The sequence below is a fragment of the Dysidea avara genome, chromosome 8, assembly GCF_963678975.1.
Source record: "Dysidea avara chromosome 8, odDysAvar1.4, whole genome shotgun sequence".
In the NCBI taxonomy this organism is placed as follows: Eukaryota; Metazoa; Porifera; class Demospongiae; order Dictyoceratida; family Dysideidae; genus Dysidea; species Dysidea avara.
This window is the reverse complement of record NC_089279.1, coordinates 34,960,889-35,027,834: the sequence shown is the minus strand read 5'-3', so window position 1 is coordinate 35,027,834 and position 66,946 is coordinate 34,960,889. Positions and strand designations below refer to the sequence as shown.

The 66,946-nt window shown below is 37.5% G+C and overlaps 5 protein-coding genes and 1 pseudogene across 11 annotated transcripts; all 6 read left to right on the top strand.

Annotated features, from left to right (window-relative positions):
• Positions 1–9,968: 9,968 nt before the first annotated feature.
• LOC136264125 (uncharacterized) lies at positions 9,969–14,636 on the top strand. 3 transcript variants are annotated; one of them, XM_066058821.1, is made up of 5 exons: positions 9,969–11,243; positions 11,504–12,834; positions 13,523–13,777; positions 13,851–14,144; positions 14,314–14,636. In XM_066058821.1, exons 2-5 carry the CDS (start codon positions 12,753–12,755, stop codon positions 14,496–14,498), a joined length of 816 nt encoding a protein of 271 aa, XP_065914893.1. In that variant the 5' UTR covers positions 9,969–11,243; positions 11,504–12,752; the 3' UTR covers positions 14,499–14,636. The 3 variants fall into 3 exon arrangements, with proteins under 3 accessions (XP_065914893.1, XP_065914892.1, XP_065914894.1); XM_066058820.1 differs by having other exon boundaries at positions 9,969–12,834; XM_066058822.1 differs by having other exon boundaries at positions 9,971–12,810.
• Positions 14,637–18,135: 3,499 nt separating this feature from the next.
• Positions 18,136–20,137, top strand: LOC136264030 (triple QxxK/R motif-containing protein-like). 2 transcript variants are annotated; one of them, XM_066058707.1, is made up of 4 exons: positions 18,136–18,273; positions 18,337–18,463; positions 18,516–18,598; positions 19,964–20,137. In XM_066058707.1, the coding sequence occupies exons 2-4, from the start codon at positions 18,403–18,405 to the stop codon at positions 20,045–20,047; spliced, it is 228 nt and encodes a 75-aa protein (XP_065914779.1). In that variant the 5' UTR covers positions 18,136–18,273; positions 18,337–18,402; the 3' UTR covers positions 20,048–20,137. The 2 variants fall into 2 exon arrangements, with proteins under 2 accessions (XP_065914779.1, XP_065914780.1); XM_066058708.1 differs by having other exon boundaries at positions 18,137–18,273; positions 18,334–18,463.
• A 132-nt stretch (positions 20,138–20,269) lies between these two features.
• LOC136264029 (transmembrane protein 218-like) lies at positions 20,270–24,648 on the top strand. Its single transcript, XM_066058706.1, has 4 exons — positions 20,270–20,385; positions 20,621–20,748; positions 20,803–20,893; positions 24,389–24,648. Exons 2-4 carry the CDS (start codon positions 20,654–20,656, stop codon positions 24,527–24,529), a joined length of 327 nt encoding a protein of 108 aa, XP_065914778.1. The 5' UTR covers positions 20,270–20,385; positions 20,621–20,653; the 3' UTR covers positions 24,530–24,648.
• A 6,909-nt stretch (positions 24,649–31,557) lies between these two features.
• LOC136264268 (uncharacterized) lies at positions 31,558–35,307 on the top strand. Of its 4 annotated transcripts, none has more exons than XM_066058973.1 (4): positions 31,558–32,237; positions 33,730–33,783; positions 34,639–34,771; positions 34,942–35,307. In XM_066058973.1, the coding sequence occupies exons 1-4, from the start codon at positions 32,061–32,063 to the stop codon at positions 35,073–35,075; spliced, it is 498 nt and encodes a 165-aa protein (XP_065915045.1). In that variant the 5' UTR covers positions 31,558–32,060; the 3' UTR covers positions 35,076–35,307. The 4 variants fall into 4 exon arrangements, 2 of the variants coding, with proteins under 2 accessions (XP_065915045.1, XP_065915046.1); XM_066058974.1 differs by having other exon boundaries at positions 31,562–32,237; positions 34,894–35,307; XR_010705037.1 differs by lacking the exon at positions 31,558–32,237 and adding an exon at positions 32,655–32,906 and having other exon boundaries at positions 34,894–35,302.
• Positions 35,308–38,506: 3,199 nt separating this feature from the next.
• On the top strand, positions 38,507–43,174 carry LOC136264217 (uncharacterized). The gene is made up of 14 exons (XM_066058928.1): positions 38,507–38,597; positions 38,651–38,996; positions 39,429–39,482; positions 39,696–39,866; positions 40,012–40,083; positions 40,646–40,716; positions 40,974–41,096; positions 41,166–41,300; positions 41,349–41,423; positions 41,725–41,810; positions 41,884–42,010; positions 42,450–42,558; positions 42,891–42,946; positions 43,002–43,174. Exons 1-14 carry the CDS (start codon positions 38,520–38,522, stop codon positions 43,095–43,097), a joined length of 1,599 nt encoding a protein of 532 aa, XP_065915000.1. The 5' UTR covers positions 38,507–38,519; the 3' UTR covers positions 43,098–43,174.
• A 7,261-nt stretch (positions 43,175–50,435) lies between these two features.
• On the top strand, positions 50,436–51,440 carry LOC136263711 (uncharacterized; annotated as a pseudogene).
• The last annotated feature ends 15,506 nt before the right edge of the window (positions 51,441–66,946 follow it).

Sequence of the window (66,946 nt, the reverse complement as noted above, 5' to 3'; positions counted from 1 at the left end):
ATTTCTAGGTGGTATTCGTGATTGAGACACCAAGACTAACAAATGTGGTTGGTCAGAAAGTTGTGCCTCGTAATTTCATTTTTCCACCTAGCGTGCATCTCCTTCATTTAGAAGCCAAAAATACTGCGTTCCAATAGAAATATCCTGAATATCGACTTTAAAACACACCTCTACTCTCGAAAGATATTTATTTACCTTCTTCTGTGGTTTAGCACTGGTACATTTGTTGCAAAAAGCATGAACTCTGTTGGTGGGCATGGCTAAATTAAAGCGGAGGGCGTCCGACAATACCACTAAAAATTGGGAAGCTCGTACTCCCTCTATGCTAAAGATAACGAAACCATTTTTTGGCCATTAATAGCTAATGAGTACAGGTATATTGCATACAAATTTGAAATAAATTGGACATTGTTTACTGGTAGTAAAAATCAAAGTCCGACAACTGATAGTTTTATCCGAGCATAGATTTTATCGGACTAAGCATACTATTGGCTGTAACTCTTAAGCTTTTAATCATGCAAAGCTGATTATTGGAGGATAATTATTGCTTGGTGTAGCCTACCTTTTGGTACAATAACCAAAGCTGCAGGATTCCCAGGAAGTGAATGGCAGCTGTCCGAACATCATATTGTCCGATAATTGATACTTTACTCTATTACTTGTAGGGTATGCATCCGCTGACGATCGTCGTAGCTGAGCATCACGTGACATCAAACTGCTGAACCTACAACGTAAATAGTTCATCACATATTTACTACAATCAACTGGCAGTATAGCTTACAGACCAACCACCACAGCGATATGCAATGCTTTTCAAGTAAACGCCACCTAGCCCCAAATGAAGGCCGGGGGGCGCTAATTTATGAACTATAATGAGCCCATAGATAATCACAAATATCAGCATGCCAAGAAAGCTTCGTACCAGACTTATAGCAGCCAATGTACATTTTGCATGTATCTGGTGTAAACCACAACTCGGTTAATTAGTACAAATTGTGCACGTTTATAAGGACTTGACCTTTTCTCCATTTCCAGCTCCATCTGCCATTATTGTTATCTAGAAGAGTACGCTTTCTCATTTTTTTTTCATCAGCAGTAAGTTAGGCTATATGGTATTTTCCTTATCAAAAAATACGCTTGACAAGTCCACTGAAACGAAATCTTTTGTTGCCAGCACCATCCGCACTGAATCCTACTGACGATTATCACTAACTGTGACTTAGAGGTAGCTACAGTACCACGCTTCGACTCCATTTTAAATTTCGAATTTAAACCGGGCCAAGGAGCGTGGCACGTGCGTCTACATGAAGTGTAATTATAGGGACTTTCCAAGGGATTTTCCACACAATGGATCACGTAATACACCATCTATCTCGATCCCTTCTTCGAAGTCAATGGTTCAACATGAGGTACACGTTTACGCTTTACAGTATTAAAGTAGGGTTGTTTTGTGTGCTGCTGTGAATCCTCGCGTGAATCTTAAGCTACTTGTGATGGTTGGGCAAAAGTTTGTGATGGTTGGGCAAGAAACTGTGATGGTTGGGCAAATGCCCGCCCATGCCCACCCTTGGCTACGCCACTGTAGCTGCAAACAAATCACCCAGTAGAAAGTTCCACTATGAACAGATCACACTGTAGAGAGTTCGGTTAGAAACAAGTCATCCTGTAGATAGATTAGCTAGAAGAAGTCACTTTGTAGAGAGTTCAGCTCACTTTGTAGAGAGTTCAGCTACAAAGAAACCACCGTGTAGAGAGTTCAGCTACAAATAAATCGCCCTGTAGAGAGATCAACAGAAGAAGTTACCTTGTAGAGAGTTCAGCTACAAAGAAACCATCATGTAGAGAGTTCAGCTACAAACAAATCTCCCTGTAGAGAGATCAACTAGAAGAAGTTACCTTGTAGAGAGTTCAGCTACAAAGAAACCATCATGTAGAGAGTTCAGCTGCAAACAAATCACCTGTAGAGAGTTCAGCTACAAACAAATCTCCCTGTAGAGAGATCAGCTAGAAGAAGTTTCCTTGTAGAGAGTTCAGCTTCAAACAAATCACCCTGTAGAAAGATCAGCTAGAAGAAGCCACCTTGTAGAGAGTTCAGTTACAAAGAAACCACCATGTAGAGAATTCAGCTACAAACTAGTGACCCTGTAGAGACATCAACTAGAAGAAGTTACCTTGTAGAGAGCTCAGCTACAAAGAAACCATTCTGTAAAGAGTTTAGCTGCAAACAAATCACCTGTACAGAATTCAGCTACAAACAAATCTCCCTGTGGAGAGATCAGCTAGAAGAAGTTATCTTGTAGAGAGTTCAGCTACAAAGAAACCATCATTTAGAGAGTTCAGCTTCAAGCAAATCACCTTTAGATAGTTCAGCTACAAACAAATCACCCTGTAGAGAGATCAGCTAGAAAACGTTAACTTGTAGAGAGTTCAGCTACAAAGAAACCATCATTTAGAGAGTTCAGCTTCAAGTAAATCACCTGTAGAGAGTTCAGCTACAAACAAATCTCCATGTAGAGAGATCAGCTTACCTTGTAGAGAGTTCAGCTACAAACAAATCACCCTGTAGAAATATCAACTAGAAGAAGATACCTTGTAGAGAGTTCAGCTACAAACAAATCTCCCTGTAGAGAGATCAGCTAGAAGAAGTTAACTTGTAGAGAGTTCAGCTACAAAGAAACCATCATGTGGAGAGTTCAGCTGCAAACAAATCACCTGTAGAGAGTTCAGCTACAAAGAAATCTCCCTGTTGAGAGATCAGCTAGAAGAAGTTACCTTGTAGAGAGTTCAGCTATAAAGAAACCATCATGTAGAGAGTTCAGCTACACCAAACCTTATTATGTAGTAAAGTTGTTGCTCTTTTATAGGAAATTTATAGCTTTAAGGTGTGAGAGTAAATCAAAATTTGTCCATCTGATTGTGAATTGTAAGTGAAACCAATAACCAATGCAGTTATACTGCCCATCTACATACATTGATTCACTCACATTCTATACATATCGATACACCTTCTTTTGTGCATTGGATTCTTATAGCTATTTCAAGAGAAAAAATCTGGTTAGCATTTGCTTTTTTTAGCAGGACACCTCCATTCCTCTACACCCCAGGACACCTCCACTTCACAGAACATATACGTAGGAGCTATATAGGTATTGCCATCTGGACCTTTCCTTATGTTGCATGCTTGAATCGAAGGTGCAAGGGTTTTCATTCTGACACCCAGTGTAACATGTACTGGTGGTACAGGGTTACCACTAGTACTACATGAACCAGTGTAGTGTTGAGAGGAGCTGGTGGGAAGTGCATCGTCAATGTCACATTGGTTGGGATCACTAAAAATATTAATGATGATAAAATCTACGTATATTGTCAATCCATTACCTATAACAATATGGTGACCAATCATCATCATCATCATCATCATCATCATCATCATCATCGCAATTCTTCCAACACCTGTATATACCTGGTGTGGTGACTGTAGTGTGATGTGTTCCTTCTTGTATCACCTCATATTGTTGGGTTGTTCAAACATGTACTTTCCTGGACAGCTGTATCCTTGACACAATAAGGACACTGACTTATGATCATATACAGAAGTAATAACATGTTAAATGAATACCTGTCAGTATTTTTCTACTGTTCATGTGCTACATATATGCAGTTGTGTGGTTTTTAATTGGACTTCTAATTCGCTCACTGATTTGCTCTTATACCATATATCTATACAGGGGCGGATCTAGGATTTATAAAAGGGGGGGGCTAACTCAAGGTACTAATCTCTTAGGTAGAGATGTGCGAAGCACACTTCCCAGCATGCAAAGCATGCTGGAACTAGGGGGGGTCTGGGGGCATGCCCCCCCAGGAAAATTTTGAAAAATATATGCTAAAATACTGCAATTTGGAGACATTTCCACATAAAATTCATACCTGTAGATATTTTATAGGTATGGCTCTCTGAAGCATTTTGCTAATGGAAAAGGTACAGACAACCAAGTACATGATGCACCCCTTTCACAATAGCAAAACACTGAATAGGTTCATGTTAGAATAAGAATGTTGAAAGTGGAAAATTTTGAAATTTGAACAATACAAGGTTGAATCTGAGAGCATTTTCAATGGAAATTGTGTACCTGAATTAAGTATTGCCATACATATTAACTACACAAGTAGATGCATGAATGAAGTCCTTTAAACAGACCAATGCACTTCATTGTATGTATAAGTGCAGGCAGATTTGGAAAAATTCCATAACAGAACCAACTACATGTTTCCAGTGAATGTTCTATTAGAATAGTTAGCTGACTGCTCTATTAGAGTATCTCGATCTTGTACACCTCCACTGTTGATCCGGGTCCTTGATGCATAGACTTTAGCATAAATCTACTGATGATACCTTGAAAAGATGTTTATAAGGTAGTTTTATGAGTATTTGTATTATTAGTTATCATATAATTATGCTAAAACAAAATTTCATTATAATACTCAGCATATTGATCAAGTAAAGCCTAAATATGAAGGGGGGGGGGGGCTTCAGCCCCCAAAGCCCCCCCCCCCCCCCCCCCCCTAGATCCGCCCCTGCTATATACCTCTTACCTGTATTGACAATTGTGACTTGTAGGTCAGTAGGTGTACAACAATCAAACTAATAAAAATAACTCTGCTGGTAACCTTCACTTATTGCTGTATTGTGTGAGTGAGCTACTGAATTATATGTACTGTATATAATTATCAAGACACACGGTAGTGTGTCGTGCGGCCCAAGAAGCCGGCGCGTAACACCCGTGAGTATATTGACAGGAAGAAAGAAAACGCAATTTTCGCACCTGCGTAGCTCTGTGCTGCCGTGATGAAACAAGACGATTTTTGCTGTGGACACTCCCTCCACCTTCAGCACTCCACATTCCAAATTTGAGCGAAATCGCTTCAAGCGTTCCCGAGATATGCGACTTCAAAAATTGGCTTAGTTTCTTCGTTTTTTTTTTACTCCACCACATTTCTGTAGACGGTATCACAGATTCCTACTATGTAAGTTATATTAGAGAGACTAAGAAGGTGCATAGTATAGGGATATGTTTGAGTATTCATATTTCAGCCAGGGAAGGAACTCTAAACACATGGCATACTGACATCGACAACTCAACTGGTCTCATTCTTCTAATGATGACAAACATAATATTATACAAAAGAAAATGTAATGTCATTCATTTCAGGGAATTTTTATTTACCAAGAAAGCAAGTAAATGTCTACATCATGTTCTGTAGACTGTATCGTAGCTAATTGAAATACCCATGGTCTTACTTTTTTAAAAAAGGTATTGTATTCTGCTTCAAGCATCATCAACCGTATACTTAAAGAAGTGAAAGCTGCTTGAAATGTGTGTACATGATACTGATGAAGAAGACATGTACAAAATTTAATTTGTGACATAATGCAGAGCGTGTTGCTGTCAATAATACAATAACATTAATAGGTCTCTTGTAAGGTCTCTTCATACTTCCAGGGTATTCATCATTATGTCATGAGTAAGACTCAAAATTATATAAATGAAACATTCAGCTAAGTAAGTAGAAGGTATTGCTTATTGTAGAAACATCGAAGTTGAATTAATGAGTAGCAGAATGAAAGTCTGTTCTTCAAGTATGCTACATGCCAATGTTACAAGTAAGCAATTTGAAGTTATTACTATAATATGCAGCATACGTAAACTATCCAAACTTAATGCAAAGTTACTGTTAGTACTGGTATGGTCAAGTTCCCATGTTTACTGCACAATGTTGTGTAGTTTGCACAATAAGCAGAGCACATGAAAATTAAGACACCTAGGCACTCAGCTAACTGTACATGAAGGTAGAGTGTACATTTGGCTATACATATCTAACCCCTAGCAGTTGAGCACATGTATAATCATATTATACAGTGTAAACATAATATAGCCAATCGCATGACCAGTAGTACTGTTGTCCCAGAATACTATCTAATCACTATTTTGTGTAGCTACAAACAGTTCACAATGTGTGAAGCTACTCTTCACACCAACAACAAAATGTCAGTTCACTCTACCTACACCGAGATGAGTTACTATACCAATTCAAGAATATTACTGCCATCAACTGTGATGTTAAACACCTCAACCCAACAGTTCAACAATATGAGCTGATACAAGAAGGAACACATCACACTACAGTCACTACACCAGGTATATACAGGTGTTGGAAGAATTGTGATGATGATGATGATCAGTCACCATATTGTTATCTGATTAATCTGAGGTTTGAAGGTAAAGTAGATAATAATAAACATTATATGTACATACATGGTGATTTCATTATTACTATTTTTAGTGATATCCACTGACTCGGAAGGTTTTCTCAATGACAACTGCGTCTAATACTATGTCTTTTCACAACCGGATAATATCCACTGCATAGCTGCCCATCCCAGTAATGAATCAATTAAGCAAACAAATACAGTGTAACTACACTACTGCAATGTTTGATGATTGCTGTTGCAGTACATTTTGGTCAATAATAACACTAGGAATAATACTACTAGGATTAACACTGATTAAAATAATCACAATAGATCGTAGAAGTGCCACTGCATACTGCAAAGCAAATTAAGGTATTCAATATTGTCAGAATATGATGACTATGAAAATTCTGAGAGAAACAATCACACCAAACACCACTGTGACAAAGGTAAGCTAACACTGTTGTGTAGGTTTCTAATATGCTCTCCAGGCTGGACTAGTAGGAACTGAAACTATTGAGACATGCACAACAATCAACTAGGGACGTGTTGTTAAGAGAGATTAATATTTCCTCACAACCATAATGCAGATTGCCCATATCCTGCAATGTTAAGCTATAGCTGTATGCTTGCTATATATGCACACCCACGCGCACACACACACACACACACACACACACACACACACACACACACACACACACACACACACACACACACACACACACACACACACACACACACACACACACACACACACACACACACACACACCAAAACAGGTACTTATAAGGAGTTCTGCTGCTTCATATTGTTTTTTGGAAAGTAGTGAATTTGTTAGTTGTAGTGCAAGGTAGGTAAATAATTATTGTCCACAAAGAATTTTCTTCATTAACAGTACAGGCTGTGTGGAAAATTTAAAGTACATACCAGTAATACTAAGAATGCTCTAGGTGCAAAGTTCAGTTTTATACAAGGTGTGGCATTACTTGACTTCTTAATTTAGTACACATGAGATTTTCCTGGGATCCTTTAGAATAGAAATTTCTAGCTGGCTTTGTTTCAGTTTTCAACTGCTACTAAATTATGGACTTTTTGGTATGTAATTTGCTTCTCACCACAGAAGTCATGTAGCTATTATGCATTCCATTCAACAGATCATGTGCTATTGCAGTAGATTTTAAATTTCATAGTACACAAGGCTGGGTCACTGCTATAGCATACAGCCTATTACTAACTAATAGTAGTACAATGAGGGAACCCTTGTTGCTACTTGTTCTATATTGTTAGTGTTGACTACACCATTCCTTCCATTGTGAGTATTGGGTGCATGAAGTCTCTGGTGATGTGTTCTGCCTTGCGTCTGTAGTAGAACCTAGTAGTATTAAACTCTGGGACAATCTCAACGTGCAACTTATAAATGTATATCTCTGATCACACCATATGTGAAATGGTGACCTCCAAAGCTCTTTCAATGGTAAACTCAACTCACCTATAACATTGCTTCTTGACATGTCAGTTCTCAGTTGACATACACAACAGTAGAATATTGCTCCACTACACTCATCTGTGACTGAGAGTATTCTCAATGCTGCTTGTGCAGTAAGCATTGTTGTGTTAGTGATGAAGATTAAGTGTGGATAATGTTCTGTGTTCAATGAAGCATTTACTATCGGCCTGAGATCACCAGCTGCATCACATGTCCCTGTGTAAGGTTTGATAAGAACTGCTGGAGGGAAATTGATGTTCTCACACATGCTCTAGTGTTTCCTCCACCATAATTACCTGCACATGTGCTGGATACTAGTTGCAAAGAGCTTCCAGTATATCAAGAATGTTCAACATGTTTGGCCTTAACCTGTTGCTGGTGGAATTTTATTTTCCCTGGGTTTCCATATAGGGCCTCATAAACAGGCTCCTGTCTATATATATGTCTATCATGGTGAATTTCACACAATGCAAACTTCACTTCACATTTCTAGTTACATTAAGTTTGTATTGAATTGCATTTAATACAGGCCAATGATTTTGTTTAACCAATGTACCCATGTAAGTGTTACCTTCTACACTCCAAGAGTAGTGTCTGTTGAATGGACCATTGAAGTGTCTGCATACAGTGGAACGTGTTATTAATTGTTCAAATTAGGATACCAGCCAATGTAAATGTGATAGTGAGAGTGTTTATGTTTACTTTTAGGGTAATATCCATGGAAAACCCCTGGTGTAATCTGTTTATAAAGTTTCATCATCCCTTTTTCCTGTTGATGCAACCTGCTCTGCTTTTGTGTGTGTCTGTCGGTTGTTTACTCCCTGCATGCTGAGTAAGGTGTTTTTGAATTGTTGAGTACATGTAATAATGTACAAAATTCTCTGGAAATTTACAACAGATCAAACATGTACAAAACATTTATTACTCAACAAACTGTTCAACAACATGCGCCAACAATGTAAAATAGTACAACCAGATGCAAATATCTTTGTCTAGCATGAAGTGATGAAGTTACATACTTTTCTTAATGGTAGTGTTACTCTTGCAGCTAAGACATCCTCTCCCCAAAAATCAACAATTGCTGAAGTATATCAGTAATATTGCAATGAAGGCCAACTTCACAAGAATGGTGCTTCTAGTACTGCCTGCTGCACTCTCTTTATCACCTCCATTAGAACCGTTGGTTAGTGTGTAATCAGACTAAATCAGTAATAAATGCTGTTGGCTTCGGTGGAACATTAGTGTATGTCCTGTAGTAGAAGTGGTAGTTCCTGTATAATTAGTAGTAGTAATAGTAGTAGTAGTAGTAGTAGTAGTAGTAGCAGTAGCAGTAGCAGTAGCAGTAGCAGTAGCAGTAGTAGTAGTAGCAGTAGCAGTAGCAGTAGCAGTAGCAGTAGCAGTAGCAGTAGCAGTAGCAGTAGCAGTAGCAGTAGCAGTAGCAGTAGCAGTAGCAGTAGCAGTAGCAGTAGCAGTAGCAGTAGCAGTAGCAGTAGCAGCAGTAGTAGTAGTAGTAGTAGTAGTAGTAGTAGTAGTAGTAGTAGTAGTAGTAGCAGCAGTAGCAGTAGCAGTAGCAGTAGCAGTAGCAGTAGCAGTAGCAGTAGCAGCAGTAGTAGTAGTAGTAGTAGTAGTAGTAGTAGTAGTAGTAGTAGTAGCAGCAGTAGCAGTAGCAGTAGCAGTAGCAGTAGCAGTAGCAGTAGCAGTAGCAGTAGCAGTAGCAGTAGCAGTAGCAGTAGCAGTAGCAGTAGCAGTAGCAGTAGCAGTAGCAGTAGCAGTAGCAGTAGCAGTAGCAGTAGCAGTAGCAGTAGCAGTAGCAGTAGCAGTAGTAGTAGTAGCAGCAGTAGCAGTAGCAGTAGCAGTAGCAGTAGCAGTAGCAGTAGCAGTAGCAGTAGCAGTAGCAGCAGTAGTAGTAGCAGTAGTAGTAGTAGTAGCAGCAGTAGTAGCAGTAGCAGTAGCAGTAGCAGTAGCAGTAGCAGCAGTAGTAGCAGTAGCAGTAGCAGTAGCAGTAGCAGTAGCAGTAGCAGTAGCAGTAGCAGTAGCAGTAGCAGTAGCAGTAGCAGTAGCAGTAGCAGCAGTAGTAGTAGTAGTAGTAGTAGTAGTAGTAGTAGTAGTAGTAGTAGCAGCAGTAGTAGTAGTAGTAGTAGTAGTAGCAGTAGCAGTAGCAGCAGTAGTAGTAGTAGTAGTAGTAGTAGCAGTAGTAGTTAGTGATGGTTCAGTTGTTATAGTCTGTGTTGGAATTACTGATGTCTGTAAAGGAATGGCATTAAGATAAGTTACAGAACTACAGGCTTACTTTCTCTAACATTTAGTGTTATTATCTCAGTTACATGACAGGCGTGATAGCTTATAATGGCATCCTTACATTGTGTTGTGACATGTGGGATAGTGACCATCATTTCTGCAGTACGTATATTTACTGATATTAGCAGAGCTTACAGCTTAGGTACAGTTTTGTGCATTTATCTGAGCAAGCAGTTCTGGTTGTGGATTTGCGGTGATATGACAAATTCCAGAATAACTTGTGCTGAGAGAAGCTGGAGGGAAATACATTTCAACCGTGCCAGAAAATATTAAAATAGTAGCCAAGGGTGACAAAGGTAGCAAGTTACAATTTTTCACTCCGAAGCAACAGTGCGGAGACTGCTCAGTATTGTTGCACCTTCACCAGCAATGATAACTCCCAGCATCATGAAGTTCAAGTGCTGAAATTTGAAAATGATACAATCCTTCTTGTTATTATTATTATTATCTACTTTACCAATTAAGCACTGGAGGGTGTACACAGAAGGCAGAGCCTGTTTGAGGTATTCTTGTACGACCTCATACTGATGAGCGGACTCATTGAAATGCTCATACACGTAACATATTGTTACAGCAAATACAAGCTGTGTTGGTGTACGTAGGTACTATAAGTACTGTACATAGATTTTAACGTTATTATATTATAATAATATATACAACAAGTTTGTACATATTACTACCGTGCATCAAATTATCGTTTTTAAGTAGCATACCTACACTGACAACAGAAAAATGATAAACTAAATGCTCATCTCTTCAAACAGAGGTGCACAGGACTATATATCTACTAACAAATTTTTGAATGAGATTTTATGTGGCTTCTGGAGTTTTTAATGTCTTGCATGTAGGAGTTCACCTTTCAGTTGCCAGCTCTGTTAGCCATGACCTACATTTAAATGCAAGGGAAAAGAACACACTGGAGCTACCCTGTAACTACCAAAAGTAGTGAAGGAGTATGTACGTAATTTGATTATATCGATTACGTGTGTACACAACAAGTTGCATGCTTTGTAAGTGATTGTTGTCATCATTTCTCTTTGCTAAGTCACTGCAATAGTAAGTATGTTTTGTTACCAGATATATTAATGCTAGTAATTACAATGGTTTTGTCCCAGTAGACCACCAGTACTTCATACAGTTGATTTCCACTTGGCTGTGCAGTTGTTTTCCATTGTCAACAAACCAGATATTGACACTGCCCAAGCAGTAAGATTTGTTTAACATGCATCACCCAACTATGTAGATATTTAGAACCCAAACATTCCTGTAGCAGCCTTGCATTGATAGCACTTTATGTACATTTTTCAAACACTTATATAGGTACATGTAACAGAATTTTATGCACGTAACATGATAATATGGTAACCATGTCAAAATTAAATAGTTTTCTCCACATCTTCAGCATCAGCATTATGTTCTACTCACTGCAGATAAAATGTTAGCACCTCTTTTCCTTGCATAATCAGATCATCGATGTGCAACAGATGGTAGAGATCCATCCTCTGCAGGGGCGGATCCAGAGTTTGGAAAGACGGGGGGCACCTTGCTGAAAAACAGTTGAAGACCAAAAAGAAAAAAAAAAAAGGTCACAACAATAATAGCTAGTGATCCTTTACCAAATATATCATGTCTGTTATGTAAAATAAAATCCTATTTATAGCTTCATAGGTAAGCTACACTGCCTCATGAACATTGTGACTGCTTTATTAGAGTAATTGACTGCTCTATTAGAGTATCTCGATCTTGTATGCAATTTCTTGAAGGGGGCATTTGCCCCAAATGCCCCATCCTGGATCTGCCATTGTTCTGTAATGTTACAACTTACTTTGAACAACTCTGACAATCTTTTGTCATTCTGACTGCAGATAGCTGTCCATTCAACTTATCAGCATCATTTGTTGTTATAGTATAGTTGCTTGAACTAAGCCAAGTCTCATCCTCCTTTCCTTCCAAGAATGCCATCAGATGTTCATTGGGATTGTCTCCTTCCCAATGTAACATTGGGACAGGGTGGACGAAGTGTGATAATCCCAACTTTCTCAAACTAGGTGAAGCCATCTAAGCCAATCCTAACTGTGTCCATCCCATACCATTGTACCACTGGGACCTGGTGGAGGAACTATCCTAACAAGTCTCACCAAGGAAGAACCAATCCTCAGTATCACTATCCATCTCATCCCACTGTCCATCTTGCTCCAGTGGTACAATGGTATGGGGGTTAGGATTGGTTCTACCTTGGTTGGGACTGTTGGAATTATAACAACTCATCCACCCTGTCCCAATGGTACAGTGTGATTGAGTGAATCTCAATAAACATTTGATGGCATTCTTATGTAATCCTCTTTTTCATCATGAAGGTCAGTGTAACATATTAGTAGTAAAGTTGTGTATGGTGTGGTAGTGAAGAGAAGGGGAACAATCAACAACACTATACCATACTTGTATAAACATGTTAGCATCAGACGTTATTGGCAATTATTAAGTGGAATACAATGCGGAGAGACCCTACCACATATCCAATAACTTAATCACTATGTCAGAATATAAAGGCTGCACTGTGCCAGTAAGAGATTACACTGTTGTACAGTGCTGAACTGAGTTGTCTAGAACACAAAACACCTCTGAGATTAGAAGCGAATACACTAGCTGAAATATTGTTAGGAGAATTGAATTACGCAAGTTGTCTACTATGAAAATGCTCTAAGACTAGGAGAGATGATGCTTCTCATTGTCATTATTATATTATTAGCTTTACAAGCTACCATCACTGAAGGTGAGAAACTGACAGTGAAGCAGTGTAGGTTAAGTTCATTATGTATTATGTTATCTGTATATACTACAGTGCTACACCAATAGGGTATTACAATTTGTATTAAACTATGCACATACGTATATTTCACACCATTACATTCTTGGTAATAGCATTCCTATGTTAGTGTGATGTGTGGCTATAGACAGCTCACATATGAAATAATTTATGTGCATTACAAATTACAACTGTTGCTAGTCAGCCTTACATGACAGATTTCAATAGTACACAATAGGACAAATACTCCTGGTTTGCTATATACCTAAAGTTGTCACTATGATTAGGTTTAAAAGAAATAATTATTGGAAATGAGTAAGCAAGCACAGTATTAAGTTTTGGTGGATTAGTCATGAATTTTAAGTCTTTTGACATACAAGCAACTAACCTAGTAAAACATCTAACTACATGTCCTTCTAGTTCTATATATAATATATATTTATCCATTGAGAATGGCTATAGCCTTCGCCTTCTGCTCTCACATGCAACAGTTATTAAGCATTTTGTAACACACATTTGATAAGCCGTTCACCCACATAGAGTATACCATTACAGTATCAGTATACCATCTCAACTTTAACTTATATAACTGAACACTGTAAATGACTGCTCTATTAGAGTAGTCAACAATTTATATAATTATTATGTATTATATAGAAAACTGTAAATTAATTTGCAGCAACAAGTTGTGCTCCAGATATTCAAAGTGCTCGAGTATTCCAGAGAGTTGTTGGTAGACCACTGTCCCTCCCATGTCCTCTACATCATTGTAATGGGGAACAAGTGTTGGAACACTACAACATGACAACACAGAAATATGACATCATCAATGATGGACCTCACCACCTGATTGGTTACAATGATGAGGAAAGCCATAGATGCTGGCAGAGATGCAACACAACTGACCAAAAATATTGTTACTTCACTATACAAGGTAATGGATTCTCCAATACATTTCCTTATATGGTACAATGGTAGTGTGTGTATCTATGTACATATATTCCTAGTAATACCAGTGATAGCAGAAGTAAAGATCAAGTTCCCTCCAGCAGTTCTTAACAAACCTTACATAGGGACATGTGATGCAGCTGGTGATCCCAGGCCAATAGTGAATGCTTCACTGAACACAGAACATTGTCCACACTCAATCTTCATCACTAACACAACAGTGTATACTACACAGGCAGCATTGAGAATATCATCAGTCACAGATGAGTGTAGAGGAGCAATATTATACTGTTGTGTATGTCAACTGGAGACATGTCAAGAAGTGACGATGGAGCTCAATGTCATTACTGAAGGTAAATCAACTACTCATTGTGGTCACCACTATTATTCACATTAATGCAGACAGACAGACAGACAGGGGGAAATACAACATGTACACATGTACACACACATGCCATACTTACACGTACACGCATTTATAAATTGTAGAACTATTTATAATATCCGCACTTTATTCTACAGACACACATCCAGTGCAGGCCTCAGACAAAAATGAGGCTCCAACCATTACAATTACTTCAGCCAGCAGTGGAGCAGAGAGCAACTTCAAGAAATATGGGATGACAAAGATGTTCAAGTGGTCAGAGTGGATGATAACAATATGGTGGACCCTCAAGTCCATAGATACATTGTTACAGTTTTGTTAATTTATTTTTTGAGTTAAGTAGTATTCCCACATGAATAGTACAAGCATGTAGATGTGAAGTGTGTCTGTAGCATTGCAAAATTTGTACTGAAGTATGTAAATTTTTGTTTCACCCATGAAAGTGTATGTGGTGTGACAATTGCCAACTATAATGTCCTCTCCCTTTTGGATCAATTAAAACTCATACAAGATCAAGATAATGAATGTACTGTGAACACTGAACAGTCACCACATGAATTCAACAAAACCAAAATTCACGTATATACAGACATAGCAATGCAGTACTGAGTTCCGTGCAGACAGCCTGACAGCTCATTTGTGAATTCCCAACAAAATACTTTTAAAAAACTGACATAGAGTACATACAAAGGAGACTATAACTAGAAAAAGATTACAAAAATAATTTACTTGTGACTGAGTGATACTGACAAATATGCACAATAAGTGATAATTTTGATTTGTATACAAACTTGTCGTCAGATTGAGTTGTAATGATATTACAGTATTGCAAATTGATGGGATAGACAGCAATTACATACCATATGCATCTACATGACAGACACAATCAATCAGATTCCGTGGTGTTGTTTAAACATGTTGTACAACTGTTGTGTCCACATGGCTCCAATATCAGTTTAGATGTATAGTGGTTGCAAAATTGACAATAACTCAAGATCAACCGGTAGCCAACCTGTTAAGAGCTATATGGTACATTATGACAGTGTCAAGAATGATTCTGTGTGATACACCAGGGCCTGAACAAAGGTCACAGTTGCTACTTAAAGCTTCATCACCATGGATACTGGCATGTCCACAAAGCCATGTGCTTCCTTCAGGCAATTTCCATTGGCACAAATTTGGTATATAGTAACCAAGTAGGTATACTCAGACAATATGCACCAGGTGCTTATTGATATTCACTGGCTGTAATTGGTCTAGTGAAATTACAACACATAACCTGTTCAGTAGCACAGCATACAGTGTCCGTAGTATAAACATCATGGTTTTAACTCTGTTTGGTGACAATCAGCCATTGTTGCTAAGGACAATAGCACTGAGCAGTGAGTGTACCTGTGCCATAGCCAGTTGCACTTCATACGTACTGTAGTATAATCCCAACACTACCATAATAAAGTATGAGTATCTATGGAAACAGCTGCCACCATGGTCATACTGCACATGCTACTACTACATTCCAGTAGAAATGGTAATGGGTCATAATATCACTAGACTGATTATAGCCAGTGCTTTTAACCAAGCAGCTAACATGTATGATCTGGCAATGCAAAACATTATCTTTTAGGTAGAAGGTACGTAGGGGATAAGTAAGAGTATTCTCTGCACACTTGTAAAATGCTGAACCCTTACTGTACTATAACACAAACAAACCAATGACAAAATATAGAGCACTAGAATATACACAAAATATACACTGTCCGTTTCACCACCAACTTTGTAGTAGTGGGGGAGGGTATTTCACTACCAGATTCACCACCAGTTCATTTCACCACCACCACCACCACAAAATTTCACCACCAGCTTTGTACAATACCATATGGAGGGAAACTTTGGAAATCAAGCAGAATAATTTTATTTGGCAAAATGTTAGCAAAGCACGTGCCTGTATTTAATTCTATACTAAGGCATACACACCCACTACATGTATTATAACTACAGAGCATTATGTGGTAATTGACATTCTGGAATAGTGTACTAACCAATTTTTAGTACATCACAGGGGAGCTTATTAAATTTTAAGGGACTAGGCATGTAATTTAGTAATTCAATTTGATTGACACAATTAGATAAGGTGATTAAGGGAGTTTTTTTTCCATCAGTGCACACACCATGCTGGTTAGGGGAGTCTGGGGAATACCCTCCCCCATCACTACAATTGAAAAATTCTAAAATAGCTAAGTTTGGATCTGGAGGCAACTATTGGACTGTAAAAAACAGATTAGATCCAGAGACAATTTTACCAATTTTTATGAAAAATTCTATAAAAATTGATCTCAGTCAACTCTTAAGCCTTCATTTTAATCAAGGCTTAAGAGTTAACTGTAACCGTAAAATGTCAAATATCACAGGATTGAATTTGGAAGCAATATGTATCAAACATTAGAAAAGTTTTTGAAAGATTGGTAGACATGGATATCATTCTGGGGGTTTGGGGGCATATATGCACCCAGGAAAATTTCAGGTCTGTACACTCTAAGGTATGATTTTACTGTGTTGGTACATGTAGATCATGTGAACAGAAACTGACTACAAAATGTGACTGTTCTATTAGGGTAGTTGACTGCTCTTGTAAATCAATGCAAATTTCCCTGAACGTACTTGACCAATTTTTGTAAGCCTCAGAAACCCCCTGGATATCTTCCCCTTAGCTAGTTGGCAGGGTAAACTTCTGACCACGAAATTCCAAGACCAGTTTTGCAAAATCTTCTCCAATTCATGTCCATTCAGTTGATTCACATATTGAGTTGACAACTGAGTGTACTAAAATGCACTTTTTTTTCCACGGCTAACCCTTGCATACCACCACCCCCAGCACTGGTTGTCAAGTGCTGGAAAGCTGGATAATACCTGTGACTATATTATTATTAGGAGGGCAATAACATTAAGCCTGTCCTCAGAATAGGCCAGATCGATGCTAGCAAATGTAGGGCGATGTGCAGTAGAACGATGACCCCTCAAACACATAATGGCTGATCTTACTAGAGAGAAGCAAGAGTGATTTGCTGGGCAGTTGTATGGGGCAGTTAGTCCAGGGAGTGAAGAAACAGAGTTGCCAAATGATTGCTCCAAATGTAAAAAAAAATATGTTCATAAATTCAATGGTCACTCTCTGAAAACAGCATGTACCAAGCCCACACATTATAAATAGGTGGATCTGTGTGTTGGTAGGGAACTGAAGAGCAAAAAAAAGGTTGTAGTCTGCTCACAACGCTGGTAGACCTCAATAGCTATTCACTGATATTGTGGTAAAATCAAGGTAAAATCACTATAGCAACTGAGATTGCCAAACAAGACAAAATATTTAATGAATTTCATAATAAGGAATTTTAAACTGTTGCCCCTAGCAACCTGAATTTTACATTATTTTGTAGGTGTGAATGTCAAAAGTAACGCCTCCAATTTTTGAAAGGATAGCATATATAGGTGATGAGATATGACATTTTAAAGTTTGCAGTTTTCCCATACATTATCTATGGTAGGGGGTAACAGTTGCCCCTTCTGGGCAATCACATGGATAATGCATGGGAAAACCACAAATTTCAAAATGTCGTATCTCACGATCTATATACTCTATTATTTTAAAATTTGGAGAGGTTAATTGTGAGATTCATACCTACAAATAACGCTAAATTGAGAAATGACATTAATTGGATTTGCTGTTTTCCCACACATTTAATATTTGTGAGATTGCCCAGAAGGGGCAACTGTTACTCCCTCTCATAGACAATGTATGGAAAAACGACAAACTTTAAATTATATTTCATGATCTATATATGCTATTCTTTTAAAATTTGGAGATGTTATTATAGACATTTATCCCTACAAATAATGTAAAATCCAGGTTGCTAGGGGCAATTTTTGTTATTATGAAATTCATCCATTAGCGCGGGCCCGGCATGCGCTTATACTATCTAAGCGCCGTGGCGGAGAAAAAGTGGTCTGGCTACCCAAGACTATTGCGAGGACTATTGTGCTACTGTGATCTCCGTTGTGATCGTTACATTTGCTTGTTGCAATAATTGTGCCTACTTTGTGTGGTAAGTTGATTTTTAAATAAGCTGCACGTGCATAAAAGTACCTCGCATGTACCGGCATAGCAGCAGTACGAGCAGCAGCAGATATTGGCATGACAAAGAAGTTTTGTTAGACTACCTACAGTTTCCAAGATGCCAAGGAAGAATGATATACATGGTGCAAGTGAAATTGATCACTATAGGAAGAGATTAGGTGTGTGTCAGCTGTAGTTACTAGGTGATGTTGTTATGGCAATATGGTGTAGGGAAGAATGAAGCTAAACGGAACAAGTCACACATGAAGGCTGAGAAACGACGTAAAGAAATTGCAGAATCGTCCTCATATCGGGTCAGTACATACGACATGATATTTGATAATTACAGTGTGTTACATGACATTCTCCTCTTTCGGAAGTAGCGTTGTGTATAGAGTTCTTTCAAAATCATCCAAGACGCACATATTTATGGGTCATGTGGATTGCCACGAGAATTTATAAGGCATAACAGAAATTGTGTGAAAATACTAGTTTGCTGTACAGCCTAGAGGCTGTTTAAAGCTGAAGCAAAGATTAGAAGTTATTTAGTAGGGCTATCTAGTGGTATATTTTGAATAAAAAAGTCGAAAAATTAAGTTGTTTGTTTGTTGTTTTTTTGCTAAGATGTTTTAGGCTGAATGCATGATTCACTCTACAAGCCACAGTTTATAAGCTGGAGCCATCAGACTCCCTACATGATCCTGAACTGTATTGTCTGTTCATTAGCCATTTTGTACAGGTAGTTTTTGAAATGTTAATAGAACTCTCAACACGCTTAGTAGTCCATAAATTATTATGACTATCACATTACGTAACGATAATCTGAAAAGATACACGTTCTTGGATTTTTGAAAGACCTCTGTTCTCAAAATTTGTTAAGAATTGTTTTACTAGTATTGTATTGTTCATGTAGATCTTAACTGTTGTGTTCTCCTTTTGTGCATCACTTCTTCCTTTTGTGTAAAAACATGTGAAATGTGATCAATGCATAGACCATGCATGTCCAGATAACAATGCTTGAATGATTGTATCAAGAGATAGTCACTTTTGTATTGCTTGTATGTTGAGGCACTTGTGACTGGGTTCAAAATTAAAGGCTTTATATTAGACATTAATTGATCAAGACAGCTTTATAGGTGAAACTTTTGTAGGCCAAATTTATTGATCACAGTTGAAGCTTGAGGTTGAAGCTAGATAGATCGAGCCATAGGTTTATAAATCTGAGGTTTATAAATCTATGGTGTAACAGTACAGAAGTGACTGCATGCTTTGCTGATTTGATTTGATTTGATTTATATATTTAACCTCCAAACAATCGGCTACAGCCGTTCTTCCTTGCTCAATGTCAACCCCCTCCTCCCACTCTTGGGGGGGTCCCCATGCACCTACTGAGATTTGACATCTACACTTGTCCCACCCCTTGGGCTTTTGACGGCAGCAGTTTGCTGAACCAAAATTAATAGGTAAATCAAACCCCCTATAGAAATTATTGAGGTGGGGACCTATATAGTGGGGTCTTGACAAGCTTCTTAGCCCCAGTACTGGAGAATTTGACACTAGACTTTGTCAAATTCCCTGTATTCCCTCGCCCTACCCAAGGGTGGGGGGTGGGGCATGACATTGATAGGTACATAACATGTTCTAGGTGATAATGTTACATTGTTTCTCTTCCTATATAGGAAATGCTGCTCGTTGTGCTAGCTGTGCTGGGGGTACTTGCTGTAGTGTGTATTCTAGCATTCGTATTTTTGTATGGGACTTGAGCAAGCCTAGATCAGTCACTCCAAAACTTGTATCGTAATCAATTTATTGTTTATGTTTTGATACTTTTATGAAAGTATAAATTTAAAGTAGTAATGACTACAGTCAATCAACATCAAAATTAATATTGATCTGGCCTACTCCGAGGGTTGCTTGGAGTCTGGTGGCCTTGTTTGATTGCTGGTATTTCCAGCTGTCCAGCACTTTACCACCTAGTGCTGGGGGTGGTGGCAAGGGCAGTCCATCTAGCCGGGGAAACAGTGATTACTCAATTAGAGTATTTGATATATTTCATTTAACGCTCACCTTCGTTCCAGTGATCAAGGCAGCGAATTTGGTGGTAAGTCATTTGTTTGTTTAAGCGTGTCAAAAGATGTCGTGATTGCTAGCGTAATATATGCTGTTAGGCTTACGTTGCATCCTAGGCGCCGCGAGACCAGTTGCGTCTCCGCAGCAGTCTCACGTAGACTGCAGCCCTGTGCTCAGAATTTCATCTATCTATGTATCAACGACTTCATGTTGTAAATTTGATATATGTAATGTGTGCTAATTCTTCCTCGGTTTCTCATCACTAGTGAATTAAGTGATGTAGCTGAGTAGACCATGTAATGGCGGCTATCGGTACAGGAGTGATCATACTGATAGTAATATGGCTGATCACTATAATAGTGACTCTACTACTGCTAGCCATACCAAAGGCAAGGTGAGAGGTGGAGCTATCACAAAACACTCTAATAGAACATACGCCTTGTTACAGGTATGCTTCCCCTCTGGTGGTACTGGTCAGTGTCATTGTCACCGTGGTGTTGTTGGTGTACCCTCGAGGTGAAAATCCTGAGACCCAAGAGGTAACCATTTGATTTACACTGTCTGCCCCAAGATACCGTATTTGACTGGTTATTATCTATGGCTCAGATAGTAGCCACTCCACAGCCTAGAATTATTGTCATAAGAGCCACAGCTTGTATCTGAATGATAATAATGATTATACTGATGCAATTGCTGTTATGACATGTTTTAAACAGAATCCAGGCAAAGTGATAGTATTGACGATTGATTAAGCAAGGCCATTCACTTGTGAATCCATATAAATGCTGCTGGTTGCTACCTTACAAGTCCACAGTAGCCACCTTCGCATAGTAACCACAGGGTTTTCCTTGCTGATACTGCAGTTATTAACCAGTCAAATATGGTATATGGTTTGATTAAACGTTTCCAAAAGGGTCTAGTGTGCCTACAGTATTTTCAGTGTATATTTTCAAGAGAGAATCACATACCTGTAGATCTGTGGCTTCAGTCAAAGTCCTGACTTCACTGAATTAACTTATAGAGCCTTTCCCAGTATTTGACTTGAGAGTTAGTGATGACTTTATTCTTTTGATTGCATAGGTTTCAAATGACCATTGACTTGTCATCAATTTAGTGACTTAAAGTTTGAGTTGATTGTGGTCACAGAATGTTCAGTGTGTGCCTGTGTGTCACCCCATACATTTAATTTAATCACTTTATAAAATCATGTACAAAACTGCAATTAAAGTGTGGGGTGGCTGACTAACAGGGTCTACCTGTGACTTGTACTGGTAGCTTGCATTTTGTCCAACTACATTCAAGAGGTAAAATTTAATACAATTCATGGAGGCTTAAAGGTTGTCGGGGGAAAAGTTTGAAGTGAATCGAAGTATCATATCTTATGTACTTATCTATCGGATACTGATTACCACTGCAAGATTTGGGATTTCTCAGACAAAGGCATAAGCACCAAATTCCTGGGCCACGTACTGTAATTTCTAACTGACAAGTGTCACGTAGAAAATGGCTGGAATTGACTAATCTGTTAATGGTCTCATACTGTATAGCCTAAATATTTTGAGGGGGGAAATTTTTGTGGTTTTGGGGGTTATCAGCGAAAATTGTAGCCTTAGACCTACATACATTTTGGAAGTGTTTGCAAATCCGCAAAAATTTTACATTGCCTAATCTCAAAAGTTCATTATAGTAGAGAGGGCTTAGCAGGATGCAGTTTCACAATCTATTTGTGTATGTCTCTTTCTCCTCAGCTTAGCGGTAGTTCGTTCATGTTTAACTTCCATTACTATCAAGATAACTGTCCCTCGTGCTTTCATGTTACAGTAGTTTCATGTCCATCTGGGTATCGATAACATCTTTATAAGAGCCGTGTGTCACAACAGATGGTGGTGCTTGTCTGTGGGATTGTAGGTGGTTGGTGCTTGTATACATCTCTCCCTGTCTACTATTTTATGAACACATGTCACTTAGTATTATACGGTGAAACTGGTCACCTTCAGCCCAGAATTCTTTGCCTTAATATGAGCTGAATCAGCATATGACTTTCTCACTTGGAAATTTGACATTGGCCTTTATAGAGAGGTGGTCTTTCTATACTGCTAAAACAGGTTTATTGTATTCATCTTACTGCAATGATGATGTTAAAACAGGCAGGGAATATTGTGCCTACTCCTCTGGTGTCCATAGACTTCCCACATAATAGAAGTTTAGTTGTAATAGAAAGGAACACATCATTCTGTTAAAAAGCCTTTCCATTAAAACATCACTACAAAAATGGCGACCTCTATTTGGGATGTTTTCAAGTACTGGTAGTATTGGGTGATAAATGAAGATTGATCATTTGTGTAATCCGAGGAGAAAATATCGAGCTACAACTAAAGGTATAAGGCAATGAAATTAAATCATTTATGTGAGTTGTGAAAATTTCAGCTGGTGTTGTAAGTTGAGGAAAATTAACATTCCTTTATTTATGTCATAACCATATCTAGTTGCTTTGCTTTCTATCAACAGTTTAAATACTCATGAAAATTTGACGTCATAGGAAACAACACTTGAAAATATAGGAGTCCCCCAATTAGAGCATCTGTGTGACATCATTATGGAAATTCTCATTGATAATGTATGGCCACTATGGTGATTACCATTTGTCAACCTGTTCTGTCACCAGAAACGTGATCTATCAAAATGGTGGTGACGTAATTTGGTACATTTCAAAGTTGATGGATTATGTTTCTCTGTTAGTGCTTTACGGTTACCTCTATTAGTGTATATGATGCTTGAATACACAACAGTGAAAGCACTGAATAGGCTTGTTTATAAAATAATAAGTCACTCAAAATATCATATGGCAAGAGGAACAAAATGTTCAGTCTTCACACAAAAATTTCTACAGTTATATGTGTAAACGATAAAAGTGATCCTTATACTGGTAATGTAAATATTAATATTAAGGATAGGTACGCAAGGTTGATGATATTGTTGGCTGTGTGCATTGATTTTAGTATTAGAGTTGGTGATAATATTGTGAAAGTACATGTACGATGGCCTCCATTTGTACCTGGGTATTTTACTGGCATAATACAAAGTGTTCAACATAATTCTAGCGTGGTAGGCAGAATCCTTTTCTATGCTGGAACTTCATCCTGAGGCAATAGATAAGTTGGAATGCTGTAGTGTAACAGTCAACACAGTAGGCCCTTAAACATCGCGTTTCCATACCCTCAAAATTTTTAAAAAAGGCTCTTCTATTAGAGTATTTTGCAAATGAATGTTCTATTAGAGTATTTGAACTTTGAACAGCGCATTGTATATATGGGTTTAAATTATCCAAGCAATTCAATTATCTGCACACTATTATTGCCTGGGATCACTATGGTTTGGGTAACAGCTGGTCTACTGTAATGGTAATAGAGCATTTAAGGTTTTGAATGGTCTGGCTGTTTTAAGAGTTTCAGTTTTACTGTGCAAGCACCATTGTCTTAGTGTAGCTCTTCTCTAACCAAAATAGTAGAACCAGAAGATTGGCCTTTTTCCACAACAATGTCACAAACACAATATGGCCACAATGTTCGGGGGACTATTATACAAGAGATATATTTTAAACATGTAACATTACAATTTCAGTACAATAACCAGATTTTGAACAATTTTTATAGTGAATGGATACTATAGCAGACCCCCACTTATCCAACCCTCATATATCCATAACCTTGTTTATCCGATATAGGAAATGACTGTTCTATTAGAGTATTTTGAGTACGGGTGTATGTCCTATTAGAGTATTTCAACAGAGCTCTGTATATAAATGTATGGGCTCAAAGCACTTCACTTATCTAAACACTTTTACCATTACTTGAGACTCTATTAGGGTTTGGATAAGAAAGGCTCACTGTAACTTCATGGACACCTGTATATTAGTCCCTCAATATCATGGTGCTGATGATGTCAAGTTTATTCTAGCTAATCTGTTTGTGCTTCTCTAACATACAGTAAAACCCATGTCAATCCTATTATGTGTTATCATTGTGTTATTACAGGAGATTGACACAATTTACTTTGGTCGCCTGACTCTGCTGATTGCCATGGCAGTGTTTCTACTAGGAGGACTAGGATGTGTGACAGTGTTCCACTGGATGACTCCAATACATGCTACTAGCCATAAGATAAACTACCAATAATGATATCCTGTATGGCATAATATCACTTGTAATGGGTAGACTGTCAGTTATCTAAATCTCATACTAAAACTCTATATATGTTGCATGCACTGTTTTGAGAAAATGTCATAAAATTTTTTCACGGATTTCATTGAATAATGTGCAGCTGTCAACTGTTTTGCCAAGTATGAAACTAATCTCAAACAAACTTTGATACAGAGGTCTATGGCATCTTCAGTGGAGAGGTTCTGTCAGCTATGCTACACTGCTTCAGTAGGCATTGTGTGCCAGCTAGACATACTAAAGAATTTTATCATGCATGTAATCGAGGAACTTTGCTTATAAGCTTCATTGCACAACATACTAATGTGCTTATAAGCTTCATTGCACAACATACTAATGTACTTATAAGCTTCATTGCACAACATACTAATGTGGTGACTGCTGTGAGACCAGTGAAGTGTTTTTAGTATATCAATGGTATCTAGGTATCGTTACTATTTGGTGATTTCATTAGAAAATTTTGAAAGCAGAGTGCAGGTGCACAGATCATTACCATTATTCAACTATTTGCCATAACAGCTAGGCTGTGTCCAATATTTACAAGATTGGTAGTGTCCATTTTTGGTGTACAGTCAGTTCTGCTGACATATACTGTGACACTCAAAATATCTGTTGGACACATGTATAGAGCTTAAAGTTCCCTAATGTGGAGCCATACCCAGTCATAGCCTTGTCTTGCAGCTTCTTTCGTGAGCCATACCCACTTATCAGGAATATGTGATACTGTGTTTAGGCCTATGTCACCAAGCCAAGCTGTTTATCAGTACGGTGTGTTGCAGATTGTAGGTATGTACAAAGCCACACTCACTTATAGAAAATAAGTTGTGTTGTCTGCGAACTACTGTGAAACTATGCCCACCAACTGATAGTTGACTTTAAATGTACAACTAACTATTTGGTTGTTATAAAGCTACCTGAAGTTCCCAACAATTTATAGCTCTTGGCACATGTCTTAATCCAGGATCAAATCCAGATTCCAATCCAAGTTAGCAGCACTGACCTACTTATAATTGGGCATGGCTTTATGTATCCCTACAGACAGTAAGAAGCAAGCCTGACAAGTGGGCATGGCTCATGAAAGAGGCTGGGCTAGACCATGGCACATTAATATACTTTCACATCTTCAAACCATTTAATTCCATACATGATCCAAAGGCAATCCTGGTCAGACCTGGATATTCTATAAAGCAGGTTCAACTCGGATAACCCAGACAAATGTTACCCAGATGACTGACCCAGTTTCAACCGTCTGTATCGGTATATGTTTCAAATAAAGACTGCTTGCTGCAGCAGTTATCACTGTTTTATCAAAATTATCACATACTTTTACGGCTAATTTAGCTATTATGTTCAGTTTTTATACTGAGACATGATTTTTAGCATTTAGGGTCATATGAAAAGATTGTCACAAAGGTCACATATAGATGAAAGCTTCGTCACTAAGCACTCTGGGAAAATACATTTGCCCAACCAAAGCTGTGTATGGTAATGTTAGTCGAACAAAGGTAGTTTTCTCTTAGTCCATGCTGGCTGGTTTCATAATATCATGAACACTTTAGACAGCTGACATAAATGATACAATGGTTGCCATAAGGTCACCAGCCAACTTGATGACCCTGTCATCTGTGCCGTCGATGTGAAAGTTCAAAGCATACAGTAGAACAGACATGGATGACATGTCTTCAGGACAATTTTCAGACTTTAAACACTCTAAGATGGGATTTCAGACTATAAATGGCAACTGCAATAAAGAACTTATGTACATGTGTTCACATGTACATAAGTTGAGGGTAGATTAAAATGCCATTGAAATTGACATGAGATTGTTTAAGTGTAAATTGAATGCCGGAAGGATTCCAGATCTTGACTGTGTGAATGTGTGGCTCCATTGCTAGATTACACGCTATAATTACGAGATTTGATTTACATGTAGTGCTGATCTGTTTTTTCTTTCTTTCAATAGCTCAATTAAATGCAAAGATTTCTGAGTCCCTTGCATGTTTTCAGGCTGAATTACAGTAGCTTAGCCTTCTTACAGGTCCCTGGTGGGATAATATCATGTAAGATCAGCTTTCCATAGTTTACTGTAGTGTCAATAATAGCGGTATTCTAATCTTACTATCAGCCTGTGTATGTTGGTATTTGTATTGTGACTGTTGTCTAGGGACATTTTGGTCTTAGGCTTCCTGGATAAGTGATGCAGAAATAGAATTTTAGAGATCTACATTCTCTTTTCGTGTTGCTGGTTGAACAGTTTAAAAACCACACTTGAAAATGTGAATTTGGTATGTCTAGTGTGAACACTTCACAGGGTGCTACCTCATACTATCCTCCACTCACAGAACATCCTCTCACTCTCAGAAAATGTGAGTGGCTCACCCCATCATTTAACTATAGTGTAGTTCTGCTATTGGTAAAACTAATAGAACATCCAATGCTACAGATTAGCCTTAAACCTATACCAACTTCCTGCTACTGTATGTCATCACAGAACTTCCTGTTAACAGTGACATACTATTGCTTAAAAACAGCTCTCATTAGCACAATGGTTATTTGCTAAGAATCAGTTGTTGAGATGGCCATGAACTTGTTTCTGACAATTTCTGGAAGTAAAAAATACAACATCATAGTGCATGACTCAGAGGTAAGAATTTTGTTTTATTAACTATTGTACTGCTACTTGGTTCCTGTTCTAGTACCCACAATTTACGGTGTTAAAATTAAAGCAGCGAATACAAGACAAAACTGGCATTGCTCCAAATGACCAGAGGCTGATAGTAGGTATTCAGGAATTAAGCGATGACCATAAACTACTTAAGGACTATGATGATATTTAAAACAACTAACATTATCATGGTTATGCGCATGATAGGAGGGGAGTACTGTGAAATATGTCAAGATAGTGTAACACTTTTCTCCCCATGTAAATGCCATACTCCATATTGTTTTAAATGTGTCATTGATCACTGCGACAGCATGGCCAACAGTTGAAACACCAAATTGACATGCCCAGAATGCAAGGAGAAGTGGAAGTTGACCTCCATCCAACGAGTAACTGGCATGAATGATAAGAAATTTAACAAGTCCCTAAATTTCTGGTGTTCGTGAGTGGTTCCAGTACAGACCAGCATTCCCAGCAGCAACCAGACATGTAATAGTAATTAACCTATTTTGTTACAGACATACCAATTATATACATAAGTAGCTAGCATGCTGTAACTTGAAGGTACAATGTACAATCAAAGCTCTGCACGTATATGGAAGCAAATAACACTAAAAAGTTGCATGTGACTTGAACCAATGAATTGATCTACATTTAGTGAGCTTGAATGAAAGCAACTGCAGTTAGCCTGCAGGCTTTGCCAGCAAAGGCACAGCATATAGCCAATCGTCAGCCAACATGATACTATAGTAGCAAGCGTAATGTAATAAGTATGCGCATTATTGTTTTGTATCTCTGACTTGGAAACATAGCTTCATGCATTTTCTTAGTTTGTGAGAACTAGTTTGTGCCTGTAGCTACATTGTGTTTATGGACTTGTTGACATTAATAATGAGAATTTTTGTTTCTTGCAAATTTCAGACAACTTTTTAATGTGTTGCACAATAGTAGAGTATTTTAATCTTTCAGTTTGCTATAACAATAAATGTTGTGCATTTTTTCATACCCACTGTCCTCTGTGGATCTGTGTGCGAATAATGAACAATGAAATTTAAAGGTGTGACTTTTATATCTGTAAACAACATTATTTTGTTGGCTATTCTGTTAGTTCTATGCCATCTGCCATGAACTTATATAAGCCACAAGGAGGTTACAGGCTCCTGGCCACAATATCATACTTTGTGTTTACAACACCAACTGGAAATATGAATTCATATGTTGTTAGCTTAAAGCTTAGCTAACTTGGCATTTTTAGCTAGGTATGTGCATAGCTGTGTTTGTAGGAGTAAGGAAGCCATATACCTACCATCATATGTGTGATGTTTCTTAGGAGTAATACTGTTTTCTAGGAATGCTAGCAGCAGTTACTATGAAGTGTTTACTACAAGGTAGTTGGCTTCATTTTAAAGCATCTTTGCAAGTGATAAATTGCTAAGTAAGGTTTGTGATGGTTGCTCCTGTATTAACAAAGTGTTTCAGTGTTATATACATTACAAGATGGCCAGTTCAAAATATTGTTTAAATAACAAAGGTATTCTTACCCGCATTTGGTTACCAGGACCTTAAGTAAGGCACTAGGACATGCACAAATCTTGCACAATTTTTGTAAAAAAAAAGCAGCTTTACTGCTAAATCACTTTCCTACAGTATGATAGTTAACCGGGCAATAATTAGCTAAGCCATCTGTGACTGATGTTCAAAATTTTGGTGCATTATGAAGTGCAGTTCTGGAAAAAAACTCAAAAGGTACAGTGGTTGAACACGCACTCAAATGCATCAGTTGCATAATTGATGTGGACTTTTAAAATTGGCATGTTCAAGCAAGAGTTCATAATATTATAGGGTGAACTCTTGATACAAGAGCTTGTGTGGAGGTGTTATCACAATGTATTTTCTACATGTGAACCCCCCAGCAATAATTCACAGCACTGTGGCAATAGTGTTAGGCCATGGCATGCCTGTATAGCTAATCTATGCATATACAGTAGATTTGGTAACACTTTAAGCGAAGTGTCACCTATGGTCCCATAATACCAGTGCTAAAACCGCATGATCTGTTCAGCTTTCTGTTTGGGGGTATTGATTGCATGGTTTCAAGCCCTACAAAAGATATGGTAGTGTGGCATTAGTTTTTGTCTTCCCAAGATGTACACAACACTGTTCGTACACTCTTGGGATAGTAAAACTTTAAGTATTCTAATAAGTGAAAATGAGGTGAGCTAAAGATGTTACAAGTAGTCAGTGATGGTGTTGCTGTTTGTTTAATAGCTACTGAAATTAAATGTGTATGAACTGAAATAAAAACTACAACAAAGAATTGGAATTTCATCAGACAAGCAGACAGTATCTTTTGCTGGCAAACCATTAACAGATGATGATGAAAAGGTGGAAAATCTTATCACAACAAGCAATTGGTATACAATTGATGTGAATCACATGCTGAAAGGTGAAGGAAAGTATAGACTTTGTCTTGATGACACAACAACATTTTTATCACCCTGCAAATGTCAATTCTGCTTCAATTGTTTCTTCCACTATTGTGACCATAATAGGGAACACCATTATAACATGTCCTAGATGTACAGAGGAGTGGGATTTGAAAGAACTTCCATCATCAGTGACACACTCAGTTTAGACAGCTACCAGAGAAACTGTCACAAAACCATATCAACTCACATGTGGCTGATCAGGAGCGTGATTACTCCCAGCTGCTTGATTTGCTGTCTAAAACAAAGAAGGCAACAATCGACGGGATACCAATTGTCCCTCAGTAAAACTGTGCCCATCTTGTGGTATATAGTATAATACAGCATCTTGAGGGCTGTTGCAAATGCGCAATGCACCAAACATGTCCTAAACAATTCTGTTTTGTCTGTCTAACCAATTGGAAGTACCACACTATAACTGCATACCTGCTCCAATTAAGACTACTGCTTGTAGAAAATAAAAGACTTGATTTATCATTTGCATAGTTGGAAAGACTGTTATCTTCACACTGTACACAACACTGTTTCTCATAACCTATGTGCTATGTATGTATAATAGGATGCAGTCAAATGGATAACAGGCTATATATTATAGACACCTCACAATCTGTAATATTATGTTGTGTAATATATGAAGGAAATTTGCTAGACTTAAGAGCTAAACTCTCATAGTGTTTGTAAATATTTGCTTGATAGTTAGTGTAGTTGATAGAGAAGTGCAATTTTAAGTCTTTTCTCCTATGAATAGTCTGTCACTGTTAATGCACAGTTTACAGTAAATTTAGTTAGCAATACGTACTTATGAATTCCAGGAGACCAGCAAGTACAAATTTATGAAGTGTCCAACTTGCAAAATGTTGCTGATGGTTGCTGTGCTGGCATTGTGAAAGCCTTACAAAACTGGTATTGAACCCATATGTAGCTAATTTGGTACTGAAATGTGTGTTGTTTACTACTAAAAAGTGCTGGGGATTTTATTACTGTTATTTAGTGTATTCTGTTTGGAATGTGCACTATTGCATACATAGCTTTCTAGGATAGTGTCAATTTGGGACATCATATAGCTATATATTTCCCGTAAATATTTTATGGTATTATTTGGTTTGATGTACTTGTATGTATATGTGAAAAATAACTTCCAGGTACCAGTCAGCTAGTCTTTACTTAATTATTCACTGGGAAAATGTATTTGAGTATAAAGTATAGTAGCCATGGCTACATCATTGTATTTCATAGTTATGTACACCTGAGCTCTCAATATTTTGTTACACAAATCACTTGACAAGGCTGTAATTGCTCTGTTAATGCTAGAACTGTTTAGTTTAAAGCACAATTTGAGAACAAATGTTTTATGCATGAGGCTTGAAAATTGAGGCTGGTGTATGGATGTAGTTGCCAAATATTTCTACTGATCAGGTGGACTGTTCAAAAAAGATGGTCCCCTTACAATTTAAGTCCCATGTGAGGCAATGGTCCATGAGCTGTCAGTCATTACCAGAGTTAAGAGGCATTCTTTGCATGCTCACAGCTCTGGCATTGAGGTAAAGCAGTGTTGGTGTTTGTGTGTGAATTAGGACCAGTTTACTCTCATATGCATATTGCTCACAATGGCTGTGCTCAAGACAAAAAGGATATAATTATGTCAGACATCAGTTTGTTGCAAGATATTAGAACTTATTATATAATATCACCACACTGTAGAACATCTAAATACCAACAACATAATCGGCAATGAGCAATTTCGTTTCAGGGCAGAGCATTTGAACAAAAAGATTTTGAAATCATTGTATCAGTGGCAAAGATCCTTATTGGGGCGAGCCTGAGCAAGCCCCACACTAGCGAGTCAACGGTGTAATGGACCCGTTTACAAAAAATTACGATAAGAAACGGAGTCAATGTGTAATGGACCCGTAATACGACAATAAATTACGATATAAAGCGGATACCTTACACTTGCTCCAGCGTAATGATTCATATCACGATAAATCAACGGCGTAGATTACTGCCTTCCCATATTTGGCGATGTGTAATGGACCACATCACGAGAATTACCGGCCTAGATTACTGCTTTCCCATATTTGGCGATGTGTAATGGACCATATAACGGGATTTACCGGCATAGATTACTGCTTTCCCATATTTGGTGATGTGTAATGGACCATATCACGGGATTTACCGGCCTAGATTACTGCTTTCCCATATTTGGCGATGTGTAATGGACCATATCACGGGATTTACCAGCCTAGATTACTGCTTTCCCATATTTGGCGATGTGTAATGGACCATATCACGGCATTTACCGGCGTAGATTACTGCCCTCGTTACTGCCCAGCCACGTGCAATGGATGCAGATGAACGCCTTCGACGCAGGAGAGAGCAGTACAGGCGCAGAAGAGATAGAGAAACCCCTGAAGATGAACTATTCATACAACTCGTAGGGTCTATAGTAGTTTGCACTGCCATCAATACTTCAGTCATCAGGCTCGCCCCACGATGCTGTTTGCATCTGTCTAGTATGGTAATAAATAAACATATGATTTACTCTTTGCTTTATTTACATGCATAATGTACAACTCACAGGGGAATAGTTAGGGTGGTTTCTCTGGGGTTCTGGAAACCCCCTCTAAAATTTTTAACTTTTGCACTTGCAGCAGGAAGGCTATCTTATTTTAGCAGCACAAATATACAAATTAGCTAAATGGGAACTGGGCAAGCCGGGAAGTGTATACGTAGCTACTGTCGTTGTAATGTTAAATCCTAAAAAGTAGATTAAGACATAACAAGGGTAAGCATTTTAATGTCCATAGTCTGTCAGTGGCTGCATGGGAGCTGTACTCCCAGCCATAACTCACTACAAAATCTGGTAACCCAGTCGAAACGCAACCGTCAAAAAACGGGCGATTTTAGTTGCACGCGCAATTTACAAGAAGTTCAAAATGGCGTTTTCGACAGGTCACGCGGACGAGAGAAATGGCGTTCAACTAGTAAATTTCTGTCGTATTTTCGAATAAAAACACTTGAAGAGATGATTTATGAAGATAATTATCCCGTTTATTTAATCTTTAAGCGTGTGAGTTGGGAGTATTTCAGTGTTAGAATTGAACAAGAATTTTACTGCTCCTGATTTCACTTTGCTGTGGACAAACGAAAAAGAGTGCACAAAATCTGAGTCAACGAAAGTGATAAGGTTTGTATGGAGCACGTGTAGTAGTTGTATGAAACTGTACACATTTGTGAAACGAATTTGTACTCCGTTAATATAGAAGAGGTTGTTATTCAGTATCTTGTTATACACAATAAACCATACACCACAGTGCCATAAGGTGTTAAACAACTTTTGTGGATTGCCAAAATGTAAAAGTAACTTTTGAAAGAAATTTTTGTGGCTCAGATATAGATCTCTCAATTGTGAAAATGTCTCAGTTGTTCCACACCTTTTGAACATGGACTGTAAAATCAAGTACAAGTAAAGATTTGCAACAGTGACATCATTATGGACAATCTTCGTTACTGGTTCAGTAGTCAACTGTATCAGCCTCAGTTTACACAAATATAATCTTTAATCATTTAGTTAATACTGAAAAAATTCTTATACCTTGTCTTGGTGCTTAGAAATAGTGCCACAAAAAAATATTGGTGCTATACCTGCGGAACCATGCACAACGATGAAGTTTGAAACAAACTGGCTGCATGCCACCATGATTTGATAACACTCGCCCAATGTAAAAGTGATAAGGAAACTAACAAGATAATTCATGAAGAAACAAAGTTGAGTTAGTGAGATAGTCTGGACTCGTAACAAGCATAAAACTATGAGAAAGACATCTCCCTACATTATCTATGATAAAATTTTGTAGATAAGATGCCTGCAAAATCCATACAATCTTTTTATCCCACAAAAATTTCTTGTGTTACAGTAGTTTCAAAATAATAATCGTTACTGCTATGTTAGTTTCACACAGTGGTGTACATATTAAAAATAAATCATCAGTTACGACCTCTTCTACTAGGTCAGACTCTTGCAGTGCAGCTGGATTCGGCAACTTGTGATTTCACATCCAATGGTAAGGGCTTCCCATTGCTGACAGCAAATATTGGCAAGTTAGAACATTGCTGTATGTTATGTGGACTTAAATATTGTCCCACGGTAACCTGAATTTTTTTACAATCTTTATTTAGACCAGCTGTAGTTGCATTTTTAATGTGTTTCACAATGGTGCTTTACCAGTACATAATTGCACGGAGCTACTACAGTGGAACCTCTCTATTACGGACGTTTTGGGACCCAGAATTTTTGGCCACTTTTTTGCTGTAATATAGAGGTTTTCCTCTTTCAGAGGTTAAAACAGAGGTAAAAAATGTATTAACCAGACCTGTTGGGACCAAATTTTTTGTCCTTATTAGGGAGGTTTTTTTATTGTGTCCTTAATTTGGGGCGTTGAAGTTCCACTGTATATATAATATAATAATACAAATAACTCCTTGAAGTTTGTAATCACTGCTGGAAATAATGATAGTTACTTGAAATGGATGATTACCATAAGAAATTTTAAATTATAAATACCTTTAAAAGTATGTTTAGATATATAATTTCTTGATTTTTGAGGACATTTAATTTACCAAAGCTGCTGAAATGTAGATTCATCAATTTTTCTTGTCGTACGGTATCTCTTTTATGAGTCTCTGCTTTACAAATTTTTGTTCCTGTTAGCACCCCCTGATTTAGTATGATGGGCATTGTTGTCTTCTAAACTCTGAATTCGCTGAGAATTGTATTTGCTGGATTCTGATGGTGTAAAATGTACTTTTGTAGCATGTATGTATGTATGTGGGAAATGTCACGGAAGTTTTTTCATTGCTGCTGTAGTGTAATAAACTGTATTGTACTCATGTGTACTTGTGACATTTGTACTGTACAGGTAACCTTGGTTTGTAAAAGCTGCCAGAACAAACTGATTGTACCAGATGCAGTGTCGTACCATGATAACTTAGTTTTGGAATTAAAAGGCCCTTCTGAAGTAACAATGACTTGGATAGGTGAAAGTGGCCTTGGTAAGTTGGTCGGTGTTAGTGTGATTTTTTTTTTTGATCAATTTACCTCGCATTTAGTAATACTACATTCTAACGGCTAGTACATCCAGTTGTATCTTTGATGTACTTTGAAACTATTACAGGATTTGGACTGTAATGGATGACCAGGCCTCTGTGTATCTCCACCACAGGAGCAGTATTATGTGGGATTTACCCTGGACACAGTAAGAATGGAGTCCTTGAAGATGGCTGTACCCCAAGCAGTTTCAAGTTATTGCTGAATTTGATGGTACAAACTTTCATCTCTGTGGTCAACTCGGAGTAGTGGCAGCAGTATTCTGGCACAAGAAGTCTCCACCAGATAACTGTTTTAGAAATTGTTGATTTAAAGTGTGCAAAAATGCTATTTGTCATCTTACTGTATGTGTAGACAGCAGCCAAAGTGCACAACTTTTTACAACATAATTATCAAGTTTGGGCTTTTGTCTAGTTGTGCAAATCAATTAGCAACACTAATATGGCTTGAAACAAATTGTACCCACACCTCAAAACCACCTTGTCATTACTCACCAACTTTGTTCAGTGCTTTGTAGCTCGTTGCTAACTTACTGCACCTATCGAATTTGGTTGCTGTGGGAGAGACCAGTGACTTGTTGTTGCGTGACCCCCAGTGCAAACAGGAACGAGCGTTGCATCTGGCAGCTACAAGCGCTTGTAGTCAGACGGTGTTCTACCGGAAGAAGCGCTTGTTTCTTCGCGGGAAAACAAGCTGTGCAACCAGATACTAAATACATAATGGGGTAGTCACTAATTTGCGGACTGGACTGGACCAGTGGACCAATACTCCAGCGCACTCCACGGAGTCCAGTCCGCATTTTAGAAGCTTGTGACTAATTTGCGGACTAACCACAGCGCGACTGATATATCGCCATTGATTTCTTAATTAACATTTAGGCAGGCTAACCTGTGAAGCCTGTAATTAGAAGTTTTTGTTATTGTTTCTCCTTACATTGCTGGGGAAGGCCGAAACACGGAGAAATTACGATGCATGATGCCTAATTTCGTTACTATGGATAGCAGCTGCAGCTATAGCTAGGCGAGAATGTCCTTAACAGCTCATCCTATCATACTGAACCAAGCAGAGGAATTAACGTGGGAAGCAGCCCCCCTACGACATTCTTACAGCGCAAGATGAAAAATATGTGGAATCGACCGTACCACCAGTGAAACCCTGCTCTGGGGAAGTGTTCTTGTATCGTGCTTTAGACACAAAGAGAAGAAGTGAGTTAGCGGTGCACTGATTGCGTGACTGTTATATTAGAGTATATCGATCCACCCAGAGCTTAAGTCATATAAATTGACTTTACTCAAGTTAGCTAACTATAGCGAAGGGCCCAGTATACCTGTGCTCTCATTTGCCAGCCTGCCTTAGTTGAATGTTCAACTGAATACTGAATATAGTAGCTTATTAAATGTCTATTAGGGTGACTGTACTATTAGAGTATGATCAAGTCTGCTGATTTATCAGGCGTTGATCACGTGGGGAAGGGTAAACTGTTGATTGTGTTAAAGAATTGGTCGAAGACTTGAAAATTGGAATATGCAATTTAATGAATGTGTCACTGAAGATAAGTTGGTCATTGTAAATTACTGCTATGTTATTTATAGAAGATTGGAGATGTGATCAGCACAGATGGAGACAGTATGGCCACAAAGACATACCATTGAAAAACTCTAAAGTTAAAAAATACTATTTTTCATCCACAACAGCAACTGGTGCCAGGACCAATTTCAAGAAAACAGTAGTTTACTTACCAGATAACTTGGACAGGTATCTAATTCAATATACAGGAGATGACACTGATGTGGAAGATTATCCTCATGGAAATGCTATTGATTCTGCCACAAGAAACTACATCCGCACTTGTCCATCTGTTCTCCAGGAAATTAAATCAAGCAGTCAAGCAGAGTGCCCGTCATCATTTTATAAGAAAAAAATATCAACATCAAAATGTCATTCCACCCTTAATCCTGTTTTAAATCCACGCAATGTTAAACAAGTAGCTAACCATAAATCAATTGAGCGACAAAAATTTAGAGTTTCTCATGATGAGCTGTACAACATTCATGAGATGGCGTATGATCTTTCAGGATTTGTGGGCAAGATTATTACCTATCCTGATTTAATAATTGTCTGTGGTAACCCCAAGATGTTTGATGAAGTAGAGAGCTTAATGCATACAGACTTTTCATCTCCACAATTACTCTCGTATGACACAACTTTTGAACTAGGTGATATCTACGCGTCTGTCCTGGTAATGCGCCACACACTCTTTCGAGGTGCCCCAGTCATTCCAGTTTGTTTTCTTTTGCATGAACGTAAGCTGAAATCCGCTCATGAGGAATTAATGAAATATGTAGCAACCAAATGCCCAATTCTAGCAAATCCAAAAAGCAAGAGAAAAATTCCAATTGTCACTGATGAAGAAAGTGCTCTCTGCTCTTCAATTGATAAGTGGCTTCCAGGTGTGGTTCGTCTGCGTTGCTGGAATCATACATTTGCTGCTGTTAGGCATTGGCTGAGGGAACACAAAACTCCATCTGTAGAGAAACCTGTATACAAAGAAGATGTTAGATGCCTACTTCAGACTACCAGTTTAAGTGACTATGAAACCGGCTTGGAAGAAGTCAAGGTACTTAACATGATAAATAATTGTTTCTATTGACCTATCCATGTATATACTTACTTTTATAGGTGCGGTGGAGTCAGCCGTTTCTTGACTACTACATGGAATTTATTCACCCAGATGTTATCACATGTGCTGGACGATGGATTGTTGAACCTCTTGGGGTTTACAACAGATACAGTGGGATAACTACAAATCAAAGTGAAGGGTTCAACACTGTTATTAAACGTCTCACAAAGTGGAAAGAAGCTCCAGTTGATACCATTTTACTCTGCTTTTACCAGCTCCAGAATTTCTATTACAATGAAATTCAAAGAGGCTTTTGTCAGACTGGAGAATATGTTCTGTGTCCAGATTTTATCTGCTTTGCACAGCCACCAGAGAGTGTTCAATTGACAAACTGTATTCTACCAGAGGATATAGTAGCAAGGGCTCAATCTCAAGAATCAGATATTCATCAAGAAACACCAAGTGTTACACCCAGTGCTTGTAATTCTAGGGTTGGTGCAGTTAGTCAATTAGCCCGAGCAAAGCTGGTGATTGCTGAGAACAGAATATCCCATGACCCAAAATTAGGAGTATTTGTTGTGAAAAACAGTCAAGAAAAGCCTAATGCTGTCACATTGTTCCCTAAACAATCTTGTACTTGTCCATCTACAAGTGAGTGTTATCACATACTTGCAGCTAAGCTAAGCCTCAACCTACCCTGTTCAAACAGTCCTACAACAATCAATCTGTCACAACTGAGAAAGAATACACGTTCTAGGAAAGGAAAGAAGCTAGGCCGGAAGAAACCTAACCTAGAAGACTGCACAATTATCCCAGCGCCAGATTCTCTGTACAGTGCACAGGCTGCCTCTAAGGACACACAAAATCCGACTTCCATTGACACTGATGAGCCTGATAATCCAATCAAAGAAAACAGGACTGAGTTTGAGACATGCAGTGAAGTATGCAGTCCATTGGCTGAGAATGAAATGGAAGATTCATCTGCATGCACAGGTATCAATTCACTTAATGAAAGTAAGTCTTTTGATTTATGCACGTATCGTATCCTTTCTTCCACAGTTCCTGATGTAGAAATGCTGAGACTATGGGATGATTTGTCAGCCAAATATCGAACAAATTACAGAGAGGACACGTCCCATGAAAACATTGAGGTAAACCTGATTATACATTATATATTATAGTACGCATGCATTTCATCATGTAGCGAGATACAGGAGAAATTTTAATCCACATTAACATGGCAGTATTTATATGGCTTCAGTATAGAAAATTCAACAATATGCGAGAGTTACGACAGGATGGAGACTATGTTATAGCCACTTCTGAAGACCGAAGGAATTTTGATAATTTCAGGGATACAGCATTTTATTCAAAGTCTCCACTAATTGCCACTCCATTACTTTTGAAATACATGAAGCAAGAAGGGATTCCCATCAGAATGATTAGGGAGTTTGGCAATGTGTATGTCACATCTATGCCATTGGAAAGTCGTTACTTTGATCATTTGTGCAAATGGGCTAGAAAAGAAATGAACAAGTCGACAGCAGAAGGTTAGAAGCTTACTGCATATACAGTAGGATAGGAACCTATAGCCCAATGTTCTTCATAGTGAAGCTGAAGTTTCTAAAATCATGAAGGGCATGGTTCCTGACTGACTTACGTAGAACATGGCTCAGTATTTAATTTTAACCACATTATGTTTTTGAAACCCATAATCAAAACAAATGTCATAGCTAGGTTAAGTGAATGAGCTTAAATAAATTACTCAAGGAGGTTACTAATAATAATTATTATGCCAGGAGGTTTCTTAGTGATATAAGAAATCCCATTGATTATCAAAGATCAAAGCGTACTATGCATGCCATGTTCTAAATGTAGTTATTAATGCTTCTGTATGTATATAAGTGTGAGAAAAATAAATGGAGATTGGTTTAAAGGTAGTTCTAAGTTTACTACATGGTCCTTAATTATTTGCATTGCAGAATCTGGTGCTGTGAAAGTTAAAGAAAACACAGATGCAAGTACATCTTCTAAAAGTAAGTGACAGTCTATAGTGTATTAATGAATAAATCTATAGTTATGATATGGGTTGCAATTGTAGCACATAATCATCATTATGATGATGCATATTGATTTTACACTGTACAGTGATTTTTGGTATAATTTCTTTATGTCATATCATAACAATGCATTGAATATTGTTTGAGGTGCTTTGTGATAATTACACATGTTTTAAATTATCAATACAGGAAATAAACCGAGGAGACAGAGATGCAAGTCATGCAATGGTTGTCTGGCCAAAGACTGTGGAAAGTGCATAGAATGTAGGGATAAAGTCAAGTTCGGAGGTCCTGGGAAATTGAAGCAGTGCTGTATTAACAGAAAGTGCATTAAGATATTAGAAGAAACTATTTCATCAGGTACTTAGGCACGGTATGTGCATTTCAATTTAAATAAAGTACACGTGCTATAAAATACATTACTATTATACACGCATGTGTGTAATACATAATTATAGGGCATACAAAAAGAAAATAGAACTGCGTGCTATTCCATATCATATAGATGTAACTGAAGACATCCCTTCACCTAAAAGATGCAAGTGTGAGATCACTGGTGATGATCTTCAATCAGAAGGTTCATATTGTACTATATATATATAAGTATTAATTGCTACTCAGCGAATTGTAATATGCACCAACAACATTAACTTCAAGTTTCAATTTACTGTTCTGGAAAATAAATATCTGTCCAGAACCAGTAACTACAGTATATAATATTACTTTAGTAACAAATAGCTACATGACTATCTATTACATGTCTATAATCCTACAAGTGAATGTGTTACAATATAATACTCTCAATAGCACCTTGTATTATTTTGAAAGCGATTAGCTAATAGAATTGTAATAGTATTACACATGTTTGTCAACAAAAGTTTGTGATTAGCTAAAATAGTGTGAGTGTTTCTATTGGAAGTACATGTCCAATTCTACAACTAGTGTACCATAGTGATCAATGCTAGCAACAATACGGTCACTTAACAATAGTTGCATTGCTTGCATTAATGGGAATGAAACAGTGCTTAGCTTTGCCTTGTACTATTGTACTCCTTTCTGTTTACAATGTTTGCACTATATATACCTATAGCTATGATAATATGCATTGTGCCCTGCATATAACCATTAGTTTTTTCTAGGTAATAAAGTCGCTGAAACATTTTCTGTGGATGCTAGCAGTGGTGGATGTCAAGACAAGAATCAGTATTCAGTAAGCACTGACATCAATGATCTGTATTTTAGTTTATTTGTCTCTTGTAATGGTGAAAAGACTGGAAACAGCAGTTAGGAAATACATGCGTGACTCCAGAGTAAACTATCTAGTCATGTATATACCTTTTCATGTTTTCAAGCATTACATGTATAAATCCCCTTGAAGTCATGAAACTGGCAAAACTTTTTGTTATCTGTAATATAATACTGTATAATGAAAGAAACTATGAAAGTTACTTTTATGTGTGCTCACAGATACGCCTTTACAAAATTTGGAATTCAAAACCTTGCTATAAGTTTGCTGCAATCATTGGGAAATATAAGATACATGAAAGCAGTTTCCATACGTTGAAGGGAGTTCAGTATCTGAATGATGAAGTAAGTGGAGTACAGCTACGTATATCTATCTGGTTATTTGTTTGCTGTTACCTTCATATATGTTTATAGATTGTTAATGGATTCTTAAGTGTCCTAGCAGAAACTAGGAACAAAACAAGGCATGACACGTTTGTCATATCATCCCAACCCACAACAGCCATCATTGACAGAACAGATCGAGTCCCAAGAAATCTCTTCTGCAAAGTAATAATTTTCATGATCATCATGTGTAATGAAATCTAGTGATTGCAGGTTAAATTTGCCTCTCAAAGTTTACTTATTGGAATGTACAATCAGGTTGTACACTTCGAGCACTGGATATTTGTGGTAAACAAAGCAGTCATTTGAGACAAGACCTGCGAAACAGGGCATATGAGCACACAAAATTTGACAAATTTTTCAAACTTTCATGACTCATAACTTTTTATGCCACTGTGCTACGTATAGTCATGCAAGTTCACAAATAATTAAGCATTTAATAGACTACATGATACGTAAACGTTACAGAATACAAATGGTGTGTTTCGGTACTGTCCTGTTGTGTATATGGGGTGGAGTTTGTGCCCACATGCATGCCCTGTTTTCGCAGATTTATATTATATAAGGATATACATGATTTGTTATGTAGGCAATTGATATACCAAATAAGATGTTTTACTTTCTGGATCCTTTGAAACATTCTGATTTAGCAAGTAACGCACTTGCTAGCTTTAGGTGAGAAGTGGTGTTACCATAGCTTATTGTCACCGGCTTTTATTATAAATGTTTGTGTATGTATAACCTGCAGAGATTATTTTGTTTTGCGCCAAGAAAAGGGAATTGATGATAGCTTGCTCCTTGATGATTACAAGATAATTCAGATCAAGTCCAGGATACAATATGATGATTATAATTGTGGAGTTCTTTCACTGAAGGTATACATGCTACACATACTGCAAAGAAACAGTGCTTACCTGACGCAGTCATGGTATAAGTGATATATATTATTTTGTGGTAAACAAAGCAGGCATCAAAGCCAAGAGCAAGCCACATTCCTGCATGATATTACCCAGGTAATAAGTGAGTTAAACCCTAAGCGGTGCCTTTGAACGCCCACACCAAAGTGGTCAGTATAGGCATAACGCATGTAGTAATACATTGATAGGAAGTGAACAAGTAAAGTTCCTAGTTGCTACTTAATGTATAAATAAACAACATTTATAACTTGATAAAAGTCAAAGCAATGAAAGATTTATATTTAGGTTTGGTCATTTGCAAAGCATGAGGGCCACAGGCCTTCATGCTTTGGATGTATATATCAGCAAAATCTCTCACAGCCATGGTATAACTATTATATACCTGTATTTTCTCTAGTTAGCAGAACAGTTATGCTTTACCAACACAATCAATGAATCTTTATTAAAGAAACTGAATTTGAAGGAGATCCGTAGTGAAATTGGAATAGAGTTGCTTCAACAGTCAGGTTAGAATATATTCACTTCATAGTGTTCCATGTATAGCCAGTTTATGGTGCGCTTGTGGTGTCAAAATGTGACCTGGCCTGCGAAAACAGGGAATGTGGGCACAAACTACACCCTGTCACACAACAAGTAATATTGTAGTACTGGAACAGAATATTTTCATTCTGCAACTTGTATCATAAAGCCAATTAAATGCTTACTCTAAGAGCTGAAAATTGCATTGCCATAGAATGGTGGCATGAAGAGTGTTGGAAGTTTGAAAACGTAGGCAAAATTCATGTGTCCACATGCCCTATTTTTGCAGGCCCAGTCACAAATATATTTGTTTTTTTAGTGGATCTTTCTGACCTGTGTGTGATGTGTGGGTCTGCCGATTTGTATGATAATTGGGTAGGTCAAATGTAATATCACATTCTTAATTTGTACATGTGTAAACCACTTACAGGTCAAGTGTACACAATGCCAATGCTGGCAACACACTGAATGTGTAAATGAAGCCATATCTGACAACTTCCTCTGTTGTACCTGCGCCCGTCTCTAGTGGATGCCATGTTATTTGACTTGTGATAGTACACTCTCCCTTATACATTGTAAGATTGTCGTTTTTCAAGTTAAACAAATAAGGAAATACAGTATTATATTATAATAATTGCATGTATAGTTATATGACAAAAAGAACACATAAACAACCAGCTAGCTAAGACTGACATATACGTAGCTAACATGTTCCATCATAGATATTAGAGCCTACAGGACCATAAAGGCTCTAATGTATGTGGTTTCATTCTGAAAAAGTTTCAGAACTTTCTATTACATAGTTGAAAGTATAGCTACCGATGCAGTTGGGATTCTTTAATATCTATGGTTTTTACTTCCCAGATGGGTCTTGATGACTACAGCTAGCCGAAATAACTTGCTATGATGACAGACCATGCAATTGATTCATGTAGCACACAAGACTATAGATGTGTAGGCATCTCGATTAGTAGCCTGAATGGCCGATTCCTATAGCTGTGCCAGGCGTGTAAACCAGCCGAAAAGTCCTCTGAGCCATCAAGTCATCCTGATGATCAGTCCGCAGGCCCGAATGGACTTGGTCGCCAGTCCAGTCCGCTAGTCCAGTCCAGTCCGCATTTTAGTGACGGCCCATAATGGATTGGAAACGCAATACATTTTACGGTTACGGGCTCGATACGGTCACGTGATGACATATACGGGGGCACAGCAGCATTTTCAATAGGCACAATGCATTTTTGTCGAATTCGCCCAGAGTTTTCTCGAAAACAGGTGGCTTGTTCAATTCGTTCATACTTTTTTTAGCACTCTCGAAGGTATGAACTTTTCTTTAGTATAGCATGTATCGCTAGACTCGTTTTCACAAAGCCAGGAAAACCCCCACAGCCACTACCGTCATGTAGCCATTCTTTCGCTTCGCTTACGGAAAGTAACTGCTGTACAGTGCTAAAAACAATTATTTTGTATTCATTACGATGTGGCGAAACTGTTCAGCACTTCTAAAACTTCGTATGTAATACGCCCTATGCACTAAAACCCCCACACTAGTTTTTGAACACAAATTTCGCGTTCCTTTCTTCACACCTTCGGTTGTACGAAACGACTAACCTTCAGTCACAAACCAATAAATAGCTGAATCCTTTAGCAATGATTTAACGCTTTATAAAACCTGTAATAGTAGTCTCAGTGTTAAGAACAACTGCAGTTTGTACACTTGGTAACGTTGCCATAAATCACGTGACCGTATCGAGCCCGTAACCGTAAAATGTATTGCGTTTCCAATCTATTATGTATTTAGTATCTATGGTGCAACTAAATACGCGTAATAAAGTGTATTTTTTGACGGTTGCGTTTCGACTGAACCACCTTGAAAAAATCTTGAATACAGTGTGTATGTATATGTATATGCTCCCAAACTCCATACTGTTTTTGTTTTGAGAAAATATCCTAGATGGACACCGAGAATTAATTCTCTGTCTCTGTATACTTTGTTTTTACGGAATTAGCTAAATGCCTTGTACAAGATTACATTACATGCTGTTTATTAAGTGTAGCTTTTACCTATTTACCTAATCTGCTATTAGCTTAGAGAGAATTTATATATCCTCACTATTGAAGTAGCTACTGTAATTTGCTTTATTTTCATGCAAAAAAACTTTTTTTGTGATAAAGTTTTTCGTGTAAAAATATTTTCATATGATTTATGTGAATGACTGCTCTATTAGAGCAGTTCAAACCTAAGAAAAATTTAATTTTTGTACAAGTTTTGCATACAAAAATTATTTTACAAGGAAAAAAGTGAATTGCGGTAGTAATTTATAGACAGGTTTAACAAAAAGGCATGGCACATTTTTACATTACACAATCCGGATTTGTGTAGGGCAAAAAGATCGGGAAAATCAATGTAGGGCAAAGGTTTTCAAAGTGTTTCTGAGCACTGTAATACTGCATCAAGTAATCATTACCTGAAATACAAACCTTGTAGTCATACTTTATCAATACTCGGAATTTGCTGAATAAGAATAAAGGGGTGACTTTCTGTACAGCTGGTTTATCAAGTGAAATTTAAATTACCTTCTAACAACTAACTTTAACGTCTGAGAGGTAACTTATGTCACCATGCCTGAGTTTATTAATGGTTTTAGTCTTCAAACTAGGCCTACCCATTTTTATCATATTGCTTGATTGATAAGTTCTGGTTAACATTATTTCTTTTGCCCTACTAAAATGGCTGATAATTTATGCATGAGGCACATTTTTATGACCACACCTCTTCGTTAAACATGTCTATAGCATATTATTGCTGCTTGTAAAAAAATCATTGCAGGCAGCTAAAAGTCATATGCAAATATTCAAATTGGAGGGAACATGATACTCCAATCAGAATACGGATCCTTCCTCTACATGGTATCATTCTATACGAAGAACAGTTGCAGCTTCTCAACATCAACGTCTTTATTTATAATTATGCAAGTCTGTCATCCACACATGCTAGTAGTTTAATGCCTATAAAACCACAACATTCCAACTTGAGAATGGCATCCATTACCAGAATCACAACCAGCAATGTCCCATATAGAATCTGCATGACATACAGTGTGGACCAAATTCCCATGCTTCCATATTAAATATTATAATGACATCATGATTATGTAAACTGAGTAATACAAACATAGTACACACATATTATGGGTTATATAACACTCTTGTTTACAAATGTACACAATTTGTTTAGAGTTTATGTAACTAACTAACATGTCACTTAACAACGTGTCTTATAGTTCTACTTGATGTAAATTTCTAACTTTTCCACAGCTATATCTTCATCCTGATGAACATCATTCTTACAGATACGAACTTCAAAATCCTCAGCTACACACACTGGTAGTTTCCTATAGAACCACGGCATCCCAATTTGAGCACAACACCCATTGCCAGTACCACAGCCAGCACCATCCCATAAAGGGTCTGATAGGTAGTATAATGCAACTGCTGAACTTCCTACATCTCCAGACTCGCAGTAGTAGTGATTTCCCACAAAGGCAGGTGGAGGGGGACCAGGATGAGTGGCAGATGGACAGTTACAACAATCTCTATTGTCATGATCATCACTTAAACCAACAGCATAGGTCCACACATGTTTACGTGGTGATCCTAAGGTGATGGAAATACCATCAACATACGCACCATCAATAGATTGTATTTTTGCATCAAAGGCATCTGTTCCTCCTTTCTGGTAACCTTTAGTTTGTCCACAGATGTGTTGATATTCAACTCCCTTCACAAAGAATTGTGCAGAAGCACATCCCACTACATATCCTAAACACAGTCTCCTGGGAGTGGTGATCTTGTGCCATGTTCCTGGACAATTATCATCTCGATTCATGTCTACATCAACAACTTGCATCCATCCTCCTTCAATACCATCACACTTTAGCTTCATGTTACAAGTGACCTCAAACAGTCCTTCACTAGTCTTTATCCAGTATTGCCCAACACTTCCCCTACTAGTAGGATTACGTTGGTATATCTCATTACAAGAAGAAGCAGGATTGACCTTGCTTTTACCAAGTAAGATGTCTTCATTGTTAGCTGAGGCAGTAACAAACAGCAGTAGTAGGATAAGGCACTTCTCCATGGTTACTGGTACTGACTACAGAAGTTTAATTTACACCTCATGCTCACTAGTTGCATCGTGCTGCATTTATAGGTTTGCTAACAGGATGTTTTTCACTTAGTGGACAGTGCAAAAACATTATAGTAGATTTCCCGCACTCAACTCATGTGTTCATAGTAATTCAAACACTAACTTTACAACAAAAACACATAATTTTAATATGTACACAAAGCTGCCATGCACATAACCATTATAACAGGATGTTATCAGATATAGAGTAAACTAAAAATTCCCATGTTTACCACCTCTCAAACATGGGAATATTCTTCAGTTGAATAAAAATTTTGTTTTTAATCTCTAAGAATACTTCACTTCCACAGCACATAAGTCACATGCTATGTAGTTATGAAATGTCAGAAGTTGAAGGGATTTCTTTATAGGCCTATTTTCTGTTCACCTTATTACTAGTTTCTGTCTATTAGGTTAGGCAATCCAAACGCTGCAGCACAAGTTGTTGTAAGAGCAACGGTATAGGATGAGGGTACTTCATTATCTCCACTAGTCTTGATCACTTTTTAAATTACTGTGACAATGTATAGCAAGTCCACTGCAATTTACAATTACACTACGTGATGATAATTCTACACATAGTGGTGTGCTGTGTAGCCCAAGCCAGCACGCTGCATCATGGGTATAATATTGGTATATAGGAAGAAAGAAAACATGATAATAATCATACATGCATACATATTATTTACATAGCTCCATAATCTCTTATCTAAATGGAACAAATTAATAGACTGAAGCAGGGATTAAATGTCTGCTATGACTTCTCTTGTTTCATTATTTTTTTGTAATCCTTAAAATTTTAATTTTCCTTGTGCTTATATATTAAAATTGTTTACTTTCTGGAACATAATTATGATTGGTAAGCTTGCACATACTGCATCAAAAGAAAGAATGGTGCCAGATGTGTCATAAAAGTAACTGAATACACCCCAACTATTAATTATATACTAAAAGTGAAGTGATTATTATGCTTTGTTTTCTGCTGTATTCAGTCTGTTACATGTGCACAGTACAAAGAACTGAACAAGAAGTGCCTCTGCAATCAATCCAATCACTACAGAAAATAAGACAATTCACAGGAAAGCCACAATGCGCTAACAAAAATTGACATCTTACACAAAAAAATGGGACACAAAGGTAAGTGTGCAATGTATGTACTGCAGTATGCCAAAATTAGCACCTGTTGTGCTGAAGGCGACATCAAACTCAAGCTTGTATCCTTAAGTATGATACTGAAAGTATCAGCCATGCAGTCAATCAGCAGAAAATTCTGCATTTTCAGGTCATACTGAAGGCACTTTTGGGCTTTATAATACGTATATATGCATACCCGCCCAAACCAATACTGGCTGCACTGCACCATGAAGGTATTGTGGGGCTGCATGGTTTCTGGTCCATATTTTCTGTGTGAAAATGCAAACCTAACCTCCATCATGATGTGATCTCGAATGTACTGTGCTTTATGATTTTGCATATGTACATGAGGTGCATGTGCATGACGGTTGCACTAGGTATTACATACCACTGTCATCATTGCAGCACTCACTGCTCTACCAAACATACATATATAGGATCTATATTCTTAATTTTCTAGGGGAGTATGCCAATAGACTGTCCATGCATAGTTGGTGAGAATTCCCTTCAGCCTTCCCTTCTTGACCACTCTTTACATCATGACAATATATATCAGACTGAATTATTATTAATAAGGGTAACCCCCCACTATTATAGTTAACTCTTCAATGTCATTCTGTGTACATTGTTGGGATACTGGGCAGGCAGCATATTAAGCTGGTTATGAGTATAGGAGTGAATACAGAGCACTACATACTATTATACTTGGCTTCTATCAAATTAATTGTAATATAGCTATATTTTTAAAATGCCATGTTGTGCAGCTCAGGTTGTGGCACTTACACATTTCTAGCTGCATGTATAAATTATTACATGTACATAAAAAAGTTGCATCATTAAGTGAAATTATTGTGGTACTTATTTAAATTTCTTACCACAATATACAATTATCAGACAAGTAAACTGTTAAGATGTTTTTGTGGTTGCTTGTGGTTAATGGTGTGCTGTCTACTCATTATTCCAAGAACCAATCCAGAACAATTTTGCATGCCTTCGCAATTCCACTGAGTACTGTGATTACGACCTTGCATCTTATGTTACGGGAAAATTATAGGTATGTAACAGATATCATAGCCATTGTGCAGGCATTTGCTTTGATTGATATATTATCTATCTCAATCAGTAGTACCAATGGTAACCATTATTTACTGTTGGTAGTATGGTATGCCTCTCACATCTGTTACATTTCAGTTGCTATGTAGTATGTATACTATAGCAAGAAAATGCTTGTATGGTTATACATTATGTAGTAGGAACCTTCATACAAACAGTTGAAGTTGTTGTGCATATTAGTTGTAATGTTATTGGTCATGTGATTATTATTATTATTCCAAGTAGTGCAATACATTGTAAACATCTTGAGAGAATGATGGCTGGATTCTTGGAAAACATGGCTTGCTTTAAAGTGTATTTACATATTTGGTGAAATTTATTACACTATAATAATAATGTGGTTAATTGCTTTCCAAGAAGCATCATCATCATCATCATCTCTGCATGTGAACAGTTGAACAACTGTTATCTATACCTGCAAATAGGCTATGCAGCCAGAAAGATTGTTTATTTTAAGCAAACTGGATTAGCACTTTAGCACTACGTGTATATATATAGTTTGAACAATTAATACCTATATATGGTAGTGCATATATTTATTTATTAAGGCTTACAGCCCATATACAAGTGCTGAAGGTCTGTAGGACACCTGGTCCTACAACCTATTTAACATTGTTACATACTGTGGTTCCATGCAGTTTTTGCTTATGACAAGCAGTGACATTGATAACACATTACTATATTATACCGTTATCAATCATTCTATGTATAACTATAATTGTTATTCAAAGGACTTTTCTTGCATTAGTTATTGTACTTATTTATATGTAGCTATACAGATACATGTGATACTAGCATTAGCTACTATACAGTTTAATCACATACATTGTGCTTGCATATGTGCATCAAAATATAGTTCACCAACACAGGAGATGACTAATAGCCATATTTGCAATTAGAACTTCACTTCATACAATAATCTACTTGTCAAATTACCTACATATTAATCTATAGTTATTCTATTTCATGGAAAAGACCACATACTAAAGAATGGTATTATGGCTATACAATTAAGACTAGACACCTGCTGCCTATCAAAGCCAAATTATTACTGATTAAACTTATAATCATGCCTTTTAGCTGCTGTACACTCACATGGAACTGTATTCTATGCCATGATTCTATGCCATGGACAGAGAACTCAGATTTGTACATTTGCATAAATAGTAGTGCTAAGTTCTCTGTCCATTCTCCTGTTAAATTAATCTTGTGTCTACAACCATGCACAATGCAATGGTTGCAACTTTCTGGATTGAGGCCCTGCATGACAACATCTTGATTTAACCACACATTATTGTGGGTACGTAAATGATAGGTCATGTGTGCAAGTATGCATGATACAATCATCAATTTATTATGTTATTCTTAATGATGTCATGCAAGTGTGACCACTATAAAAGTAACTACATTGTAAAACCATCATTTATCAAAATGCCTTTTAACTTGTTTGTCACCACTGCTAACAATAAGACATACACTACTCCTATACTTGACAGAGAAGTAAGTCACAGCCTCTTAGTTATAGTTTGTATGCTAATCTCTTATTGTAGCTGCAAACGCTGACTGTGTTAGGGTTAAAGAAGAAAATAGAAGACAAAACTGGTGTTCCTTCTGAAGAACAGAGACTGGTGGTCGGTGATGAACAATTAATACACGATGGCAAACTTATCAAAGATTATCCAGCAATTAAACCCCAGTGTACAATTCACTTGATTGTCCACTTACCAGGTGGACAAGACTGTGTAGGATGTTATGGAAGGTCAACCTTTGTTTCACCATGCAGATGTCGTGCTCCATACTGCAAGGAATGTATGCTGCGGAACTGTCAAAGCATGGCTGGTAACAGAAAAAGCACAATGACTTGCTCATCCTGCAATGAGAAATGAACAATTCAACGACTAATAGGCATTAGTAATACAGAGTTTAATAAAATTGCCAAGCAGATGTCTCAAAAATTTGTTAATGTGCAACCAGGTATTCAAGAGTGTCCAGGCTGCCAGAACTATTGTGAACGTCAAGATAAAACAAAGTTTAGAGTGTACTGCCGCTTGTGTTCCAGAGCAGGCAAGCCAGCGGAGTATTGCTTTCAGTGCTCCCTCCCATGGAGAAATTCAAGCAGCAACACATACTGTGGAACTCAAACTGCAAATCTTCTGGTCCACTTTCCTTGCTTCCTTTAGCTGATTATAAAACCATTGGTTCAATTACCAACTGCCCTTCATTAAGGCTGTGCCCAAAATGTGGAATTCCAATTGAGCACACAAGAGACTGCAAGCGTATGGAATGTGCAATATGTGCCAAAGTGTTCTGTTTCATTTGCCTTGCTGACTGGAGCAGTGACATAGCCATTATTGTACTAAAACATGCAAACCAGCTCCAGTGCAGACTTCTGTTCCTGGATGAACATATATTAAGCAGCTTTAATTTTTTTTTCTTTTACACATTTTTTAATACTGTATTGTTGTGGGTATGCACGTACATACTTGTAACATCATACACCATAAAGCTACTGATTTGACCTCACAACACAACTGTATTAGTAATTAAATCTATCAGAGAGTATAAACACACATACTATATTATAGAAGTGTATAGCTATTACATATGTGCATTGTGCAAGATAATTTTTGTTTATTTCAGTACATAAAAAGTATACTGAAGCCATGAAACTCTGTATGTACTTCCATATGATCTGTCAGCCTTGCATGCATGACCCATATAATATAGCAGATGCAGCCATTTTCTGCAAGCAAAAAAAAAAAAAAAGCCAAGACTTACAACTCCAAGAACTGACATGCAACCATAGTACACTTTAAACAAATTTACACAATATTGCCTAAGTACGACTTTCTTACTTTTTAACATAACTATGCACTACGTGTAATACAAGACCACCACATTAACCCAGGCTTTATTAGGCGATTTCAGCAGTTGCTATAATCTGACATCTAACAATGCAAATTTTATATGTACTATTACTGTAAGACTGGTACTGTTATACACTGTACATGGAAGACCTACAATCTATATGCATGTATAGTTTAGGTTCAAAGTATTGTGCTTTTTAGTTTAGAAGTCAGATAAAGTTGGAGAAACAAATGAATAGATCCACATAACGACAAATCAGTTTGACTGCATTGAAGTGTGCATGCATGCTGCACAAATTTACATAAAAGTACAAACACATGATTTATGCATGCTTGTAGTGCAATGGGCGGTGTTATTTACATGCATACATTAGCAATGAAGCGCAACTATAAAACGGTTTGATTTTCTACTGCACTGTATATATGAACTAGCTTGCAAGGTAGGGTCTCAGAAACTTTTAGGACCGCACTGCCTGTAAATCAATTCAATTAAAAGCTTATGATGTGCAACAAAATTGACCTCAACCTTTTCAAAATTATTAAATTATTATGTGAACGTTTCATTTCATAGAAAAGATCCTTGGCCACCTACAATAACCATATCCAAATATGAAAATCACAGGTCATGCTGACTTAAGACAGGTGTTAGTGGAGGTACAAAATAGTTCAGTCAGTATGCACACTATCCGGGGAATCCAGTGTCTTCAATAAACACTACCATAAATCGATTAACATGTGATTCATCCTGGATACCGTTTAGCTAGTGTCATAAAATCCCATGTTTTATAACTTGCTAGCAAGCTATACACTTAGCCTTGTTACATAGTCAACCTTTATATAAAGGCAAGACATGGAAAATACTATCATGGTGTACATTGGATCATAAATTGTAGTAAATATTATAATCCTTAAAATTCAACACAACTGAAATGTATCAGTATAACAGGACATGCAAATATTTTCTCTTAATTTGGAGTGTCCAATTACCATCAATTACCAGCATACAAATTACACTCAAGTGACTCCACATAAAAGAAAGCAGTGAATTTCACTAATACCCACAATACTGACTCACTTTCTAGTTGTGACATTCACTACTTCTGTAGTGACCATCAGTAGCTAGCTAGTAAGACTGATTATGACTGATCTCTGCAAGAATTTTCCAAGAGGCATATATTGCTTTGATATAATGTACATATAGATAACCTTACCCACAATGTTAGAGCATGAATAAGTCCCAAAGCCAAAAATAACTGCATTTGTAAACATGACACATAATAAATTTGCTATTCCGTCTTATTTAAAGAGAAGCATCATCTATAATATTCTGTTATGAACTTCCTAACATATGGAGATGCTACAATACATTTATTACAACACATTACTAAATGCTGTATGTATTTCAAAGTGGCAGGTCATCATGTTACTACTGCTATATAGATCACATGAGCATTCTTTAAAGCATCACTGAAATGATTATACTGCTAATTAAACCACTGGGATAATTCCCAGAATGATGATGTAATATCAGTTGAGCAGATAAATATAGCAACTGGCAACTTATAAAATCATTTTTCAAAATGGCTATGACCTTGTTTGTACAGAGCAATAGTACCAAGAGTTTCACCCAGATCATCACTTACAGCCAGGTTAGCTACAAGTACATACTAGCTACTTCATAGCATAACTTCTCTATTGAGGACACCTTAGGCCTCAAAACAGATCTAGAGGGGTGGTCTAATTTAATTTAAAGGTATTGCAGGCAAGACCGTTTACATGTTACTTAAAATAGAGACAATCCTTGTCCATATTGGGACTGAAGCAGTTACTTGAGAAGAGAATTGGTGTCTCTGCCAACCAGATGAGACTGATAGTAGCTGGTGAGACAATAACAGAAGAGAATGATCACAGAATGGTTAAGAGTTATGAAATCATTAAAGACCGGGCCACTGTCCTTATACTATTCCGACTACCAAGAGGAATTGGTATATGGATAACATTTAACATTAATTTTGTACCAGGTAGTATTGTAACAGTATACACATGTAGCTTAGTCCATGCAACACACGCGACATGTCATACTATAGTTCCCACCTTATCAATGTGTTGTTATGGTTCGATACAGATATGAAAACTTGTTTTCATTATCCAGCAAGCATGTATATATAATTCAACTCAGCAACTAGTTACACATGAGAGCATTAAATTTTGTGATATTCCAAGCAATATATAGTGTATGTTATAACAGAGGCTGTTCTTAAAGTATCCAGTCAAACAAACTTGCATGAGTCTCTGTATATGCAGCAAATCACATACGGTCACACAAAACTACGTACTATGTACTACTACATCTAATATGTCCCTGCACGTCATTTAAATTAACCTGTATATCAACAAGCAACAAGGAATCATTTTGAAGTTTACACAGAAGCACTTTCTTTTCTATAGACAGACAATATAAATATACATACTCTTGTAATGTTATACACTATACAGTAGACCTTCAGTTACATACCTAAATCCCTTAAATGTATGTTAGTCAAATTAGTGAACTTCAAAATCCATTCAGATGTGGTGATCGATCAATCAAATACCCTAATAGAACATAGCATATTTTACACAGGATGCAGTAAATCCTGAATCCTAATAGCCACAACGTTCACGAATTGATATGCAATGCTAAAAAGTGACATTACTCTTATTATGAGTATTAGTCTACTACTGACATTAACTGTACAAGAGATGTGTTACACTACATAATTACATAGTTCATTTTATGGTCAATAGCATGTCACACATCCTACTCCTCTCACTGCCTTGGTAATAAGCAGGGTCAGGTGACCAAATAGATTGCGTAAATCTCAACTGCTCTAACACAACAATCTCCTCTCATACCGGCACTCCTGTATTGTATCATTCACTCAAAGTACACCACAGGATTGCTGTCTTGTACATAGTCCTCTTTTAGCTTGTAATGGTCCTTGTCACCACCTAATTGATGTCATAATAGTATACCAGCAATATATAAAATTGAAAATGATGTATTGAAAATTGAACATGTGAAAGTGGTCTATAGCTCAAATATGAGCATTTGCTCCCTATCATACAGATACAAAGAGGGGCTCACTGACCTATAATTATTCAAAATTTTCACCATACATTTCCTATGGGGAAACCAAAAAACTGCAGCGTTCGTTACAGCCCTTTTCCAAACTTGTAATGGAGCCAAATTGCACGTTGACACCTTGGCTGTCACCACTGATCATCTAGTTGGCTGAAATGTTTACTCTCTTGAGAAAAAAAATCCACTTTTAATTTTTAGCTATTTTTCAGGATCCAGCTCAACTTGTACATACTATAGACACTTAGTAATGGTCCCAAAGTATCCTTTAGCATGTAAACTGACCTGGATTATTTGGATAATCAGGACACGTACAGTTAGTCCCAAGGTGTCCTTAATATGCAGGTTGATTGAATAATGATAACAACGGTCAGTACTCAGTGCTAATGGCCATTGAATTGTGATAGTAGTAATCAGTTCTGACAGTAGGGATTAGAGTTGCAACAGATTGTGTAGCTAAATAGGTGCTCAGGAATGGTACTGATCTTGTTCAAACTGACCTTACTAGCTACTGACAACACTCGTTGCATGCAATCAAGGATCCAGTATGGAGCTGTACTGAACAATCTCTTCTTTCTGATTTATATTTAGATACTTTCCACTAATCATGAGTTGCCCTAAATTTGCGAGTAGTAGCGATGCTTCTTGTTCAGATACCCAGCATCTGTCATAAAACAGCATGTTTCACTTGTCAGAAACTCAGCATTTCTGGCAGAGTATGGACATTTTATCTCTAAGAGACCCTGCCCATGACAGCTACAAGAAGTCACTCCATCTGGACTAACTCCTAAATGTGGATAGAGTGGGTTTATCCAGAGACCTGTCAAATTACAAGTAAAATTGTTATTTTCTGCAGACATGATATACTGCACCCTTGCAACACTCTCGTTTTGAACCCCCTACCTTATGGCTGGAACATTACTGAGATAGTTTTGCTCATATCCCATGATCTTCTTTATTAGTGGCTCAGGATTGGTTGTTGGTTTTCTCACAAAGACATCATGAAATAGTGATGTGGTCAATTGCCCATTTTGGTGCTGTGTCCATACAGCACAATTGTGCTGAGAAACAGTAGCATCTCTGACTGCATCAGCCTCAATATTAGAAATACTCATTTCACAAAATAGCCTTTCTGCTTTTTCAACAGTTCTTCATCATCCATTGTTCATACTCTGTTTGATGTAATGCAGTCAGTGGTGCTGGCATAAGGTCTTCATTGCTTGATCCAGAATTACCAATATCCTCAGCTTGATCTTCAGCAACCTCATTGCCTGTACTATTTACCATCAAAACTGGAACAGATTTATCGTCTGTTGTGCCATTTGATACACCATCGATATGGTCACATTGTCTATCAGTGACTGTAGCTGTTGTAACAGCTACTAACTGTAGCTGTTATAACAGGTGCATCCATTGTCTGGTTGTGGTCTGCATGTCACAGCTGTACTCTTGATACTATTGACATCTATATCAGACTTTTCTGATGTTGATGTGAAAATACAAGCACCTGGTACAACTTCCTGTAGTGCCTGATACAAGCTACGAACATCAGCTTCTGGCTGTTGAAGGATTTGTAACCCACTTGACTAACTGGTTGCTGGTGAACTACAAGGTACTGATTCATTTTGCTTGTTGTGGTCAGGTTTTATGAAGTTGATATCAACAACTAATGAAGGGTCAACCTATATTAATATGCAGCACATGAAAGAACTTAGTATGTCATGCATGGAGACTTACTTTTGTAGCAAAAGACTGATTTCATTGACACGGCATGGAAGTACATGTTGGATTGTACCCCAGTTGGCATGCTGTCTCCACTTTAAACAGTATTGCTGCCACATGACTACAAACCTCTACCCTCCTAAAATATTATAAGAAAAGCAGTAGCTACAATAAGGTTTGTGCAAGCTTACCCAGCTTTGCAAGTACGGTGACCTGTCATCACTTGGCCATCCTCCTTTTGAACAATAATCCAGGCTTTGTGAGTTTCACTTGGTGACTTTTGGCTAGGGTTTACTTCAGCCATTAAAACACAGAACTTACTCTGCCTAGATGGCTCATAAAAAAGGACAGTTCTGACATGTCCACTAATAAAATAGCTGAATGCTTCTGAAGATTTAATGATTCTTGTGTGTAACAACCCTTCGACTATGAAGTAGTTGTAGACATGTCCATACAATACTGTTGGCTACTCTGTAACATCGTCTCTCCGCTCTTTGTCTGGTACAGCATACGGGTCGGGTATCTGCTCACTTTTCAGGATCAGTTTTTCTTTATATCTCTTCTTTGCATCATAATCCAGTGTAGACTCACTATATCCACCGCTTGATGGATTTTGTTCTCAAAATTGCCCAACACAGCAACAGCTCAACAGGTGTTGACCAGCAAAATGGTGGACAGCTTCAATCTGAAACGAATACGTAATTTATCTGTTGTGTATTTATTGCCACTCCTCTATTAGGCAACCTGTCTATACTGTCAAAACTGCCCTGTTGTACAATACATGCAATGGAGTACCCATAGGTGGGCCGAGTGTCCTACCAGGGGTTCTTGTGTATATACTCTAATAGAGTCAAGCAGTCATGACAGGATTTGTATGTGTATAACTCTGTCAATTTTTATCCTTATGTGAGAATAATTTGCAAAAAAGTTTTTTCCTGGAGGAAAAGCAATGGTAGTCTAGATGTGCTGCATTTTTTTATTATTCTTAGTACTGGTTGTTATTATAGGACTGTGTCAAAGAATAATACAAATGTGGTTGAGGTTATGTCATATGAACTAATGTATGCTATATCTACAGGGTATTATGAAACTCACTGGGATTCTGACCAATGATGAGCAAAAATGAGCTTTGATGCTGGTCAATGAACACATGACACTTCCATTTAATACTCATCAAACCTGGCACATGCACCAAGCACTACTGATTGGAGATGGATCAGAAAAGAGTAGAGAGATAAGCTAGAAACAAATCACCCTGTAGAGAGTTAAGCTAAAACAAATCAACCTGCAGAGAGATCAGCTACAAACAAATCACCTTATAGATAGTTCAGCTACAAACAAATTACCTTGTAGAGAGATTGGCTACAAACAAATCAACCTGCAGAGAGATCAGCTACACACGAATCAACTTGTAGAGAGATCAGCTACAAACAAATCACCCTGTAGAGAGGTCAGCTAGAAACTAGACAAAATGTAAGGAGTTCAGCTACAAGCAATTCACCCTTTAGTGAGTTCAGCTATATACAAACAAATCAACCTGCAGTGAGATCACCTACAAAAAGCACTGTTCAGTTACAAACAAATTACCCTGTAGAGAGATCAGCTAGAAGAATTCACCTTGTAGAGAGTTCAGCAACAAAGAAACCACCATGTAGAGAGTTCAGCTGCAAACAAATCACCCTGTAGAAAATTCAGTTACAAACAAATCACCCAGTAGAAAGATCAGCTAGAAGAAGTTACCTTGTAGATAGTTCAGCTACAAAGAAACCATTTTGTAAAGAGTTCAGCTGCAAACAAATCACCTGTACAGAATTCAGCTACAAACAAATCACCCTGTAGAGAGATCAGCTAGAAGAAGTTACGTTGTAGACAGTGCAGCTACAAACAATTCACCCTGTACAGAGATCAGTTTTCTTGTAGAGAGTTCAGCTACAAACAAATCACCCTGTAGAAAGATCAGCTAGATTAATTCACCTTGTAGAGATTTCAGCTACAAAGAAACCACCATGTAGAGAGTTCAGCTGCAAACAAGTCACCCTGTAGAAAGATCAGCTAGAAGAAGTTACGTTGTAGACAGTTCAGCTACAAACAATTCACCCTGTACAGAGATCAGTTAGAAGCAGTTTTCTTGTAGAGAGTTCAGCTACAAACAAATCACCCTGTAGAAAGATCAGCCAGATTAATTCACCTTGTAGAGATTTCAGCTACAAAGAAACCACCATGTAGAGAGTTCAGCTGCAAACAAGTCACCCTGTAGAAAGATCAGCTAGAAGAAGTTACGTTGTAGACAGTTCAGCTACAAACAATTCACCCTGTACAGAGATCAGTTAGAAGCAGTTTTCTTGTAGAGAGTTCAGCTACAAAGAAACCATCCTGTAAAGAGCTCAGCTGCAAACAAATCACCTGTACAGAATTCAGCTACAAACAAATTACCCTGTAGAGAGATCAGCTAGAAGATGAGTTACAGTTCAGCTGCAAACGATTCACCCTGTAGAGGGATCAACTAGAAGAAGTCACCTTGTACGTAGAGTGTTAAGTTGCAAAGAAACCACCATGCAGAGAGTTCTGTATGTCATCATCCAATAAGACCTAAAATGGAACATGCATGTCAACTACATAACAGCTAAAGCCAACAAAACCTTGGGATTTCTCAAATGTAATATCTCATGGGCCTCAATCCATGCTAAGAAATTAGCATACACAATATTTATTCGTTCCCAACTCGAATATGCTGCAACAGCATGGGCACCCTGGAAGTTTATCTTAATATCCCAGTTAGAGCAGATACAACGAAGAGCAGCCCGGTTTGTGACCAATACATACACACATGACCCTACTGTTAGCGTAACTAACCTTATGGACCAGCTGGACTGGGAATCACTTGAAAGGAGATGATTAAAATTAAGATTATCCATGATGTACAAAATTATCCACAATAAAATTGATATCCCATTTGATTTGTATACTAACTTTGCAACATATTCCAGTACAAGAAATTATCATCCTTTTAACCTCCTATCATTGCAAGCATCAAGGACCTCATATCAGTCCTCATTTTTTCCAGCAACAATTTCACTTTGGAATGATTTACCTAACCTAGCTAAAGACTCTAATTCACTTGAAGTATTTAAATCTATAATTAAATTATAATTTACTTATTGTATTGAATTATTATTTTTGTGATTCGTCTGTACATTTTTCTTCATTTCTGAAGTTGTACAGCAGGGGTGGATCTAGGATTTATAAAAGGGGGGGGGGGGGGGGGGCTACCTCAAGGTCTAATCTCTTGGGTAGAGGTGTGCAAAGCATGCTGGAACTAGGGGGGTCTGGGGGCATGCCCCCCCAGGAAAATTTTGAAAAATAGTTGCTAAAATACTGCAATTTGGAGACATTTCCACATAAAATTCATAATATTTTCTTCCTGTAGATATTTTATATACTGCCTTTAGATTATAGCTATGGCTCTCTGAAGCATTTTGCTCATGGAAAAGCTTGGGTAGGTACAGACAACCAAGTACATGATGCACCCCTCTCACAATTGCACAACACTGAATAGGTGCATGCTAGAATAATAATGTTGAAAGTGGAAAATTTTTAAATTTGAACAATACAAGATTGAATCTGAGAGCATTTTCAATGGAAATTGTGTACCTGAATTAAGTATTGCCATACATATTAACTACACAAGTAGATGAATGAAGCCCTTTAAACAGACTAATACACTTCATTGTATGTATAGGTGCAGGCAGATTTGGAAAGATTCCATAACAGAACCAACTACGTGTTTCCAGTGAATGTTCTATTAGAGTAGTTAGCTGACTGCTCTATTAGAGTATCTCGATCTTGTACACCTCCAATGCTGATCCGGATCCTTGTTGCATAAACTTCAGCATAAATCCACTGATAATATCTTGGAAAGATGTTTATAAGGTGGTTTTATGAGTATTTGTATTATTAGTGATCATATAATTATGCTAAGACAAAATTTCATTATAATACTCAGCATATTGATCAAGTAAAGCCTAAATATGAAGGGGGGGGGGGGTTCAGCCCCCAAAGTCCCCCCTCCCCCCTGGATCCGCCCCTGTACAGTATAGGTAAATAATAATAATATGTATTATATATACGTATAACTTGTACATTTACTGATAACTTCAGAAATATTTAAAGTATTTAACATCTGCTTCATCTTTGTGTGGTAAAGAAAAAACCGGCGATAGGTTAGGCCACACCAAGTCAAACCTTAGTTTCTGGTCACCCGCCCGCATGGTAAACCTGGAACCCTAGTTTATGAGGACTATTATTAATATTACAGGTGCTTAAGTGCACGTGACCCAGCAAGACACTTATTTTTTTACTGCAAAAGATCGATATACTCTAATAGAGCAGTCAGGGATTCCAATAGAGCAGTCACACTACTCTTAACTCTAATATTAGGTATATATGCCACACTAATAAAATGTTTCTAACTATAGCTAGTTTTGTCCTTGATTATATAGCTGTTCAGATTATAATTGTTACCAATGCTTCTGTAACCAACAGTAGCAACTACTAGTCCATGCAGATGGGCCATAGCTTTAACTTTATAATTCAAATGTAATCCTCTAATGATTAGTCTAGTAACTTTAAATTCCTTATCACTGAACACTACAGGGGTATGGAAAGCTGGCAACATTCGGTGAGCTTAAACTTAAACTTTTCCATAACTAAAATTAGATTGGCAAGTAGAAACCCTTATAGTTTAAACATTCCCAGATGATCACTAAAAAACACTAGTCTGGAGCACTCAATGACTCAAAACTTTGACAGTTACTTTTCTCAAGGTTACTGAATAGAAGGCTGGAAACACATAGCTAGTGGGCTAAGACTTCACATTTGAATGAAGAATTTCTGATGTGAAAATAGAAGTTAAAAATTGGATCATGATCATTTGAACAACTTAGCTATAAGTCATAGTAATACTTTCCTGACATAGCTAACGAGACATTTATTTCACTTGGAAAGCATAAGTAGCTACATGAGCAAAACATTTCCTATAGTATATTCTAAATAAATAAATAAATATACTTAAATGCTATACATCAGTGTATAGCTAGCCATGATCCATCAACAACTTTCCTAGTGCATTTTTTGCCGAAGCACAACTACTTATGTTGTTGGTTAAGTTTGACTAAAAACAAAATCAACATGAATTTGCTAAATTGAGCAAATAATAATACCATACAGTATATTGTCACAGTAGAGTCTATAGTCCTGATCATCCGCCCGCCCGCATCCATTTGTAGGCTTGGGAGTGACCAGAAACTAAGGTATGACTTGGAGTGGCCTTAAAAAAGCCAGGCCCAAAGGCCGGCTTTGAGGTAGCTATAATTGAAGTGATGGTTGTGTTGTTTTACACTCTTCGTTTTCACTCAGTTTGGACCCTTTGTGCTACTTACTATTCTTTAACAGACGTCGTCCTGGGTCACAGAGAAGTGTATTTTCGTTGAAGTAGCCTCGCTAGTGCAGAAGTGCTGACCTGTGTGTCCAAGCGTTCATCGTACGGCGCTCTCTTCTTGAAGCTAATCAAGTTGTGGTACCGTGGCTCTAACAAACTAACGGTACTTTCAAAGGCGAGCACATTTTTTCGTTGAATCCGTTGTTTTCTTTGTGTATTTTAAAGGTTGCTACTCGTTAATTCGCGCCCTATAGTGCCCTCCAGTCAGTGTAACACTGAAATAAGCGATGTCTACTAACTCAGAGCTTCCTACTGAGCAAGCCGACATGGACTTGAGCTCCTCTCTATAAAGCGACCTCTACCACAAGACTCGCCAACATCTACTAAACAGTCCACAACTGTGACAAGAAGACCAAAACCGGTGAGTGTATCTGTCCCATATGTCTAGACCCCATTGTTGATGCTAAATCCAAGCGAAAAGGTCAAGATTCTATTTTCTGTGATAGCCAATGCTCAGCCTGGTTACATAGACAGTGTGCTGGCTTATCTAAATCTCTTTTTGAAAGTTGGACTAAGTCTGAAAAGCCCTTTTACTGCCCACACTGTAAACTACAAGATCATACTTTAGAAATAGCTAATTAAGCTTAAGGAAGCTATTGAGTCTTTAACCAAGAGTATCTCTGGCATTAATGAGAAATCTGAAATGTCAACAAAACCAAACACCAATCAACAAACAATAAATAAAACTACTACTGTAATAGCTTCTGATGAGCCCAAGCCAAGTTCTGAAAAACAAAAGGAAAACACATCTGACAGAAGATTTAACATCGTCATGTACGGAGTCAAAGTATCCCCTGCTAACACTAACCGATCAACCAGGCTAGATCAAGATCTATCCAATATTACTCATGCCTTTTCCCAGACAAATCTCCCACTGGAAAGACAATCAATTAAAGATTGTCGCAGGTTGGGCAAATTTAACAGCAATGCCACTAAACCAAGACCAATTCTTGTAAGTTGTCTTAGATCTATTGATGCCTCAATGGCTTTATCTAAAATCAGTGAATTCAAAAGCCCAATCCGTATCAAACCTGACCTATCACCTGAGGAAAGAGCTCAAGAATCTGTTCTTCTTAAAGAACGCTGGTCATTGATCCAGAAGGGAGCAGAAAGAAAACGAATCAAACTGAGAAACAAAGCCTTGTTTGTTGACAATCATCTATATGGCAGTTTCAAGGGCTCGGAGTTTGCTAGAACCAACTACAACCCTCCACTCCAAGCAAACTCCTCAGATGCTCAAAATTGACTAGAGTATAGATTAGGTAATGATAGTTTTGATAATGAAAATTTTCACCTAGATCAACAAAATATCTCACTTGATAATAATGTCATACTAAATGCATCTCAAGACCAGCATTCACCTAACAATAATGACAACAATTACAATTCCATTAGTCATCGTGTCTCAATACCCACTAAAACTCTATGTAATAATCTTAAGTGTCTTAGTTTAAACTGTTGCAACCTCAGAAGCTCAAGTAAGAAGGCTTGCCTTCTAGCACTGATTGACGAATCCAACCCAGACATCATCTGTGGCTGTGAATCCCACCTTAACCAGTCCTATTACTCCTCAGAAATTTTTCCTGATTCGTAATAAGAAAGGATCGGGTTGAGGGAGCTGGGGGGGTCTTCATTGCTGTGAAAGGCAATTTAATGTTTCAGAAGAATGTGAACTAAATACTAATGCAGAGCTAGTTTGGGCTAAGGTATCAATTCCTAACACACAACCTATCTATGTTTGTTCATATTATCGTTCACCTGACAACAATTTAAATCCTATTTTACAACTTCAGATATCTCTAAACAAATTAGTAGAAAAGTCACTCAACATACCATCAATTTTACTTATGGGAGACTTTAATTTTCCTAGTATTGTGTGGTCAGATGGTTATGGTCTACTAAACCCTAATCCAACTTATGGCAGTGAACTTAATAATGTATTTTTTGAGACCATGAATGATGCTAGTTTAGAGCAGTATGTCACTGAACCCACCCACCAGGACAACATATTAGACTTGGTCTTATCTAACAATAACAATATTCATAATTTAAATGTAGTTCCAGGAATCTCTGATCATGATGCTATTCAGTTTCAACTCTCAGTAACACATAAATCAGTCATACACAAGCCTCCACACAAGGTAGCATTATACCATAGATGTGATCTCACCATTATTAAAAGGGACCTACAGGATTTTGCGAACTATTTCCTACAAAGTGACTCAACTTCCAAATCCGTTGATACAATGTGGTCGGAATTTAAAGACGCTATTCATGAATGCATAGACAAACATTTACCACATAGAACAGTTCGATCTAACAAGAGTCTACCTTGGATTAACCATGAGATTAAAAAGGATATGAAAACTAGAAAACGTCTATATAACGCTGCTAAGAATAATAATAGGCAAGATGACTGGAATGCTTATAAAAGAATGAAGAATTTGATTAATGTAAAGTTAAAAGATGCCCACAATAATTACTATAGAAGACTATTTGACAACTCCTTTGGTGGGAACAAAAGACAATTCTGGAAGTATATAAGCAAAAAGAAAAGACACTAATGCAATCTCCACAATCATGATTGATGGGTCTCCCCAGAGTCCCCACACAGATACCTTAAGCAAGGCTGAAGCACTCAACAAACAGTTTAAGTCAGTTTTTACTCATGAAGATATCGACAATATTCCAACAATGGTCACATCTTCTGATACTGGAAATTCATTTCCCATCATGTCTGATATCACATTCTCCTTAAATGGAATACAGCAAGCACTCTGTAATCTTCAAGTAAATAAAGCAAGTGGTCCTGATCGTATTCCTCCCTATATTCTTAAAAACTGTGCTGAAGAAATCTCTCCAGTGCTAAAAGTGATATTCACCAAATCATTCACAACAGGTATTTTACCTAAAGACTGGCTTACAGCTAACATATGTCCAGTTCACAAAAAAGGAAGACGTGATGATGCTTCTAACTATAGGCCCATCTCTCTGACATCTATTTGCTCCAAAGTGCTTGAGCACATCATATATCACAACATCATGAATCACTTAAACAATAACAATATTCTCATAGAGAATCAACATGGGTTCCGAGCAAATCATTCCTGTGTCACCCAGTTACTAACACTAACAGAAGACATATCATATGCCCTCGATCACCGGAAGCAAGTTGATGTAATCCTTCTCGACTTTGCTAAAGCTTTCGATACTGTTCCCCATCAACGACTCCTTACCAAACTTCATTTTTATGGAATTCAGAATGACACTTATAACTGATTAAGGCATGGCTATCCAACCGCACCAAGCAAATCCTTCTTGATGGTATAACATCTAGCTCAGTAGCTGTAACATCTGGTGTCCCTCAGGGCACAGTCCTCGGTCCTCTTATGTTCCTGTTGTACATAAATGACATCACCACCAACATAAAGTCGCCTTTACGAATATTTGCAGATGACTGTCTTTTGTACAGAGTTATTAACTCTCCAGAAGACACCATCATTCTCCAACAAGACCTAGATCAAATCTCACATTGGGTCAAAATATGGCAGCTTAGACTAAATGTTACAAAATATGCACTAATTCGATGTAGCAGATCCCTAACACCAATAGTTCATCACTATACACTTAATAATTCTTTCCTAAAAGAAGCTGACCAGCATCTCTACCTGGGGATCATGTTGAATAAGACATTGTCATGGTCGTCACACATATCAAACATAGCTAAGAAAGCATCTAATACTTTAAATTTTATAAAGCGTAATCTGAGTGATTGTTCAAGAGAAATAAAAGCACAAGCATATCTTACCATGGTAAGACCCCAAATGGAGTTTGCATCAGTTGTTTGGGACCCCTGTTATAATGTTGATGTAGACAAATTGGAAAAAATCCAGCGTAGAGCAGTCAGGTGGGTCATCAGTGATTACAACAGAACTAGCTCCGTGACACAAATATTAAATCAACTATCCTGGCCTACCCTACGGACACGACGAAAGACCACAAAATCCTCCATCAAGACATATCCCTATCAATTCCCCCATATTATCAATCTGTAGAGAGACAAACAAGACACTATCATCCCTTGCATTTTATCCTGCCCACACCATCAACAACATCTTATCAACAATCATTTTACTCAAGATCAATCAAAGAATGGAATGAACTGCCTGTATTTATTATAGAGATGACAAACTATGATGAGTTTACAACTAACTTGATATCACACTTTACAAACAATCAACACCACATTAGTTAGTATATAATTGTACCTAATACTGTGATTCCCTTTTTTTCCTGGGCACACCAGCTGTGCTGACTGCCCAGTAATCATAAATAAATAAATAAATAAATATACAAATACAAAAAGAAGTGAAATCTTAACCAAAAACAGCCAAGCTATAAAAAAAGGTGCAGCCCCCTAAAAGGCCATGGTGAAGAAAGATGTGAAATCCAAGGTGGCGGCCAAGAAATGGCTGTGATGGTAGGTGAACGGTAAAAATTTTAATAACGACAATTCAGGTGAATTTGAATTCACCTGAATTGTCGTTATTAAAATTTTTACCATTAATTTGGCAACTTAACTGCATCATTACATGCATTTTAGATGATTCACTTTTAAACAGCTTGTAAGCAGTTCCACTATTCGTGATCAAGCACGTCTGCGTGCCTTATCACATTCTTCTGGCACCAGCAGTGGTTGGCTTAAAGCACTTCCACAGCCTGCTTTGGGTCTAGC

Bases quoted from the DNA above. Each gene is read 5' to 3' on its own strand.
- LOC136264125 (XM_066058821.1), top strand. From the start codon at position 12,753: ATGATGCTTCTCATTGTCATTATTATATTATTAGCTTTACAAGCTACC. The intron at 12,835-13,522 runs GTAGGTTAAGTT...ATTAATTTGCAG, and splicing joins GAAACTGACAGTGAAGCAGT to CAACAAGTTGTGCTCCAGAT. The intron at 13,778-13,850 runs GTAATGGATTCT...ATATATTCCTAG, and splicing joins TTGTTACTTCACTATACAAG to TAATACCAGTGATAGCAGAA.
- LOC136264030 (XM_066058707.1), top strand. From the start codon at position 18,403: ATGCCAAGGAAGAATGATATACATGGTGCAAGTGAAATTGATCACTAT. The intron at 18,464-18,515 runs GTGTGTGTCAGC...AATATGGTGTAG, and splicing joins TCACTATAGGAAGAGATTAG to GGAAGAATGAAGCTAAACGG. The intron at 18,599-19,963 runs GTCAGTACATAC...CTTCCTATATAG, and splicing joins CAGAATCGTCCTCATATCGG to GAAATGCTGCTCGTTGTGCT.
- LOC136264029 (XM_066058706.1), top strand. From the start codon at position 20,654: ATGGCGGCTATCGGTACAGGAGTGATCATACTGATAGTAATATGGCTG. The intron at 20,749-20,802 runs GTGAGAGGTGGA...GCCTTGTTACAG, and splicing joins CTAGCCATACCAAAGGCAAG to GTATGCTTCCCCTCTGGTGG. The intron at 20,894-24,388 runs GTAACCATTTGA...GTGTTATTACAG, and splicing joins AAAATCCTGAGACCCAAGAG to GAGATTGACACAATTTACTT.
- LOC136264268 (XM_066058973.1), top strand. From the start codon at position 32,061: ATGGATGCAGATGAACGCCTTCGACGCAGGAGAGAGCAGTACAGGCGC. The intron at 33,784-34,638 runs GTAAGGGCTTCC...TGTACTGTACAG, and splicing joins TTGTGATTTCACATCCAATG to GTAACCTTGGTTTGTAAAAG. The intron at 34,772-34,941 runs GTAAGTTGGTCG...TCTCCACCACAG, and splicing joins GATAGGTGAAAGTGGCCTTG to GAGCAGTATTATGTGGGATT.
- LOC136264217 (XM_066058928.1), top strand. From the start codon at position 38,520: ATGCTGAGACTATGGGATGATTTGTCAGCCAAATATCGAACAAATTAC. The intron at 41,424-41,724 runs GTAAACAAAGCA...TTTGTTATGTAG, and splicing joins TCGAGCACTGGATATTTGTG to GCAATTGATATACCAAATAA. The intron at 41,811-41,883 runs GTGAGAAGTGGT...TATAACCTGCAG, and splicing joins AACGCACTTGCTAGCTTTAG to AGATTATTTTGTTTTGCGCC.